This window comes from Bufo gargarizans, chromosome 1 (genome assembly GCF_014858855.1).
Source record: "Bufo gargarizans isolate SCDJY-AF-19 chromosome 1, ASM1485885v1, whole genome shotgun sequence".
Taxonomy (NCBI): domain Eukaryota; kingdom Metazoa; phylum Chordata; class Amphibia; order Anura; family Bufonidae; genus Bufo; species Bufo gargarizans.
This window is the reverse complement of record NC_058080.1, coordinates 37,417,894-37,489,982: the sequence shown is the minus strand read 5'-3', so window position 1 is coordinate 37,489,982 and position 72,089 is coordinate 37,417,894. Positions and strand designations below refer to the sequence as shown.

Here is a 72,089-nt window from a genome sequence, read left to right as displayed (position 1 = left end):
CTGACCCCGGTGCAGCCGCACAATGGGGGCTGTGTTCCCTCACTGCAGCCCAAGACCCCAAATTACTGGATAAACAGACACTTAACTGGAGCTAAACATAGACATTGTGCCCCCCCATCCCCCCGGCCCCTACAACCTGAGCTGAGGGGCCACACCACATGACATAAAGAAGGTCTGCTCTACAGGAACAGTGAGGTGCTGTATCTAAGCCTATGTCTGATACTGAATGCTGAGCTGTGTATCTAATCCCATCGCGTGTGATACTGTCTGCTGAGCTGTGTATCTAATCCTCTCCTGTGTGATACTGTCTGCCGAGCTGTGTATCTAATCCTATCCTGTGTGATACTGTCTGCTGAGCTGTGTATCTAATCCTACCCTGTGTGATACTGTCTGCTGAGCTGTGTATCTAATCCTCTCCTGTGTGATACTGCCTGCTGAGCTGTGTATCTAATCCTGTCCTGTGTGATACTGTCTGCTGAGCTGTGTATCTAAGCCTATGTCTGATACTGTCTGCTGAGCTGTGTATCTAATCCTCTCCTGTGTGATACTGTCTGCTGAGCTGTGTATCTAATCCTATCCTGTGTGATACTGTCTGCTGAGCTGTGTATCTAATCCTATCCTGTGTGATACTGTCTGCTGAGCTGTGTATCTAATCCTATCCTGTGTGATACTGTCTGCTGAGCTGTGTATCTAATCCTCTCCTGTGTGATACTGTCTTATGAGCTGTGTATCTAATCCTATCCTGTGTGATACTGTCTGCTGAGCTGTGTATCTAATCCTGTCCTATGTGATACAGTCTGCCGAGCTGTGTATCTAATCCTATCATGTGTAATACTGTCTGCTGAACTGTGTATCTAATCCTATCCTGTGTGATACTGTCTGCTGAGCTGTGTATCTAATCCTATCCTGTGTGATACTGTCTGCTGAGCTGTGTATCTAATCCTACCCTGTGTGATACTGTCTGCTGAGCTGTGTATCTAATCCTGTCCTGTGTGATACTGTCTGCTGAGCTGTGTATCTAATCCTATCCTGTGTGATACTGTCTGCTGAGCTGTGTATCTAATCCTATCCTGTGTGATACTGTCTGCTGAGCTGTGTATCTAATCCTATCCTGTGTGATACTGTCTGCTGAGCTGTGTATCTAATCCTATCCTGTGTGATACTGTCTGCTGAGCTGTGTATCTAATCCTCTCCTGTGTGATACTGTCTGCTGAGCTGTGTATCTAATCCTATCCTGTGTGATACAGTCTGCTGAGCTGTGTATCTAATCCTACCCTGTGTGATACTGTCTGCTGAGCTGTGTATCTAATCCTGTCCTGTGTGATACTGTCTGCTGAGCTGTGTATCTAATCCTATCCTGTGTGATACTGTCTGCTGAGCTGTGTATCTAATCCTATCCTGGTGATACTGTCTGCTGAGCTGTGTATCTAATCCTATCCTGTGTGATACTGTCTGCTGAGCTGTGTATCTAATCCTATCCTGTGTGATACTGTCTGCTGAGCTGTGTATCTAATCCTCTCCTGTGTGATACTGTCTGCTGAGCTGTGTATCTAATCCTATCCTGTGTGATACTGTCTGCTGAGCTGTGTATCTAATCCCATCCTGTGTGGTACTGTCTGCTGAGCTGTGTATCTAATCCTATCCTGTGTGATACTGTCTGCTGAGCTGTGTTTCTAATCCTATCCTGTGTGATACTGTCTGCTGAGCTGTGTATCTAATCCTATCCTGTGTGATACTGCCTGCTGAGCTGTGTATCTAATCCTATCCCGTGTGATACTGTCTGCTGAGCTGTGTATCTAATCCTATCCTGTGTGATACTGTCTGCTGAGCTGTGTATCCAATCCTATCATGTGTGATACTGACTGCTGAGCTGTGTATCTAATCCTCTCCTGTGTGATACTGTCTGCTGAGCTGTGTATCTAATCCTCTCCTGTGTGATACAGTCTGCTGAGCTGTGTATCTAATCCTATCCTGTGTGATACAGTCTGCTGAACTGTGTATCTAATCCTATCCTGTGTGATACTGTCTGCTGAGCTGTGTATCTAATCCTATCCTGTGTGATACTGTCTGCTGAGCTGTGTATCTAATCCTATCCTGTGTGATACAGTCTGCTGAGCTGTGTATCTAATCCTATCATGTGTGATACAGTCTGCTGAGCTGTGTATCTAATCCTATCCTGTGTGATACTGTCTGCTGAGCTGTGTATCTAATCCTACCCTGTGTGATACTGTCTGCTGAGCTGTGTATCTAATCCTATCCTGTGTGATACTGTCTGCTGAGCTGTGTATCCAATCCTATCATGTGTGATACTGACTGCTGAGCTGTGTATCTAATCCTCTCCTGTGTGATACCGTCTGCTGAGCTGTGTATCTAATCCTATCCTGTGTGATACAGTCTGCTGAACTGTGTATCTAATCCTGTGTGATACTGTCTGCTGAGCTGTGTATCTAATCCTATCCTGTGTGATACTGTCTGCTGAGCTGTGTATCTAATCCTATCCTGTGTGATACGTCTGCTGAGCTGTGTATCTAATCCTATCCTGTGTGATACTGTCTGCTGAGCTGTGTATCTAATCCTATCCTGTGTGATACTGTCTGCTGAGCTGTGTATCTAATCCTATCCTGTGTGATACTGTCTGCTGAGCTGTGTATCTAATCCTACTCCTGTGTGATACTGTCTGCTGAGCTGTGTATCTAATCCTATCCCTGTGTGATACTGTCTGCTGAGCTGTGTATCTAATCCTGTCCTGTGTGATACTGTCTGCTGAGCTGTGTATCTAATCCTATCCTGTGTGATACTGTCTGCTGAGCTGTGTATCTAATCCTATCCTGTGTGATACTGTCTGCTGAGCTGTGTATCTAATCCTATCCTGTGTGATACTGTCTGCTGAGCTGTGTATCTAATCCTATCCTGTGTGATACTGTCTGCTGAGCTGTGTATCTAATCCTATCCTGTGTATACTGTCTGCTGAGCTGTGTATCTAATCCATCCTGTGTGATACTGTCTGCTGAGCTGTGTATCTAATCCTATCCTGTGTGATACTGTCTGCTGAGCTGTGTATCTAATCCTCATCCTGTGTGATACTGTCTGCTGAGCTGTGTATCTAATCCTCTCCTGTGTGATACTGTCTGCTGAGCTGAGTATCTAATCCTCTCCTGTGTGATACTGTCTGCTGAGCTGTGTATCTAATCCTCTCCTGTATGATACTGTCTGCTGAGCTGTGTATCTAATCCTCTCCTGTGTGATACTGCCTGCTGAGCTGAGTATCTAATCCTCTCCTGTGTGATACTGCCTGCTGAGCTGTGTATCTAATCCTCTCCTGTGTGATACAGTCTGCTGAGCTGAGTATCTAATCCTCTCCTGTGTGATACTGCCTGCTGAGCTGTGTATCTAATCCTATCCTGTGTGATACTGTCTGCTGAGCTGTGTATCTAATCCTCTCCTGTGTGATACTGTCTGCTGAGCTGTGTATCTATCCTATCCTGTGTGATACTGTCTGCTGAGCTGTAGTATCTAATCCTCTCCTGTGTGATACTAGTCCTGCTGAGCTGTGTATCTAATCCTATCCTGTGTGATACTGTCTGCTGAGCTGTGTATCTAATCCTATCCTGTGTGATACTGTCTGCTGAGCTGTGTATCTAATCCTATCCTGTGTGATACTGTCTGCTGAGCTGTGTATCTAATCCTATCCTGTGTGATACTGTCTGCTGAGCTGTGTATCTAATCCTATCCTGTGTGATACTGTCTGCTGAGCTGTGTATCTAATCCTATCCTGTGTGATACTGTCTGCTGAGCTGTGTATCTAATCCTATCCTGTGTGATACTGTCTGCTGAGCTGTGTATCTAATCCTATCCTGTGTGATACTGTCTGCTGAGCTGTGTATCTAATCCTATCCTGTGTGATACTGTCTGCTGAGCTGTGTATCTAATCCTATCCTGTGTGATACTGTCTGCTGAGCTGTGTATCTAATCCTATCCTGTGTGATACTGTCTGCTGAGCTGTGTATCTAATCCTATCCCTGTGTGATACTGTCTGCTGAGCTGTGTATCTAATCCTATCCTCTCCGTGTGATACTGTCTGCTGAGCTGTGTATCTAATCCTATCCTGTGTGATACTGTCTGCTGAGCTGTGTATCTAATCCTATCCTGTGTGATACTGTCTGCTGAGCTGTGTATCTAATCCTATCCTGTGTGATACTGTCTGCTGAGCTGTGTATCTAATCCTATCCTGTGTGATACTGTCTGCTGAGCTGTGTATCTAATCCTATCCTGTGTGATACTGTCTGCTGAGCTGTGTATCTAATCCTATCCTGTGATGATACTGTCTGCTGAGCTGTGTATCTAATCCTATCCTGTGTGATACTGTCTGCTGAGCTGATGTATCTAATCCTCTCCTGTGTGATACTGCTGCTGAGCTGTGTATCTAATCCTCTCCTGTGTGATACAGTCTGCTGAGCTGTGTATCTAATCCTCTCCTGTGTGATACTGTCCTGCTGAGCTGTGTATCTAATCCTATCCTGTGTGATACTGTCTGCTGAGCTGTGTATCTAATCCTCTCCTGTGTGATACTGTCTGCTGAGCTGTGTATCTAATCCTATCCTGTGTGATACTGCTGAGCTGTGTATCTAATCCTCTCCTGTGTGATACTGTCCTGCTGAGCTGTGTATCTAATCCTATCCTGTGTGATACTGTCTGCTGAGCTGTGTATCTAATCCTATCCTGTGTGATACTGTCTGCTGAGCTGTGTATCTAATCCTCTCCTGTGTGATACATGTCTGCTGAGCTGTGTATCTAATCCTATCCTGTGTGATACTGTCTGCTGAGCTGTGTATCTAATCCTATCCCTGTGTGATACTGTCTGCTGAGCTGTGTATCTAATCCTATCCTGTGTGATACTGTCTGCTGAGCTGTGTATCTAATCCTATCCTGTGTGATACTGTCTGCTGAGCTGTGTATCTAATCCTATCCTGTGTGATACTGTCTGCTGAGCTGTGTATCTAATCCTATCCTGTGTGATACTGTCTGCTGAGCTGTGTATCTAATCCTATCCCTGTGTGATACTGTCTGCTGAGCTGTGTATCTAATCCTATCCCTGTGTGATACTGTCTGCTGAGCTGTGTATCTAATCCTATCCTGTGTGATACTGTCTGCTGAGCTGTGTATCTAATCCTATCCTGTGTGATACTGTCTGCTGAGCTGTGTATCTGTGTGATACTGTCCTGCTGAGCTGTGTATCTAATCCTATCCTGTGTGATACTGTCTGCTGAGCTGTGTATCTAATCCTATCCTGTGTGATACATGTCTGCTGAGCTGTGTATCTAATCCTATCCTGTGTGATACTGTCTGCTGAGCTGTGTATCTAATCCTATCCTGTGTGATACTGTCTGCTGAGCTGTGTATCTAATCCTATCCTGTGTGATACTGTCTGCTGAGCTGTGTATCTAATCCTATCCTGTGTGATACTGTCTGCTGAGCTGTGTATCTAATCCTATCCTGTGTGATACTGTCCTGCTGAGCTGTGTATCTAATCCTATCCTGTGTGATACTGTCTGCTGAGCTGTGTATCTAATCCTATCCTGTGTGATACTGTCTGCTGAGCTGTGTATCTAATCCTATCCTGTGTGATACTGTCCTGCTGAGCTGTGTATCTAATCCTATCCTGTGTGATACTGTCTACTGAGCTGTGTATCTAATCCTATCCTGTGTGATACTGTCTGCTGAGCTGTGTATCTAATCCTATCCTGTGTGATACTGTCCCTGAGCTGCTGTATCTAATCCTATCCTGTGTGATACTGTCCTGCTGAGCTGTGTATCTAATCCTATCCTGTGTGATACTGTCTGCTGAGCTGTGTATCTAATCCTATCCTGTGTGATACTGTCTGCTGAGCTGTTGTATCTAATCCTCTCCTGTGTGATACTGTCTGCTGAGCTGTGTATCTAATCCTATCCTGTGTGATACTGTCTGCTGAGCTGTGTATCTAATCCTATCCTGTGTGATACTGTCTGCTGAGCTGTGTATCTAATCCTATCCTGTGTGATACTGTCTGCTGAGCTGTGTATCTAATCCTATCCTGTGTGATACTGTCTGCTGAGCTGTGTATCTAATCCTATCCTGTGTGATACTGTCTGCTGAGCTGTGTATCTAATCCTATCCTGTGTGATACTGTCTGCTGAGCTGTGTATCTAATCCTATCCTGTGTGATACTGTCTGCTGAGCTGTGTATCTAATCCTATCCTGTGTGATACTGTCTGCTGAGCTGTGTATCTAATCCTATCCTGTGTGATACTGTCTGCTGAGCTGTGTATCTAATCCTATCCTGTGTGATACTGTCTGCTGAGCTGTGTATCTAATCCTATCCTGTGTGATACTGTCTGCTGAGCTGTGTATCTAATCCTATCCTGTGTGATACTGTCTGCTGAGCTGTGTATCTAATCCTATCCTGTGTGATACTGTCTGCTGAGCTGTGTATCTAATCCTATCCTGTGTGATACTGTCTGCTGAGCTGTGTATCTAATCCTATCCTGTGTGATACTGTCTGCTGAGCTGTGTATCTAATCCTATCCTGTGTGATACTGTCTGCTGAGCTGTGTATCTAATCCTATCCTGTGTGATACTGTCTGCTGAGCTGTGTATCTAATCCTATCCTGTGTGATACTGTCTGCTGAGCTGTGTATCTAATCCTATCCTGTGTGATACTGTCTGCTGAGCTGTGTATCTAATCCTATCCTGTGTGATACTGTCTGCTGAGCTGTGTATCTAATCCTATCCTGTGTGATACTGTCTGCTGAGCTGTGTATCTAATCCTATCCTGTGTGATACTGCCTGCTGAGCTGTGTATCTAATCCTATCCTGTGTGATACTGTCTGCTGAGCGGTGTATCTAATCCTATCCTGTGTGATACTGTCTGCTGAGCTGTGTATCTAATCCTGTCCTGTGTGATACTGTCTGCTGAGCTGTGTATCTAACCCTATCCTGTGTGATACTGTCTGCTGAGCTGAGGCTGTACAGTCACTAATCTCTGTTGGTAGACGGTTACCCATACTTACAGTCATGAGGGTCTGGATAGAGGCTGTTGTACCCCAAGACCTGGCATTGAGGGTCCCGCACAGAAGCCCCTTCTCTCTAGATGCATTCAGGGATATATAGAGATGACTTCTAGATCATGGTATATAATTAGCGAGGGGTCGCCAAAGTAAAGAACAACTTCAACATGTCCGGTTATTAGTAAAACATTATATAATGCGAAGGGACTGTAATGGGGTCCGACAACACCCCAACACTTATAAAATGAAGAGAATCTCTGCCATATTGCTTGTGGTGACAGTGAGGAGTCCCTGGGTGCAGGGTGATCACTCGCGGCACATGGATGTGTTTTGGTGCTCTCTCTGATTTACTAGCATTTTAACAATGTGGTGGCTTCAGCTCCCTGTCTCCAGGCCATTAGGTTAAGTGAGAACATAAGGACACATTTTCTGAAGGTTCTTCGCCCTTATAAATCAGTTTCATTTACTTTCCCATAACCTGTCTGGTAATCCAGAACATCTGATAATTTGGAACCCATATCTGTTCTGAGTAGAACTGTATTTGGCTTTGACTTCTCATCATAAGGACAATCCTGGTCTCTTCAGTTTCCCGTAAGACTCACAAGGGGTGGACTCATTCATGTATAACTGGATGTCATCTGTAGGACTTCTTCTGCCACATGGGTGGATGTCCTCCTGTAGAATACATCCTGGGAGACTCCATGTTTGGGAGCACCAGTCAGCCCAGCACATTCTCTACTCATGCCATATCAGGTGTTCACATAGACCCCGTAAGCCCACTGGCCCCTGGCACGTACCTGTCAGTAGGTACACATGTGAACTTTGATGTAGATAAGGACCTGGAACCACACACTAAACCTACGCTGAACAAGACTTTCACACAGACGGGAAGTGTTGTCCTAGGGACAAACAGAGGAGCTCCTGAGAGTTCTCTTGATGAGGAGTCATGAAGACTTATCTATCATTGGGGTGAAGTCATTAACCCCATATCGTATAAGGGGTCAGTCCGATATCACATCCCCTGAACAAGGTGGAACAAGGCTTTCACACTGATGGGAAGTGTTGTGATGAGGACAATTAGAGGAGCTCCTGGAAGTTTCCCCTATGGAGACCTATCTATTATTGGGGTGAAGTCATTGACCCTATTTATGGGACCTGGTATGACACTCCCTGTACAAGGCAGAACATGGCTTTCACATTGAAGCGAAGTGTTGTGATGGGGACAAACGATTAGAGGAGCTCCTGGGAGTTCTTCTTATGGAGGCCTATCTATTATTGGGGTGAAGTCACTGACCCCCTATTGTATAAGGGGGCAGTCCGATATCACATCCCCTGAACAAGGCTTTCCAATTGAAGAGTTGTCATAGGGACAATTAGAGGAGCTCCTGGAAGTTCTCCTTATGGAGACTTGTCTATCATGGAGGTGCAGTCACTGACTCCCTATTGTATAAGGGGTCGTCTGGTATCACGCCCCCTGAACACGGTTCCCGTGACTCGGTTAATCTGATTGTGGAGGTGATCAGATAGATCCATTACTGCGGCCTGGAGGAGGACACTCAGATAATCCTCCTGATACCATCAGCTCTACAGAGCAGCTCCCATTGTCCTTGTGAACAATATGGCCGCCGTCCTGCCACCGTCCTCCTGTAATCCGTCAGCTATTAATGGCCGCCCCTTCCTTTCCGGGCAGATAAGAGCTCCGTCAGTGACAGCTCGCATGTCTTCAATGAGACTGCTAAGTGACAATCACAGGCCGGGGCTTTATTTACCTGCTGATAATGAGTGAGGGAGGGGGAGAAAAGATGAGCCCCCCACCCCGGGGGCAGGTAGGTTATTTGCTGTCAGGTCTGGACCTTCAGCTTTCCTATGGGAATCCCTCACCGAAGCGTCAGCCATCTCCACCACTGTTCACACACACATGAGGAGGCAGGATGTAGATGTTGATGCGGACAGTGATTTCGAGTCACACAAGGTTTCCATGACAACATCGCCCCTGACAGGAACCAGGAGGGTCATCATGTCATCGGTAGTGCAGCCTCAGGCTTTGGGCCTGTAGCCGTCACTGTGAATAGGGGTCGGGCACCATTTTCAGGATTGGCGGCCCTTAGTCAGGCCTTTCATGAGTCCGATGATCTCAGGAGAACATCTCCACCGTTTCTTAGAGATGTGGTTGAGGTTGACGACCACCTGTGGTAACAGGATGGAGCAGGAAGAGCAATGAGACCGCCGTCAGGTATAGAGAGAGTGGATCCGGTGTGTCCTCGCAGGGCTGACAGGCACAGGGGCCCCACACAAACGGTGGGTGACACTCCTTAAAGAGACAGTACAGTCTGTAATGGCCGATTATAGGGAACTATAGCTGCCAACACTGAGGATGGCTCTGGAAAAGCTGGGTGACACGTGGCCTCCATTACAGCTTTCCTCACCCCTCGTGCCGCCATGACGCTGACTCTGCTGTGATATCTGTTGTGTCCTACAAGTGATAGGCGGCGCCTGCCACCATTATAGCCCTGATCTGACACGTAATAATCAGTCTATAGAAGGAGCCACAGTCACCGTCTACAAAGGGGCCCTAGACAAAAGGGTCAGCGGAGCAGACTCTATGTGATAAGGGCCCGGCAGGGGGCGAAGAGCCACAGCTGGAGAGGAAGTGGGTGAAGCAAGACACAACTGGCGAGAGGGGCTGATGTCCCCCACTGTATAATTACCATATAGAGGGACATATGTCCTCATAAAACCCCCGCCACCATAGAGGACAGGAGGCTCTCCGCTGCCATCTGCAGGAGCAACTGGTAATGACAATAGAGCAAAGAGTATACCAATCAATATAGAGCAAGACTAAGAGTATCAGTGTTTGTGGAGAGGGGTGAACAAGCGTAAAACCAATACTGTTCCTAAAAGGAAGAAGGTGGCATTATAGATTATAGCAGAAGATGGTTATATGGAGGAACAAGGAACGGCAGACATGTCGACCAGGGAGTTCCCTTCAAAAGGGGGTTCTTGGTTACACTGGCACTCTCAGACATGGGGGGCCCTGCAACTGGCACTCTCAATAATGGGGGTACCTGCAAATGGCACTCTCAATCATGGGCTGGCGATGCAGCTGGCACTCTCAGACGTGGGGGTCCCTGCAGATGGCACTCTCAGACATGGGGGTCTCTGCAACTGGCACTTTTTAGACATGGGGGACCCTGCAGATGGCACTCTCAATCATGGGCTGGCGATGCAGCTGGCACTCTCAGACATGGGGGTCCCTGCAGATGGCACTCTCAGACATGGGGGTCTCTGCAGTTGGCACTCTCAGACATGGGGGTACCTGCAGATTGCACTCTCAGACATAGGGGTCCCTGCAGTTGGCACTCTCAGACATGGGGGTCCCTGCAGCTGGCACTCTCAGACATGGGGGGCCCTGCAGCTGGCACTCTCAGACATGGGGGTCTCTGCAGCTGGCACTCTCAGACATGGGGGTCTCTGCAGCTGGCACTCTCAGACAAGGGGGGCCCTGCAGTTGGCACTCTCAGACATAGGGGTCTCTGCAGCTGGCACTCTCAGACATGGGGGGCCCTGCAGTTGGCACTCTCAGACATGGGGGTCCCTGCAGATGGCACTCTCAGACATGGGGGTCCCTGCAGTTGGCACTCTCAGACATGGGGGTCCCTGCAGTTGGCACTCTCAGACATGGGGGTCCCTGCAGCTGGCACTCTCAGACATGGGGGTCTCTGCAGTTGGCACTCTCAGACATGGGGGTCTCTGCAGTTGGCACTCTCAGACATGGGGGTCCCTGCAGTTGGCACTCTCAGACATGGGGGTCCCTGCAGTTGGCACTCTCAGACATGGGGGTCCCTGCAGATGGCACTCTCAGACATGGGGGTCCCTGCAGATGGCACTCTCAGACATGGGGGTCCCTGCAGTTGGCACTCTCAGACATGGGGGGCCCTGCAGTTGGCACTCTCAGACATGGGGGTCCCTGCAGTTGGCACTCTCAGACATGGGGGTCTCTGCAGTTGGCACTCTCAGACATGGGGGTCTCTGCAGTTGGCACTCTCAGACATGGGGGTCTCTGAAGATGGCACTCTCAGACATGGGGACATGGGGGTCCCTGCAGCTGGCACTCTCAGACATGGGGGTCCCTGCAGCTGGCACTCTCAGACATGGGGGGCCCTGCAGGTGGCACTCTCAGACACGGGGGGCCCTGCAGCTGGCACTCTCAGACATGGGGGGCCCTGCAGCTGGCACTCTCAGACATGGGGGTCCCTGCAGTTGGCACTCTCAGACATGGGGGTCCCTGCAGCTGGCACTCTCAGACATGGGGGTCTCTGAAGATGGCACTCTCAGACATGGGGACATGGGGGTCCCTGCAGCTGGCACTCTCAGACATGGGGGTCCCTGCAGCTGGCACTCTCAGACATGGGGGGCCCTGCAGGTGGCACTCTCAGACACGGGGGGCCCTGCAGCTGGCACTCTCAGACATGGGGGGCCCTGCAGTTGGCACTCTCAGACATGGGGGTCCCTGCAGTTGGCACTCTCAGACATGGGGGTCCCTGCAGCTGGCACTCTCAGACATGGGGGTCCCTGCAGCTGGCACTCTCAGACATGGGGGTCTCTGCAGTTGGCACTCTCAGACATGGGGGTCCCTGCAGTTGGCACTCTCAGACATGGGGGTCCCTGCAGCTGGCCAGTTGGCACTCTCAGACATGGGGGTCCCTGCAGCTGGCACTCTCAGACATGGGGGGCCCTGCAGTTGGCACTCTCAGACATGGGGGGCCCTGCAGCTGGCACTCTCAGACATGGGGGTCCCTGCAGCTGGCACTCTCAGACATGGGGGGCCCTGCAGCTGGCATGCTGAATTATGAGGGGTGAGGGGACGTAAGATTTGGCTACTCTGCCCATTTTCTATTTGTAGATTCTGTCCCCGGGCGCACTACAATGGGAGGATTCCCACCGCTGTAAGCGACACGGAAATAATCGTCAGTTGTGTGAGGATCAGCGGCGTCCGTATACCGGGTGGCGGCGTATATCAGCCTCCCCCCTCTCTATAATAGCATACCTGCAGCTTGCTGGGGGTTGTAGTCTTACAGCAGCTGCAATATAGAGATGAGGGGGCTTCTTCTCCTATGGCTCCACCATTGTGTCTCTGTAACCGGACTCCGGCGGCAGCTGCCGTCTCTGCGGTCTGTTGGCACTTTCCACCTGTGCTGTCCCCTGAGACGAGGACAACAGGTGCAATGCTCTGCAGAGGGGAGGATGCCAGCTGTCAGCAGAGGAGCGCAGCACTGGAGGCATTTACAGGACAGACTGTCACTTTACCCTGGAGATCAGGACGAGGGCTCTTGCACACGGCGGTAGCCATTTTGTGGTCCGCATATTGGGGATCTGCAAATCACGGATACGGCTGTGTGCGTTCCGCATTACGGGGAACGGAACGTCCAGGCCATAACACAGCAGTCCTATCCTTGTCCGTAAAACGGACACCAATAGGACATGTTCTAATTTTTTGCGGGACATACGGATGAGGACAACACCACTTTTGCGGCCGTCTGGAAGTGAATGGGTCCGCATCCAGATCCAGAACCAGAATCCTGAATGGCAAGAGGCTGCAGCTCCGAGCCGGACGTTCCGATCCCATAGAGAACATTATGAGCCCCAGATCTGCAGACGTCATCCAGATCGGCCGATTCTCCTGCAGGGGACAGGACATAAATACCACTGCACCCATTCAGTAACCAAACATATCCAGAGGAAGACATAGTGTGCTCGTATAGAGTGCACAATACTGCCCCCTGTGGTATCACACTGGTAACAATAACTTAATACTGGCCCCTGTGGTATCACACTGGTAACAATAACTTAATACTGCCCCCTGTGGTATCACACTGGTAACAATAACTTAATACTGCCCCCTGTGGTATCACACTGGTAACAATAACTTAATACTGCCCCCTGTGGTATCACACTGGTAACAATAACATAATACTGCCCCCTGTGGTATCACAGGTAACAATAACATAATACTGCCCCCTGTGGTATCACACTGGTAACAATAACATAATACTGCCCCCTGTGGTATCACACTGGTAACAATAACATAATACTGCCCCCTGTGGTATCACACTGGTAACAATAACTTAATACTGCCCCCTGTAGTATCACACTGGTAACAATAACATAATACTGCCCCCTGGGGTATCACACTGGTAACAATAACATAATACTGCCCCCTGTGGTATCACACTGGTAACAATAACTTAATACTGCCCCCTGTAGTATCACACTGGTAACAATAACATTATACTGCCCCCTGTGGTATCACACTGGTAACAATAACTTAATACTGCCCCCTGTAGTATCACACTGGTAACAATAACTAAATACTGCCCCCTGTGGTATCACACTGGTAACAATAACTTAATACTGCCCCCTGTGGTATCACACTGGTAACAATAACATAATACTGCCCCCTGTGGTATCACACTGGTAACAATAACATAATACTGCCCCCTATGGTATCACACTGGTAACAATAACATAATACTGCCCCCTGTGATATCACACTGGTAACAATAACTAAATACTGCCCCCTGTGGTATCACACTGGTAACAATAACATAATACTGCCCCCTGTGATATCACACTGGTAACAATAACTTAATACTGCCCCCTGTAGTATCACACTGGTAACAATAACTAAATACTGCCCCCTGTGGTATCACACTGGTAACAATAACTTAATACTGCCCCCTGTAGTATCACACTGGTAACATGGTAACAATAACTTAATACTGCCCCCTGTGGTAACACACTAGTAACAATAACTTAATACTGCCCCCCTATGGTATCACAGGTAACAATAACACAATACTGCCCCCTGTGGTATCACACTGGTAACAATAAAATATACTGCCCCCTGTGGTATCACACTGGTCACAATAACATAATACTGCCCCCTGTGGTATCACACTGGTAACAATAACATAATACTGCCCCCTGTAGTATCACACTGGTAACAATAACTAAATACTGCCCCTATGGTATCACAGGTAATAATAACATAATACTTCCCCCTGTGGTATAAAACTAGTAACAATAACATAATACTGCCCCCTGTGATATCACACTGGTAATAACATAATACTGCCCCCTGTGGTATCACACTGGTAACAATAACATAATACTGGCCCCTGTGGTATCACACTGGTAACAATAACATAATACTGCCCCCTGTAGTATCACACTGGTAACAATAACTAAATACTGTCCCCTGTGGTATCACACTGGTAACAATAACATAATACTGCCCCCTGTAGTATCACACGGGTAACAATAACTAAATACTGCCCCGTATGGTATCACAGGTAACAATAACATAATACTGCCCCCTGTGGTATAACACTAGTAACAATAACATAATACTGCCCCCTGTGATATCACACTGGTAAAAATAACATAATACTGCCCCCAATGGTATCACACTGGTAATAACATAATACTGCCCCCTGTGGTATTAGGCTAATTTCACACTAGCGGCAGGACGGATCCGGCAGGCTGTTCACCATGTCGGATCCGTCCTGCGGCTATTTTGCCGTGCCCGCGGACCGCCGCTCCGTCCCCATTGACTACAATGGGGACGGGGGCGGAGCTCCGGCGCAGCACAGCGCTGCACGGAGAAAGGCCGCCGGACTAAAAAGCCTGACATGCAGTAATTTTAGTCCGGCGGCCTTTCGCCGTGCTGCGCCGTAGCTCCGCCCCCGTCCCCATTGTAGTCAATGGGGACGGAGCGGCGGTCCGCGGGCACGGCAAAATAGCCGCAGGACGGAGCCGACATGGTGAACAGCCTGTCGGATCCGTCCTGCCGCAAGTGTGAAAGTAGCCTTACACTGGTAACAATAACTAAATACTGCCCCCCTATGGTATCACAGGAAACAATAACATAATACTGCCCCCTGTGGTATCACACTGGTAACAATAAAATATACTGCCCCCTGTGGTATCACACTGGTAACAATAACCTCATACTGCACCCTGTAGTATCGCACTGGTAACAATAACATAATACTGCCCCCTGTGGTATCACACTGGTAACAATAAAATATACTGCCCCCTGTGGTATCACACTGGTAACAATAACCTCATACTGCACCCTGTAGTATCGCACTGGTAACAATAACATAATACTGCCCCCTGTGGTATCACACTAGTAACAATAACATAATACTGCCCCCTGTGGTCTCACACTGGTAACAATAACATAATACTGCCCCCAATGGTATCACACTGGTAACAATAGCACAATACTGCCCCCAGTGGAATCACACTGGTAACAATAACATAATACTGTCCCCTATGGTCTCACTCTGGAAAAATAAAATAATACTGCCCCCAGTGGTATCACACTGGTAACAATAACAAAATATTTCCCCTATGGTCTACTCTGTTAAAATAAAATAATACTGAACCCAGTGGTATCACACTGGTAACAATAGCATTATACTGCCCCCTATGGCATCACACTGGTAACAATAACATAATACTGCCCCCTATGGTATCACACTGGTAATAATAACATAATACTGCCTGTATGGTCTCACTCTGGAAAAATAAAATAATACTGCCCCCAGTGGTATCACACTGAAAAGATTAGCATAATACTGCCCCCAGTGGTATAACACAATACTGCCTCCTATGGTATCACACTGGTAACAATAGCATAATACTGCCCCCAGTGGTATTACACTGGTAAGAATAACATAATACTGCCCCCTATGGTCTCACTCTGGAAAACTAAAATAATACTGCCCCCAGAGGTATTACACTCGAAGCAATAACAAAATACTGTCCCCTATGGTCTCACTCTGGAAAAATAAAATAATACTGCCCCCTGTGGTAAAGATAATACTGCCCAATGTGGTGTCACACTTGTAGCAAAAACAAAATACTGCCCCCTATGGTCTCTCTTTGAAAAAAATAAAATAATACTGCTCCCTGTGGTATCACACTGGTAACAATAACATAATACTGCTCCCAGTGGTATCACTGGTAACAATTACATGATACTTCCCCTATGGTATCACACTGGTAATAACATAATACTGCCTACTATGGTATTACACTGGTAATAATATAATACTGTCCCCTATGGTATCACACTGGAAACAATAACATGATTCTGCCCCCTATGGTATCACAGTAGTAATAACATAATAATTCCCCCTATGGTATCACACTAGTAAAAGCATAATACTGCTCCCTATGGTATCACATTGGTAATAACATAATACTGCCCCCTATGGTATCACACAGGTAGCAATAACAAAATACTGCCCCCTATGGTCTCACTCTGGAAAAATTTATTAATACTGCCCCCAGTGGTATCACACTGGTAATAAGATAATACTGCCTACTATGGTATCACACTGGTAATAACATAATACTGCCTCTTATAGTGTTACACTGGTAACAATAGCATAATACTGCCTCCAGTGGGATCACACTGGTAACAATAACATAATACTGCCTCATATGGTATCACACTGGTAACAATAGCATAATACTGCCCCCAGTGGTATAACACTGGTAACAATAACTTAATACTGCCCCCTGTGGTATCACACTGGTAACAATAACGCTGGGTTCACACCTGAGCGTTCTAAAACGAGCGCTCTGTATGCGCGATTGTACGGGCGTTTACAATCGCGCATACAGAGACAGGGGTGCACACATTGTCGCGCGTTCCCGCACATAGATATTCGCACCCCTGTCTCTGTATTATGTTATTACCAGTGTGATACCACTGGGGGCAGTATTAATAAATTTTTCCAGAGTGAGACCATAGGGGGCAGTATTTTGTTATTGCTACCAGTGTGATACCAGTGTGACAAACGCCCAAAAAAAAGCTCAAGCACTTGTTTGAGCGTCGGGCGTTTTACAGCGCGATCGTACGCGCTGTAAAACGCCCAGGTGAGAACCATTCCCATAGGGAATCATTGGTTCTTGCCTGTTGTGCGTTTTACAGCGCGTAGGAACGCGCTGTAAAACGCTCAGGTGTGAACCCAGCGTAACATAATACTACCTCCAATAGGAATCACTCGGGTAACTGCCCCCTATGGTATCACACTGGTAATAACATAATACTGCCCACTATGGTATCACACTGGTAATAACATAATACTGCCCACTATGGTATCACACTGGTAATAACATAATACTGCCCCCTATGTTATCACACTGCTAACAATAACATTATACTGCCCCCTATTGTATCACACTGATAACCATAGCATTATACTTCCCCCAGTGGTATCACACTGGTAACAATAACATAATATTACCCCCTATCGCATCACACTGGTAACAATAACTTAATACTGCCCCCTATGGTCTCACTCGGGAAAAATTAAATAATACTGCCCCCAGTGGTATCACACTGGTAACAATAGCATAATTCTGCCCCCAGTGGTATCACACTGGTAACAATAACATAATACTGCCCCCTATGGTATCATAATGGTAAAAATTACTTAATACTGCCCCCTATGGTATCACACTGGTAACAATAGCATAATACTGCCCCCAGTGGAATCACACTGGTAACAATAACATAATACTGCCCCCTATGGTCTCACTCTGGAAAAATAAAATAATACTGCCCCCAGTGGTATCACACTGGTAGCAATAACAAAATATTTCCCCCTATGGTCTACTCTGTTAAAATAAAATAATACTGCCCCCTGTGGTATCACACTGGTAACAATAGCATTATACTGCCTCCTATGGTATCACACTAGTAATAATATAACACTGCCTCCTGTGGTATCACACTGGTAACAATAACATAATACTGCCCCTATGGTATCACACTGGTAACAATAACATAATACTACCCCCTATGGCATCACACTGGTAACAATAACATAATACTGCCCCCTGTGGTCTCACTCTGGAAAAATAAAATAATACTGCCCCTAGTGGTATCACACTGAAAAGATTAGCATAATACTGCCCCCAGTGGCATCACACTGGTAACAATAACATAATATTGCCCCCTAAGGTATCACACTGGTAAAAAAAAAAAAAGCTATACTGCCCCCGATGGTATCACACTGGTAATGACACAATTCTGCCCCTTGTAGTATAACACTGGTAATAATAACATAAAACTGCCCCCTGTAGTATCACAAGGGTAATGACATAATACTGCCCCCTATAGTATCACACTGGTAGGAATATCATAATACTGCCCCCCAGTGGTATAACACTGGTAATAACATAATACTGTCCCCTATGGTATTACACTGGTAATAAAATAATACTGCCCCCCTACGGTATCACACTGGTAACAATAAAAAAATACTGCTCCTATGGTATCACACTGGTAACAATAACATAATACTGCCTCCTGTGGTATCACACTGGTAACAATAACATAATACTACCCCCTGTGGTATCACACTGGTAACAATAACATAATACTGCCCCCTATGGTCTCACTCGGGAAAAATAAAATAATACTGCCCCCATTGGTATCACACTGGTAACAATAGCATAATACTGCCCCCAGTGGTATTACACTGGTAAGAATAACATAATACTGCCCCCTATGGTCTCACTCTGGAAAACTAAAATAATACTGCCCCCAGAGGTATTACACTCGAAGCAATAACAAAATACTGTCCCCTATGGTCTCACTCTGGAAAAATAAAATAATACTGCCCCCTGTGGTAAAGATAATACTGCCCAATGTGGTGTCACACTGGTAGCAAAAACTAAATACTGCCCCCTATGGTCTCTCTTTGGAAAAATAAAATAATACTGCTCCCTGTGGTATCACACTGGTAACAATAACATAATACTGCCCCAGTGGTATCACTGGTAACAATTACATGATACTTCCCCCTATGGTATCACACTGGTAATAACATAATACTGCCCACTATGGTATCACACTGGTAATAATATAATACTGTCCCCTATGGTATCACACTGGTAACAATAACATGATTCTGCCCCCTATGGTATCACACTAGTAATAACATAATAATGCCCCCTATGGTATCACACTAGTAAAAGCATATTACTGCTCCCTATGGTATCACATTGGTAATAACATAATACTGCCCCCTATGATATCACACTGGTACCAATAACAAAATACTGCCCCCTATGGTCTCACTCTGGAAAAATTAATTAATACTGCCCCCAGTGGTATCACACTGGTAATAACATAATACTGCCTACTATGGTATCACACTGGTAATAACATAATACTGCCTCTTATAGTGTTACACTGGTAACAATGGCATAATACTGCCTCCAGTGGGATCACACTGGTAACAATAACATAATACTGCCCCCTATGGTATCATAATGGTAAAAATAACTTAATACTGCCCCCTATGGTATCACACTGGTAACAATAGCATAACACTGCCCCCAGTGGTATCACACTGGTAGCAATAACATAATACTGCCCCCTATGGTCTCACTCTGGAAAAATAAAATAATACTGCCCCCAGTGGTATCACACTGGTAGCAATAACAAAATATTTCCCCCTATGGTCTACTCTGTTAAAATAAAATAATACTGCCCCCTGTGGTATCACACTGGTAACAATAGCATTATACTGTCTCCTATGGTATCACACTAGTAATAACATAACACTGCCTCCTGTGGTATCACACTGGTAACAATAACATAATACTGCCCCTATGGTATCACACTGTTAACAATAACATAATACTGCCCCCTATGGTATCACACTGTTAACAATAACATAATACTGCCCCCTATTGTATCACACTGTTAACAATAACATAATACTGCCCCCTATTGTATCACACTGATAACCATAGCATAATACTTCCCCCAGTGGTATCACACTGGTAACAATAACATAATACTACCCCCAATGTTATCACACTGTTAACAATAACATAATACTGCCCCCTGTGGTATCACACTGGTAACAATAACATAATACTGCCCCCTATGGAATCACACTGGTAACAATAACATAATACTGCCCCTATGGTATAACACTGGTAAAAATAACATAATACTGCCCCGTATGGAATCACACTGGTAATAACATAATACTGCCTCCTGTGGTATCACACTGGTAACAATAACATAATACTGCCCTCTATGGTCTCACTCTGGAAAAATAACATAATAATGTCCCCAGGGGTACCACATTGGTAACAATAGCATAATACTGCCCCCAGTGACATCACACTGGTAACAATAACATAACACTGCCCCCTATGGTATTACACTGGTAACAATAACATAACACTGCCCCCTATGGTATCACATTGGTAACAATAGCATAATACTGCCCCCAGTGATATCACACTGGTAACAATAACATGATACTGCTCCCTGTGGTATCACACTGGTAACAATAACATAATACTGCCCCCTATGGTCTCACTCAAATAAAATAATTCTGCCCCAGTGGTATCACACTGGTAATAACATAATAATACCCCCTGTGGTATCACACTAGTAACAATAACATAATACTACACCCTATGGTATCACTCTGGTAGCAATAACAAAATACTGCCCCCTATGGTCTCACTCTAGTAATAACATAATATTTCCCTCTATGGTATCACACTAATAATAACATAATACTGCCTCCTACGGTATCACACTAATAATAACATAATACTGCCTCCTACGGTATCACACTGGAAACAATAACATAATACTGCCCACTATTGTATCACTCTAGTAACAATAACATAATACTGCCCCCTATTGTATCACACTAGTAACAATAACTTAATACTGCCCCCCTGTAGTATCACACTGGTAACAATAACATATTACTGCCCCCTATGGTCTCACTCGGGAAAAATAAAATAATACTGCCCCCAATGGTATCACACTGGTAACAATAGCATAATTCTGCCCCCAGTGGTATCACACTGGTAACAATAACATAATACTGCCCCCTATGGTATCTTAATGGTAAAAATAACATAATACTGCCCCGTATGGAATCACACTGGTAATAACATAATACTGCCTCCTGTGGTATCACACTGGTAACAATAACATAATACTGCCCCCTATTGTATCACACTAGTAACAATAACTTAATACTGCCCCCTGTGGTATCACACTGGTAACAATAGCATTATACTGCCTCCTATGGTATCACACTAGTAATAACATAACACTGCCTCCTGTGGTATCACACTGGTAACAATAACATAATACTGCCCCTATGGTATCACACTGGTAACAATAACATAATACTGCCCGCAGTGGTATCACACTGGTAACAATAACATAATACTGCCCCCACGACTTACTGTAGATGGTTTCAGGACCATAGTTAGGCTGCAGCCAGGGCAACGGAGCCATGTTGATAAGCCGCCCAGGAATCTACATAGGACATTCTACTGTTGCTGTTCAGTGCTTTGTCCAGCAGAGGGAGCTTGTAATATCCAGAGACCTACATCAATTCTCCATATAGTCACCTACCTATGACATATGCTGCCACCTGGTGTCCTGGTCACATACTGCAGGCTCTGGTGAGTCGATGTGGGACAGGAATTACCGAGCAGCAGGGACTGAAGCTGCAGGGACCGGGGCAGGTGCCTCAGGATGATACAGAATAGCATCGTGTCACACAGAAGTGTCACCTTCACGTAGCAGACACCCCTCCCCCACATTGCCACGGGCGTGCACAATAACATATTCCTACAGAAGACGAAAATGATAATCCTGATCCTACTACAACCCCCATTCGATGCGCTATTTATTATGTACATGGCTGAAGGTAATACATTCGTTTCTCGTCCAGATATCTGTAAACTGATCTTAATAGGTCCATACGTCAGGACGATAATCTCCAACTTTTTTCAATACTACAACTCCCAGCATGCATCAGGTGTAGAGCCACAGACTGTCCATATAGCCCGGTGGTCGTCTTTAAGCCACGGCATTGTCCATTGTCCATCTTCACCACCTCAGACTTGATACTGGGAGACTGAAAATCCCAAGACCATGGCGGGTTAAGGACCTTCTGTGGCCATCAGCTAGGACAGGCGGTGGCACAAGGTGACTTATTGGAGGACGGTGCCTCACATCCTCCATCATGTGAGACTAAGACCAGCTCTACCGGAGAGCTCACGACGGCCATGTCTTCAGAGTCTTGTCTCCTAGTCTTTGGCAGATCTTTTTCCTAAAGATGATAAGAGTCAAGAAGGAGACGACCAGGCAAAGGAAAACCGAGACCTTCTCAACTGGAAAAGAAAGGAACCGCCAATCACAACTTTCACAAAATGTATTATGTTTTATGAGAAAATGTAGTAGTCTGCACAGAATATGTGTAAGAGCCACGCGAGGGCCACACGAGAGCCTTGCAAGATCCGCACGAGACCTTCACGAGAGCTGCACGAAAGCCCAATGAGAGCCGCACGAGAACCACACGAGAGCCGCAAGAGACATGCAAAAGCCATGCGAGAACCACACGATAGCCACACAAGAGCCCAATGAGAGTCCAAGGAGAACCACACAAGAGCCACATGAAAACATGCAGGAGCAACCACGGAATATGTGTGCCAGCCACACGAGAGCCACATGAGAGCCCAACGAGAACCACACAAGAGCCACATGAGAACATGCTGCAGCAACCACAGAATATGTGTGCCAGCCACACAAGAGCCACACATGGGCCACATGAGGGCCCAAAGAGAAACACACAAGAGCCCAACGAGAGCCACATGAGGGCCACAAAAGAGACATGCAAGAGCCATGGGAGAGCCACACAAGAGCCATACGAGGGCCACACGAAAGCCACACAAGAGACACGCAAGAGCCATGCGAGAGCCACACAAGAGCCCGAGAGCCACATGAGAGCCACGCGAGAGCCGCACAAGAGCCACATGAGAACATGATGGAGCAACCACGGAATAAGTGTGCCAACCACACGAGAGCCGCACTAGAGCCACACAAGAGCTGCTTGAGACCTACACAAGAGCCACACAAGAACCGCTCGAGAGCCACACAAGATCCAAACAAACCGCACAAGATCCTGTCACTATAAAAAATCCCATGTTTTGGATGTTACTGGCTGTACACTTACTGGTTTCCAGAGTCTCCATTGGTTTGCTCTGCAGCAGCGGCTCATCCTGCAGAGAACAGTGATCAGAACCCGCTCACACACAATACCCATCACAAGAGGCTTGGGGGGGTCTGTTCCATGTTCCAAGTCATGTGGGGGCCCGTTGCCAAAGAAGGGCCGAAGTATTGGCAACGGGCCACCACACAATGGCCGACCCCAGATGGTTCTACAGCAGATGGTGAGAAGCTGTAGTCTGCGAAAGAGCAACATGGCCGGCCCATTGGACACGTGAAGGTGCCGCGGTGGACCTCGGTGAAGATCCTGCCTCGACAATAACAAATATTGATGCTGCCGGTGGGGGCTGGACAACAACTGAATGAACTGGAGGTCCTGATTGAGCCCGCATACCAGGAGCAGACTCGCCCACTTGTAACCCGGGCCCTCGCTATGGTAAAGGATGGATGTGTGCCTGTAGGCTGCCTCAATGTTGAAGACTGCGAGTTAACTGTTCCTGGGAATACCTTATTGGCCAAAGTGTATACGTCCGAAGGGGACATCCCTTAACGAAGGGGCTTCATGCTACAGCCAGATAGAAGATCAGCCTGGACCTATGCTGTAGGGTCCATTAAAGGGAAACCTGGACAGCAGAGTGGAATGGTTGAGTGATCATGGCCTGGATGGGGGTGGACTGCAAGACCCTGACTTCAGGAAAACAGAAGTTTCTGGAAGATACCCTTATCGGGTGGGCGAAATCCCCACTTGCGATGCTGCGTCGATCAGGGAACGTTACCGGCAAATTCCACCCAAAATGTACCAGGAGGTGAAAGGCATGGTGGCTAGCATGTTGGAAAACCAGGTGATCCAGGAGAGTCAAAGTCCTTGGGCTGCTCCAGTAGTCTTGGTGCGGAAGAAAGATGGGAGTGTCCAGTTCTGCGTAGGTTATCGAAAGCTGAATGCCCAGACCGTCTGGGATGTCTACCCCCTTCCACGGATTGAGGAGTCATTGTCTGCTCTAAGTCATGCGAAGTTCTTCTCGACTGTTGAGTGGGCATTGGCAGTACAAAGCGAAGACGGCCTTCATTCTACCTATGGGACTCTACGAGTTCAACCGGATGCCATTCGGCCTTTCCAATACCCCAGGAACATTCCAGCGGTTGATGGAGCACTGTCTAGGGGACCTCAACTTCGAGTCAGTATTGATATACCTTGACGACATAGTAGTGTTTGGGGCCTCCTTTGAGGATCACCTCCAGAAGCTGTGACAGGTCCTAGGATTCTGCAAGACCATGGGCTCAAGATCAAGCCCAAGAAGTGCCAACTGTTTTGACAGCATATAGAATATTTGGAACAGGGAATCGTCCCATTGAGTGGGGACCTCGGCAACAAGAGGCCTTTGAGGCTGACCAGTGCCCCGATTCTGGCTTATGCACGGTTTGACACCCCATTCCTGCTGTACACTGATGGAAGTCTACATGGTCTGGGGGCCATGTTATCCCAAGTCCAGGATAGACATGAGAGAGTCATTGCCTATGGCAGACGGTCTCTGAGGGAGTCAGAGCGCAACCCCGACAACTACTGGCACTGGTGTGAGCCATGATCGAAAGGTTCGCACAGTACCTGACAGGTGCCGAGGTGACCATGATAATGGACAACAACCCGTTAGCACATCTGGAGAATGCCAAGCTCGGTGCGCTTGAACAGAGGTGGATGGCTCACCTTTCTAAGTACCAATACCGCATCAGGTTCCGGTCAGGGATGGAGAACGGCAATGCCGACACACTCTGTGGGATTGTCGATTAGGAGCTAGAGGACACTGAAAGTCCTCACCTTGGTCGATTCCCCATGTTCCAGGACATGGCACATTCAAGTGGGGTGGCGTCTGGGATGCCAATGGTGCTGGGAAAGATGTTGGCTGATTGGGAGAGGGTCCAGAATGGCTGCCAGGACAAGTGAAAGAATGGGTACGGACCAAGATCTGGCCTTGGCCAGAAGAGCGGGCCCGACTGACTCCAGAGGGCTAGAAGTTGTTGAGGCAGTGGGATAAGCTGTTACCCAGGTGTCACGGCTGAGGATGGGGAAAACCCTCAGCCGTGCGATGCCAGAAGATGTTAGTGGCTGCTCGGCCAGGACGACAGAATTAGGGAGCAGGTCACCTCCTATCGCGTCCCTAATCTGTACATACATGTACACACAGGAACCCAGATCCATAGCTGCATAAAACATAGAAAGAAAAGCAACATCAACTAAACATCACATATAACATTTATGACCACAAGGGTGGCCCTCACTGGCAGATGGTAGAAGACCAGGAGGATGACTCCAGCAACATGCCTGGAGTACCCCTCAGACATCAGGTCTCAACTGAGGCTAAATATCCCATGTAGCCACAGCCACGCGGACACACCCAGTGCTCACAGACTAGGAAGGGAATTAACCCTTCTCACACCAGGGAACGTGCACCCATAAACAAATACACTGCAGCTGTTACCGCAGGCAACGACATGCGTGGCAACCATGTCCTGGGAGTCAGCCAGGAGGCCGAGACACTGCCACCACATGTACACAATACAAAACGTTGCCACGGGCAGCCACAAGTGAAGGGAATTGTCATAGTGCACACCTACATAAACCTTGTGCGCACAAACACACACACAAAGCCAGAGGCAGCCGCACGCATACCTGTTGTCTGCGGCAACCGCACTTGAGGCAAACAACTAAGTGCCCCCAGCTGACACAACACCCCGACCGTGGGCAACTGCATGCGGCTCCCAAGGAGTCACGACCATACCCATGGGCGTGACACCAGGGCCTCCTGTGTCGGACCATATACTTGCAATCAGAGCTGCAGTACAGGTCCTCCCCATTGGTGTCATTGGGACCGGAGGCCGCCCGGGAGGCCCATGAGAGGCGTGGCCATTTCGGGAGCGACAAAACGACAAGTGGCTCTAACGACTGGTATATTGGCAGACATGGTGGCCGAGGCTTGTCTTAAGTGTCGGCCGTGCGGGCTGAGTAAGAGTACTGAACTGCGGGCTCCTGTCCAGGCCACCCGGACCTTGGCGCCCCTAGAGCTCCTTATGATCGATTACGTACAGATTGGGTTCTCCACCTCGGGACACTCATACAGTTTAGTCATGGCAGACCATTTACCCTATGTATGCGGTGGCTGTGCCCACCAGAGACCAGACGGCAGAGTCGGCAAACACTTTATACAGGTGTTCGGGTGTCCACGGAGGATACACGGGGGCATGTTCTCAGGGTAATCTAATGAATGAGCTGTACGGGATATGGGATCGAACGTTATTATGGGGGCACCTGAGACTGGCACACTGAAAGAGGGTATGTAAGTTATTATGGGGGCCCCTAGGGCTGGCACACTGATATAGGTCTATGTAAGTTATTATGGGGGCCCCTAGGAGTGGCACACTGATATAGGGGTATATAAGTTATTATGGGGGCACCTGAGGCTGGCACACTGATATAGGGGTATGTAAGTTATTATGGGGGCCCCTAGGAGTGGCACACTGATATAGGTCTATGTAAGTTATTATGGGGGCCCCTAGGGCTGGCACACTGATATAGGGTATATAAGTTATTATGGGGGCACCTGAGGCTGGCACACTGATATAGGGCTATGTAAGTTATTATGGGGGCCCCTAGGGCTGGCACACTGATATAGGGTATATAAGTTATTATGGGGGCACCTGAGGCTGGCACACTGATATAGGGCTATGTAAGTTATTATGGGGGCACCTGAGGCTGGCACACTGATATATGGGTATGTAAGTTATTATGGGGGCACCTGAGGTGGCACGCTGATATATGGGTATGTAAGTTATTATGGGGGCACCTGAGGCTGGCACACTGATATAGGGCTATGTAAGTTATTATGGGGGCCCCTAGGGCTGGCATGCTGATATAGGGCTATGTAAGTTATTATGGGGGCCCCTAGGGCTGGCACACTGATATAGGGCTATGTAAGTTATTATGGGGGCCCCTAGGGCTGGCACACTGATATAGGGTATATAAGTTATTATGGGGGCACCTGAGGCTGGCACACTGATATAGGGCTATGTAAATTATTATGGGGGCACCTGAGGCTGGCACACTGATATATGGGTATGTAAGTTATTATGGGGGCACCTGAGGTGGCACGCTGATATATGGGTATGTAAGTTATTATGGGGGCACCTGAGGCTGGCACACTGATATAGGGCTATGTAAGTTATTATGGGGGCCCCTAGGGCTGGCAAGCTGATATAGGGCTATGTAAGTTATTATGGGGGCCCCTAGGGCTGGCACACTGATATAGGGGTATGTAAGTTATTATGGGGGCCCCTAGGGCTGGCACACTGATATAGGGATATATAAGTTATTATGGGGGCACCTGAGGCTGGCACACTGATATAGGGCTATGTAAGTTATTATGGGGGCCCATAGGGCTGGCACACTGATATAGGGGTATATAAGTTATTATGGGGGCACCTGAGGCTGGCACACTGATATAGGGCTATGTAAGTTATTATGGGGGCCCTAGGGCTGGCACACTGATATAGGGTATATAAGTTATTATGGGGGCACCTGAGGCTGGCACACTGATATAGGGGTATATAAGTTATTATGGGGGCCCCTAGGGCTGGCACACTGATATAGGGGTAAGTAAGTTATTATATGGGCACCTGAGGCTGGCACACTGATATAGGGCTATATAAGTTATTATGGGGGCCCCTAGGGCTGGCACACTGATATAGGGTATATAAGTTATTATGGGGGCACCTGAGGCTGGCACACTGATATAGGGCTATATAAGTTATTATGGGGGCCCCTAGGGCTGGCACACTGATATAGGGCTATGTAAGTTATTATGGGGGCACCTGAGGCTGGCACACTGATATAGGGCTATATAAGTTATTATGGGGGCCCCTAGGGCTGGCACACTGATATAGGGCTATGTAAGTTATTATGGGGGCACCTGAGGCTGGCACACTGATATAGGGCTATATAAGTTATTATGGGGGCCCCTAGGGCTGGCACACTGATATAGGGCATATCAGTTATTATGGGGGCACCTGAGGCTGGCACACTGATATAGGGGTATGTAAATTATTATGGGGGCACTTGAGGCTGGCACACTGATATAGGGGTATGTAAATTATTATGGGGGCACCTGAGGCTGGCACACTGATATAGGGCTATATATCAACAAAAAGAGAACCGGTACAAGATATTACCCAATAAAGTTAAATTTTATTATGACATAAAAACCATACAAACATAAATGTAGAGCCCAACAGCGTGCCTCAGGGGCAGTCCTCAGTAACTCCGCCACTAGCAGATGTTTGATCCCCTCAATCACAGTGAGGGTGCTGTGGATGGAGGGTCTAGATCAGCATGTATTATAGCACAACTACCTCAGCTGTGAGGCGGATCTAGCATACATGAATATCGGGTGTAAATAACAATATCGCACCGATCTAAGTTTCTCACCCGATATCCAGTGGCGTGCGTGTGGGCTGTCTCTGTCTGGCGTACTCCTCGACGTACGTTTCGCTAATGCTTCATCAGGAGGATTTCCTTTCTAATGGCTTAGGAGGTCTTTTTAAGTGATTGGTGGCCAATGGCTGGCAATTCCTGTGTCATGTGATTCCATTCCTAATGATTCCTATAGCGGCGCATCCCGCAATCGTCAGGTGTGGGCATATCCGGGACTTCCGCCCGTCCATCAGCGCGATCCAAGTGAGGGCAGAATGCGTCTGACGTCACCCCGATCACGCCCGTCGGGACGGCGAAAGTCCTCCCATCCGCGATGCGCACAGGAAACATCAGGTTATCCCTCTTCGTAACACTATATGTGGAGGTAATTTCTTATCTATATGTCTATTAATGATATTGATCTTCCATCTCTCCAATATATCAATTTAAAAGTTATACGCACATCAATCCGCCGCGCCACTGAATACAGCCGTGCCGAAACTCCGATCGCTTCCTTATCACTCAAGAGTATTTCTCTACATTGCACAGGTGCCATATTTATCTATGCAAAAAATCATCCATCCATAAACCGGGTAGAGGGACATACATGTGGGGTCAGTATTAACACTATGGTATCTACTATTCAGTCGGGCATTGGCAGGACATCCATCACATGATGCGCACAAGATAGATATATGTGTACACCTAGAATGCATATATATATATATATACATGTCAATATATGGCATGTCTATATCCCTGCATCAATCTATTCAGTGTCGCATCCCATGTATGTATTGGTATATCCATAGATATCATGCCAAAGCCATCCATAAATACGTAAGATACCGCTCATAAATCCAATCAATATCTTTATCTCGCTTACATGTCCATATAGATGACGTCTATTTATCAAAGTGCCAAGTGCATAGGTTAAATAAAGTGCATATTATCTGTCAATAGTATAAATACAAATAAGTGTAAAATCTCATATATTCAGGCCCATTTCATTATCACAAACATTAAAGTGCCGTGCATATATCTTACTATCAATATCTGATGTGAAACTAATAATTCTACCTAATTTTTGTTAATCATTTAACTATCAATCCAATGATTAAACCTATTCCCACTGAAGCAGGTGGGTGAATACATCCTCCCTTAATGTAAATTGGTGCCTATTTATCTGTACATCCTCTATAATATAAAGGGTGAATGACATCCTCTCTAAGCATAAACTAGTGTCTGTCTGTCTGTGCGCCCTCTATGTATGTGGCCGATGCCTCTCAGGGCATTATCACCACCCAAACCCCCATGATCTATACCCACTCATATACATAGTGAATTGGATATCAACCCCCACATATTTCTCTCATGTCCAGTTTAGTCGGTATGGTAGTAATTCCATATATTGTGCTAGAATGTCCTTTACTGATGAATATATTCATTAAATATTTAATTCTTCTTTTCTCTTTCTTATTTTTTCCTCCACGGGTTTCAATGGACCATCTCGGAGACAGGAATCCAGCCATCGACCACTCGACACTATCACGTAAGTTCCACAATAATCAAACAAGACAATGTTAAAATATTATATTCTATTTTTTACCTTAAAATCTAAAACCCCCTACAGTTTACAAGAAGGAACTGAATCCCATAGTTTCATTAAGCCCTTTGGGTGCCATGGTGCCCAATCTAAAAATCCATTTGCCTCAATTTGAGCTAATCTTTTACTGAGGCCCCCCCCCCCCCCCCCCCCCGTATCCCCATGTCTGGGTATAGTTTTGAGGTTGTTTAGATCTTCTCCCTCTTTACTTTTCTCTATGTCTCGTATATGTTCCCTAATTCGTACCCTTAGTTCCCTGGTCGTGAGGCCTATGTAGATCTTGTCACAGGGGCATCTGACGTGATATATGACGCCTTTTGAGGAACATGAGATATATTCTTTGATTTTGTATCTTTTATCCTGATTTAGACCAGTGAATTCTGTAGTTTTTATCATATTTTTACATGCCTTGCATGTCCCACAGGGGAAGGACCCTATTTTTTTTCATTCCCATCACTAACAGTTCTGCTTATAAAATGGCTGTGAACCAATGCATCTTTAAAATTCTTTGCCCTTTTCGCTGTCACTAGGGGCTTTTCCGAAATGCATTTCTTTAGGACCACATCTGTTTGCAATATGTTCCAATGTCTTTGCAAGATTTCCTTTATCTGCCACCATTGACTATTGTATTCAGTTAGGAATCTGATGTTATGTGCTGTGTCTTCAATTTTAATCGTATTCGGGCATAACAGTTGTTCTCGTTTCTTTTTCTTTATTTTACCAGCCCCTCTCTTGATCTCTCTATTGCTGTATCCCCTGGCTTTGAATCTATCATTTCTTTACTTCGTTCTTTGTACTTACTCTCATTAGAGCAGATCCTCTTTATCCTTGCGAATTGTCCAATAGGTATTCCATCGATGGTGGATTTTGGATGGCATGATTCAGCATGCAGCAGCGCATTGACCGCAGTTTCTTTCCTATGGACGTCAGTTTCTAGTGTCCCATTCTCTTTTATTTGTATCTTTAGGTCCAAAAATGTGACCTCCTTACCCATCTGAAAGGTTAAGAATATGTTTAAAAAATTACACAATAATAAGAGAAAAAATTATGAGGGCGTTAAAAACTCTAGAAGACCTAATGAATGAAAATGAAGAGCAAGCCAAGGTAAGTGTGATCCCCAAACAACTTAATAAAAAATCCACTAACTTCCCCCAATTACAATTATGTCCAGCAATAGACATTTTTGTGAAATTGGTAAGTGAAGATCTGACCACATTAAACAATCAGGGGAAAAAAAGAGAAGAAAATCTAAGTTTAAAGGAAAAAAGAGCACTAGATGCATTAAGAGATCTAAAAGGCGTACTATTCAAACAGGCAGATAAAGGGGGAAACATAGTCATCTGGCCAGAAGATATGTACATGCGACAGGCCTATAAAATACTCAAGGACAAAAAATGTTACCGTAAACTTGACTTTAACCCCCTCTCTACCTTTCAGAAAAAACTATATGACATATTGGACAGAGCAGAAGAAGACAATGTGATCTCATCCAAAATAAAACCTCTATTGACAACCCCATGTCCAAGAATACCAACATTCTACATGACACCCAAGGTGCACAAAATGTAAGAGACCCGCCCGGTTGACCCATCATATCAGGTAATGGTGGGTTATGTGAGAAGATTGGTTAATTCATCGACCACCATCTAAAAATGCTTGTTAATACTCTACCATCCTTTATACAGGACACAACAGCAGCGCTAAATAGACTAAATAATATGCAAGTTGAAGACAACATGATTCTGGTCACAGCTGATGTTGAAGCGCTATATTCGAACATTAAGCACGAAGATGGTCTAAAAGCAGTGGGCGAATACCTGAAAGGTAACAATATGGAAGGGGGGGTTTAATGAATTGATCCTCACCTTGTTGAAATTCATATTGGAGCATAATTTCTTTCTTTTCAATGATGATTTTTTTCTACAGACACAAGGTGTAGCGATGGGGGCCACGTGTGTCCCATCCTATGCAAACCTGTTTCTAGGAGCCTGGGAAAGAGAAATATTTATGAATGAAGCAACACCGTACATCAATAAAGTGCAGAACTGGGTGCGATTTATTGATGACATTTTCTTTCTATGGGAAGGCACGCAAGATGATCTAAAAAAATTCATCAGCGCTCTAAATAACAATAATCACAACATATTCTTAACCTTTCAGATGGGAAAGGAGGTCACATTTTTGTAAAGTCAAGTTTACGGTAACATTTTTTGTCCTTGAGTATTTTATAGGCCTGTCGCATGTACATATCTTCTGGCCAGATGACTATGTTTCCCCCTTTATCTGCCTGTTTGAATAGTACGCCTTTTAGATCTCTTAATGCATCTAGTGCTCTTTTTTCCTTTAAACTTAGATTTTCTTCTCTTTTTTTCCCCTGATTGTTTAATGTGGTCAGATCTTCACTTACCAATTTCACAAAAATGTCTATTGCTGGACATAATTGTAATTGGGGGAAGTTAGTGGATTTTTTATTAAGTTGTTTGGGGATCACACTTACCTTGGCTTGCTCTTCATTTTCATTCATTAGGTCTTCTAGAGTTTTTAACGCCCTCATAATTTTTTCTCTTATTATTGTGTAATTTTTTAAACATATTCTTAACCTTTCAGATGGGTAAGGAGGTCACATTTTTGGACCTAAAGATACAAATAAAAGAGAATGGGACACTAGAAACTGACGTCCATAGGAAAGAAACTGCGGTCAATGCGCTGCTGCATGCTGAATCATGCCATTCAAAATCCACCATCGATGGAATACCTATTGGACAATTCGCAAGGATAAAGAGGATCTGCTCTAATGAGAGTAAGTACAAAGAACGAAGTAAAGAAATGATAGATTCAAAGCCAGGGGATACAGCAATAGAGAGATCAAGAGAGGGGCTGGTAAAATAAAGAAAAAGAAACGAGAACAACTGTTATGCCCGAATACGATTAAAATTGAAGACACAGCACACAACATCAGATTCCTAACTGAATACAATAGTCAATGGTGGCAGATAAAGGAAATCTTGCAAAGACATTGGAACATATTGCAAACAGATGTGGTCCTAAAGAAATGCATTTCGGAAAAGCCCCTAGTGACAGCGAAAAGGGCAAAGAATTTTAAAGATGCATTGGTTCACAGCCATTTTATAAGCAGAACTGTTAGTGATGGGAATGAAAAAAAATAGGGTCCTTCCCCTGTGGGACATGCAAGGCATGTAAAAATATGATAAAAACTACAGAATTCACTGGTCTAAATCAGGATAAAAGATACAAAATCAAAGAATATATCTCATGTTCCTCAAAAGGCGTCATATATCACGCCAGATGCCCCTGTGACAAGATCTACATAGGCCTCACGACCAGGGAACTAAGGGTACGAATTAGGGAACATATACGAGACATAGAGAAAAGTAAAGAGGGGAAGATCTAAACAACCTCAAAACTATACCCAGACATGGGGATACGGGGGGGGGGGAAGACCTCAGTAAAAGATTAGCTTAAATTGAGGCAAATGGATTTTTAGATTGGGCACCATGGCACCCAAAGGGCTTAATGAAACTATGGGATTCAGTTCCTTCTTGTAAACTGTAGGGGGTTTTAGATAGAATTTTAAGGTAAAAAATAGATATATAACATTTTAACATTGTCTTGTCTGATTATTGTAGAACTTACGTGATAGTGTCGAGTGATCGATGGCTGGAATTCCTGTCTCCGAGATGGTCTATTGAAACCTGTGGAGGAAAAAATAAGAAGGAGAAAAGAAGAATTAAATATTTAATGAATATATTCATCAGTAAAGGACATTCTAGTACAATATATGGAATTACTACTATACCGGACTAAACTGGATATGAGAGAAATATGTAGGGGTTGATATCCAATTCAGCTCTGTCAAGCATATATGTATATGAGTGAGTATAGATCAATAGAGGGTTTGGGTGGTGATAATGCCCTGAGAGGCATCAGGCCACATATATAGAGGGTGCACAGATAAATAGACACTAGTCTTATGCTTAGAGAGAATGTCATTCACCCTTCTATATTATAGAGGATGTACAGATAAATAGGCACCAATTTACATTAAGGGAGGATGTATTCACCCACCTGCTTCAGTGGGAATAGGTTTAATCATTGGATTGATAGTTAAATGATTAACAAAAATTAGGTAGAATTATTAGTTTCACATCAGATATTGATAGTAAGATATATGCACGGCACTTTAATGTTTGTGATAATGAAATGGGCCTGAATATATGAGATTTTACACTTATTTGTATTTATACTATTGACAGATAATATGCACTTTATTTAACCTATGCACTTGGCACTTTGATAAATAGACGTCATCTATATGGACATGTAAGCGAGATAAAGATATTGATTGGATTTATGAGCGGTATCTTACGTATTTATGGATGGCTTTGGCATGATATCTATGGATATACCAATACATACATGGGATGCGACACTGAATAGATTGATGCAGGGATATAGACATGCCATATATTGACATGTATATATATATATATATGCATTCTAGGTGTACACATATATCTATCTTGTGCGCATCATGTGATGGATGTCCTGCCAATGCCCGACTGAATAGTAGATACCATAGTGTTAATACTGACCCCACATGTATGTCCCTCTACCCGGTTTATGGATGGATGATTTTTTGCATAGATAAATATGGCACCTGTGCAATGTAGAGAAATACTCTTGAGTGATAAGGAAGCGATCGGAGTTTCGGCACGGCTGTATTCAGTGGCGCGGCGGATTGATGTGCGTATAACTTTTAAATTGATATATTGGAGAGATGGAAGATCAATATCATTAATAGACATATAGATAAGAAATTACCTCCACATATAGTGTTACGAAGAGGGATAACCTGATGATTCCTGTGCGCATCGCGGATGGGAGGACTTTCGCCGTCCCGACGGGCGTGATCGGGGTGACGTCAGACGCATTCTGCCCTCACTTGGATCGCGCTGATGGACGGGCGGAAGTCCCGGATATGCCCACACCTGACGATTGCGGGATGCGCCGCTATAGGAATCATTAGGAATGGAATCACATGACACAGGAATTGCCAGCCATTGGCCACCAATCACTTAAAAAGACCTCCTAAGCCATTAGAAAGGAAATCCTCCTGATGAAGCATTAGCGAAACGTACGTCGAGGAGTACGCCAGACAGAGACAGCCCACACGCACGCCACTGGATATCGGGTGAGAAACTTAGATCGGTGCGATATTGTAATTTACACCCGATATTCATGTATGCTAGATCCGCCTCACAGCTGAGGTAGTTGTGCTATAATACATGCTGATCTAGACCCTCCATCCACAGCACCCTCACTGTGATTGAGGGGATCAAACATCTGCTAGTGGCGGAGTTACTGAGGACTGCCCCTGAGGCACGCTGTACGGGCTCTACATTTATGTTTGTATGGTTTTTATGTCATAATAAAATTTAACTTTATTGGGTAATATCTTGTACCGGTTCTCTTTTTGTTGATATATATATTAAGGAGGTACACCCTTGCTAACACAAGGCTGTTTTGATCCAGTTGAAGAGTGATATAAGGGTATGTAAGTTATTATGGGGGCACCTGAGGCTGGCACACTGATATAGGGTATGTAAGTTATTATGGGGCACCTGAGGCTGGCACACTGATATAGGGCTATGTAAGTTATTATGGGGGCACCTGAGGCTGGCACACTGATATAAGGGTATGTAAGTTATTATGGGGGCACCTGAGGCTGGCACACTGATATAAGGGTATGTAAGTTATTATGGGGGCACCTGAGGCTGGCACACTGATATAAGGGTATGTAAGTTATTATGGGGCACCTGAGGCTGGCACACTGATATAGGGCTATGTAAGTTATTATGGGGGCACCTGAGGCTGGCACACTGATATAGGGGTATGTAAGTTATTATGGGGGCACCTGAGGCTGGCACACTGATATATGAGTATGTAAGTTATTATGGGGGCACCTGAGGCTGGCACACTGATATAGGGTATGTAAGTTATTATGGGGCACCTGAGGCTGGCACACTGATATAAGGGTATGTAAGTTATTATGGGGGCACCTGAGGCTGGCACACTGATATATGAGTATGTAAGTTATTATGGGGGCACCTGAGGCTGGCACACTGATATATGAGTATGTAAGTTATTATGGGGGCACCTGAGGCTGGCACACTGATATAGGGTATGTAAGTTATTATGGGGGCACCTGAGGCTGGCACACTGATATAGGGGTATATAAGTTATTATGGGGGCACCTGAGGCTGGCACACTGATATAAGGGTATGTAAGTTATTATGGGGGCACCTGAGGCTGGCACACTGATATAGGGGTATGTAAGTTATTATGGGGGCACCTGAGGCTGGCACACTGATATAGGGTATGTAAGTTATTATGGGGGCACCTGAGGCTGGCACACTGATATATGGGTATGTAAGTTATTATGGGGGCACCTGAGGCTGGCACACTGATATAGGGTATGTAAGTTATTATGGGGGCACCTGAGGCTGGCACACTGATATAGGGGTAAGTTATTATGGGGGCACCTGAGGCTGGCACACTGATATAGGGTATGTAAGTTATAATGGGGGCAACTGAGGCTGGCACACTGATATAGGGGTATGTAAGTTATTATGGGGGCACCTGAGGCTGGCACACTGATATAAGGGTATGTAAGTTATTATGGGGGCAACTGAGGCTGGCACACTGATATAGGGTATGTAAGTTATTATGGGGGCACCTGAGGCTGGCACACTGATATAGGGTATGTAAGTTATTATGGGGCACCTGAGGCTGGCACACTGATATAGGGCTATGTAAGTTATTATGGGGGCACCTGAGGCTGGCACACTGATATATGGGTATGTAAGTTATTATGGGGCACCTGAGGCTGGCACACTGATATAGGGCTATGTAAGTTATTATGGGGGCACCTGAGGCTGGCACACTGATATAGGGTATGTAAGTTATTATGGGGCACCTGAGGCTGGCACACTGATATAGGGCTATGTAAGTTATTATGGGGGCACCTGAGGCTGGCACACTGATATAGGGGTAAGTTATTATGGGGGCACCTGAGGAGGCTGGCACACTGATATAGGGGCATGTAAATTGGTGCCAATGAAAAGTATAATCCAATCATGTGGATCAAAACTGTTAGGGGTTAATAATTGATGGAGGGGGCGATGTAACCGGAGAGACAGCCGAGCTCTGAACACTATTACAACAATCTTTATTTATACAGGACAGATGTAGAAGCTGACATTCTGCATGCAGTCCTCAGCACACGCCTGGCAGAGACGCGCATCAGTGTCAGGAACAATAAAGCTTGTTGAATAAACAAAGGGCGCGTCCTGCGTTGCTGGGGCAGCCGTTGCCGTGGCTACCGGTACACAATTTGCTGGGCACACAGCAGGCAGAGATGGCCGGGGAGATCGATGAGCAGACGCTGCAGGAGCTGTACTCCTGGGTGGACAAGATCCCCCTGTCCAGACCGAAGAGGAACGTCTGCCGGGACTTCAGCGATGGAGGTGGGTGCGGGTCAGCAGGTGTGAACAGCCCCGACCCTGTGCTGGCGCAGCCGGGTGTACGATGCGCTCTGTGGGGACAGGCGTCAGATCTGTGCGCCGTAAACACCCCGCTAGCGATGTCAGCGCCGGACATTTGACGCGGAGTATAAAGTAGTCAGGATCTCACAATGAAGTATCACCCCGGGCGACCGTGACATGGGCACCAATAGGCCTCCTGCACACGCGGATCCGCAAAATATCAATGACGTCCGTTTTCTGGCGGACCCAGTGACTTTAGTGGTTCCGTGGCGCTGTCTCTGTATGTGACAGTCAGCAGTCTGCAGTGTTCAGCGCTGTCTCTGTATGTGACAGTCAGTAGTCTGCAGTGTTCAGCGCTCTCTGAATGTGACAGTCAGCAGTCTGCAGTGTTCAGCGCTGTCTCTGTATGTGACAGTCAGCAGTCTGCAGTGTTCAGCGCTGTCTCTGTATGTGACAGTCAGCAGTGTTCAGCGCTGTCTCTGTATGTGACAGTCAGCAGTCTGCAGTGTTCAGCGCTGTCTCTGTATGTGACAGTCAGTAGTCTGCAGTGTTCAGCGCTCTCTGAATGTGACAGTCAGCAGTCTGCAGTGTTCAGCGCTGTCTCTGTATGTGACAGTCAGCAGTCTGCAGTGTTCAGCGCTGTCTCTGTATGTGACAGTCAGTAGTCTGCAGTGTTCAGCGCTCTCTGAATGTGACAGTCAGCAGTCTGCAGTGTTCAGCGCTGTCTCGGTATGTGACAGTCAGTAGTCTGCAGTGTTCAGCGCTGTCTCGGTATGTGACAGTCAGTAGTCTGCAGTGTTCAGCGCTGTCTCTGTGTGTGACAGTCAGTAGTCTGCAGTGTTCAGCGCTGTCTCGGTATGTGACAGTCAGCAGTCTGCAGTGTTCAGTGCTGTCTCGGTATGTGACAGTCAGTAGTCTGCAGTGTTCAGCGCTGTCTCTGTATGTGACAGTCTGCAGTGTTCAGCGCTGTCTCGGTATGTGACAGTCAGTAGTCTGCAGTGTTCAGCGCTGTCTCTGTATGTGACAGTCAGTAGTCTGCAGTGTCCAGTGCTGTCTCGGTATGTGACAGTCAGTAGTCTGCAGTGTCCAGTGCTGTCTCGGTATGTGACAGTCAGTAGTCTGCAGTGTTCAGTGCTGTCTCGGTATGTGACAGTCAGTAGTCTGCAGTGTTCAGTGCTGTCTCGGTATGTGACAGTCAGCAGTCTGCAGTGTCCAGTGCTGTCTCGGTATGTGACAGTCAGTAGTCTGCAGTGGTCAGTGCTGTCTCGGTATGTGACAGTCAGTAGTCCGCAGTGTTCAGTGCTGTCTCGGTATGTGACAGTCAGTAGTCTGCAGTGTTCAGCGCTGTCTCTGTATGTGACAGTCAGCAGTGTTCAGCGCTGTCTCGGTATGTGACAGTCAGTAGTCTGCAGTGGTCAGTGCTGTCTCGGTATGTGACAGTCAGTAGTCAGCAGTGTTCAGCGCTGTCTCTGTGTGTGACAGTCAGTAGTCTGCAGTGTCCAGTGCTGTCTCTGTATGTGACAGTCAGTAGTCTGCAGTGTCCAGTGCTGTCTCTGTATGTGACAGTCAGTAGTCTGCAGTGTTCAGCGCTGTCTCTGTATGTGACAGTCAGTAGTCTGCAGTGTTCAGCGCTGTCTCGGTATGTGACAGTCAGTAGTCTGCAGTGTTCAGCGCTGTCTCGGTATGTGACGGTCAGTAGTCTGCAGTGTTCAGCGCTGTCTCTGTATGTGACAGTCAGTAGTCTGCAGTGTCCAGTGCTGTCTCTGTATGTGACAGTCAGTAGTCTGCAGTGTTCAGTGCTGTCTCTGTATGTGACAGTCAGTAGTCTGCAGTGTTCAGCGCTGTCTCGGTATGTGACAGTCAGTAGTCTGCAGTGTCCAGTGCTGTCTCTGTATGTGACAGTCAGTAGTCTGCAGTGTTCAGTGCTGTCTCTGTATGTGACAGTCAGTAGTCTGCAGTGTTCAGTGCTGTCTCTGTATGTGACAGTCAGTAGTCTGCAGTGGTCAGTGCTGTCTCGGTATGTGACAGTCAGTAGTCAGCAGTGTTCAGCGCTGTCTCTGTGTGTGACAGTCAGTAGTCTGCAGTGTCCAGTGCTGTCTCTGTATGTGACAGTCAGTAGTCTGCAGTGTCCAGTGCTGTCTCTGTATGTGACAGTCAGTAGTCTGCAGTGTTCAGTGCTGTCTCTGTATGTGACAGTCAGTAGTCTGCAGTGTTCAGCGCTGTCTCTGTATGTGACAGTCAGTAGTCTGCAGTGTTCAGCGCTGTCTCTGTATGTGACAGTCAGTAGTCTGCAGTGTCCAGTGCTGTCTCTGTATGTGACAGTCAGTAGTCTGCAGTGTTCAGTGCTGTCTCTGTATGTGACAGTCAGTAGTCCGCAGTGTTCAGCGCTGTCTCGGTATGTGACAGTCAGTAGTCTGCAGTGTTCAGTGCTGTCTCTGTATGTGACAGTCAGTAGTCCGCAGTGTTCAGCGCTGTCTCGGTATGTGACAGTCAGTAGTCTGCAGTGTTCAGTGCTGTCTCTGTATGTGACAGTCAGTAGTCTGCAGTGTTCAGCGCTGTCTCTGTATGTGACAGTCAGTAGTCTGCAGTGTTCAGCGCTGTCTCTGTATGTGACAGTCAGTAGTCTGCAGTGTCCAGTGCTGTCTCTGTATGTGACAGTCAGTAGTCTGCAGTGTCCAGTGCTGTCTCTGTATGTGACAGTCAGTAGTCTGCAGTGTTCAGTGCTGTCTCTGTATGTGACAGTCAGTAGTCTGCAGTGTTCAGCGCTGTCTCTGTATGTGACAGTCAGTAGTCTGCAGTGTCCAGTGCTGTCTCTGTATGTGACAGTCAGTAGTCTGCAGTGTTCAGTGCTGTCTCGGTATGTGACAGTCAGTAGTCCGCAGTGTTCAGCGCTGTCTCTGTATGTGACAGTCAGTAGTCTGCAGTGTCCAGTGCTGTCTCTGTATGTGACAGTCAGTAGTCTGCAGTGTTCAGTGCTGTCTCTGTATGTGACAGTCAGTAGTCTGCAGTGTTCAGCGCTGTCTCTGTATGTGACAGTCAGTAGTCTGCAGTGTTCAGCGCTGTCTCTGTATGTGACAGTCAGTAGTCTGCAGTGTTCAGCGCTGTCTCTGTATGTGACAGTCAGTAGTCTGCAGTGTTCAGTGCTGTCTCTGTATGTGACAGTCAGTAGTCCGCAGTGTTCAGCGCTGTCTCTCTGTATGTGACAGTCAGCAGTCTGCAGTGTTCAGCGCTGTCTCTGTGTGTGACAGTCAGTAGTCTGCAGTGTTCAGCGCTGTCTCTGTATGTGACAGTCAGCAGTGTTCAGCGCTGTCTCTGTGTGTGACAGTCAGTAGTCTGCAGTGTTCAGCGCTGTCTCTGTATGTGACAGTCAGCAGTGTTCAGCGCTGTCTCTGTGTGTGACAGTCAGTAGTCTGCAGTGTTCAGTGCTGTCTCTGTATGTGACAGTCAGTAGTCTGCAGTGTTCAGCGCTGTCTCTGTATGTGACAGTCAGCAGTCTGCAGTGTTCAGCGCTGTCTCTGTATGTGACAGTCAGCAGTCTGCAGTGTTCAGCGCTGTCTCGGTATGTGACAGTCAGTAGTCTGCAGTGTTCAGCGCTGTCTCGGTATGTGACAGTCAGTAGTCTGCAGTGTTCAGCGCTGTCTCTGTGTGTGACAGTCAGTAGTCTGCAGTGTTCAGCGCTGTCTCGGTATGTGACAGTCAGCAGTCCGCAGTGTTCAGTGCTGTCTCGGTATGTGACAGTCAGTAGTCTGCAGTGTTCAGCGCTGTCTCTGTATGTGACAGTCTGCAGTGTTCAGCGCTGTCTCGGTATGTGACAGTCAGTAGTCTGCAGTGTTCAGCGCTGTCTCTGTATGTGACAGTCAGTAGTCTGCAGTGTCCAGTGCTGTCTCGGTATGTGACAGTCAGTAGTCTGCAGTGGTCAGTGCTGTCTCGGTATGTGACAGTCAGTAGTCCGCAGTGTTCAGTGCTGTCTCGGTATGTGACAGTCAGTAGTCTGCAGTGTTCAGCGCTGTCTCTGTATGTGACAGTCAGCAGTGTTCAGCGCTGTCTCGGTATGTGACAGTCAGTAGTCTGCAGTGGTCAGTGCTGTCTCGGTATGTGACAGTCAGTAGTCAGCAGTGTTCAGCGCTGTCTCTGTGTGTGACAGTCAGTAGTCTGCAGTGTCCAGTGCTGTCTCTGTATGTGACAGTCAGCAGTGTTCAGCGCTGTCTCTGTATGTGACAGTCAGTAGTCTGCAGTGTCCAGTGCTGTCTCTGTATGTGACAGTCAGTAGTCTGCAGTGTTCAGCGCTGTCTCTGTATGTGACAGTCAGTAGTCTGCAGTGTTCAGCGCTGTCTCTGTATGTGACAGTCAGTAGTCTGCAGTGTCCAGTGCTGTCTCTGTATGTGACAGTCAGTAGTCTGCAGTGTTCAGCGCTGTCTCTGTATGTGACAGTCAGTAGTCTGCAGTGTTCAGTGCTGTCTCTGTATGTGACAGTCAGTAGTCTGCAGTGTTCAGTGCTGTCTCTGTATGTGACAGTCAGTAGTCTGCAGTGTTCAGTGCTGTCTCTGTATGTGACAGTCAGTAGTCTGCAGTGGTCAGTGCTGTCTCGGTATGTGACAGTCAGTAGTCAGCAGTGTTCAGCGCTGTCTCTGTGTGTGACAGTCAGTAGTCTGCAGTGTCCAGTGCTGTCTCTGTATGTGACAGTCAGTAGTCTGCAGTGTCCAGTGCTGTCTCTGTATGTGACAGTCAGTAGTCTGCAGTGTTCAGTGCTGTCTCTGTATGTGACAGTCAGTAGTCTGCAGTGTTCAGCGCTGTCTCTGTATGTGACAGTCAGTAGTCTGCAGTGTTCAGCGCTGTCTCTGTATGTGACAGTCAGTAGTCTGCAGTGTCCAGTGCTGTCTCTGTATGTGACAGTCAGTAGTCTGCAGTGTTCAGTGCTGTCTCTGTATGTGACAGTCAGTAGTCTGCAGTGTTCAGTGCTGTCTCTGTATGTGACAGTCAGTAGTCTGCAGTGTCCAGTGCTGTCTCTGTATGTGACAGTCAGTAGTCTGCAGTGTTCAGTGCTGTCTCTGTATGTGACAGTCAGTAGTCTGCAGTGTTCAGCGCTGTCTCTGTATGTGACAGTCAGCAGTCCGCAGTGTTCAGCGCTGTCTCTGTATGTGACAGTCAGTAGTCTGCAGTGTCCAGTGCTGTCTCTGTATGTGACAGTCAGTAGTCTGCAGTGTTCAGTGCTGTCTCTGTATGTGACAGTCAGTAGTCTGCAGTGTTCAGCGCTGTCTCTGTATGTGACAGTCAGTAGTCTGCAGTGTTCAGTGCTGTCTCTGTATGTGACAGTCAGTAGTCCGCAGTGTTCAGCGCTGTCTCGGTATGTGACAGTCAGTAGTCTGCAGTGTCCAGTGCTGTCTCTGTATGTGACAGTCAGCAGTCTGCAGTGTTCAGTGCTGTCTCTGTATGTGGCAGTCAGCAGTCTGCAGTGTTCAGTGCTGTCTCTGTATGTGACAGTCAGTAGTCTGCAGTGTCCAGTGCTGTCTCTGTATGTGGCAGTCAGCAGTCTGCAGTGTTCAGCGCTGTCTCTGTGTGTGACAGTCAGTAGTCTGCAGTGTTCAGCGCTGTCTCTGTATGTGACAGTCAGCAGTGTTCAGCGCTGTCTCTGTGTGTGACAGTCAGTAGTCTGCAGTGTTCAGCGCTGTCTCTGTATGTGACAGTCAGCAGTGTTCAGCGCTGTCTCTGTGTGTGACAGTCAGTAGTCTGCAGTGTTCAGCGCTGTCTCTGTATGTGACAGTCAGCAGTCTGCAGTGTTCAGCGCTGTCTCTGTATGTGACAGTCAGCAGTCTGCAGTGTTCAGCGCTGTCTCGGTATGTGACAGTCAGTAGTCTGCAGTGTTCAGCGCTGTCTCGGTATGTGACAGTCAGCAGTCTGCAGTGTTCAGCGCTCTCTGAATGTGACAGTCAGCAGTCTGCAGTGTCCAGTGCTGTCTCGGTATGTGACAGTCAGCAGTCTGCAGTGTTCAGCGCTGTCTCGGTATGTGACAGTCAGTAGTCTGCAGTGTTCAGCGCTGTCTCGGTATGTGACAGTCAGCAGTCTGCAGTGTTCAGTGCTGTCTCGGTATGTGACAGTCAGCAGTCCGCAGTGTTGTCTCTGTATGTGACAGTCAGCAGTGTTCAGCGCTGTCTCTGTGTGTGACAGTCAGTAGTCTGCAGTGTCCAGTGCTGTCTCTGTATGTGACAGTCAGTAGTCTGCAGTGTTCAGTGCTGTCTCTGTATGTGACAGTCAGTAGTCTGCAGTGTTCAGCGCTGTCTCTGTATGTGACAGTCAGTAGTCTGCAGTGTTCAGCGCTGTCTCTGTATGTGACAGTCAGTAGTCTGCAGTGTTCAGCGCTGTCTCTGTATGTGACAGTCAGTAGTCCGCAGTGTTCAGCGCTGTCTCGGTATGTGACAGTCAGTAGTCTGCAGTGTCCAGTGCTGTCTCTGTATGTGACAGTCAGCAGTCTGCAGTGTTCAGCGCTGTCTCTGTGTGTGACAGTCAGTAGTCTGCAGTGTTCAGTGCTGTCTCTGTATGTGACAGTCAGCAGTGTTCAGCGCTGTCTCTGTGTGTGACAGTCAGTAGTCTGCAGTGTTCAGCGCTGTCTCTGTATGTGACGGTCAGTAGTCTGCAGTGTTCAGTGCTGTCTCGGTATGTGACGGTCAGTAGTCTGCAGTGTTCAGTGCTGTCTCTGTATGTGGCAGTCAGTAGTCTGCAGTGTTCAGCGCTATCTCTGTGTGTGACAGTCAGTAGTCTGCAGTGTTCAGTGCTGTCTCTGTATGTGACAGTCAGCAGTCTGCAGTGTTCAGTGCTGTCTCTGTATGTGGCAGTCAGTAGTCTGCAGTGTTCAGCGCTGTCTCTGTATGTGACAGTCAGCAGTCTGCAGTGTTCAGCGCTGTCTCTGTATGTGACAGTCAGCAGTCTGCAGTGTTCAGCGCTGTCTCGGTATGTGACAGTCAGTAGTCTGCAGTGTTCAGTGCTGTCTCTGTATGTGACAGTCAGTAGTCTGCAGTGTTCAGCGCTGTCTCGGTATGTGACAGTCAGCAGTCTGCAGTGTTCAGTGCTGTCTCGGTATGTGACAGTCAGCAGTCCGCAGTGTTCAGTGCTGTCTCTGTATGTGACAGTCAGCAGTGTTCAGCGCTGTCTCTGTGTGTGACAGTCAGTAGTCTGCAGTGTTCAGCGCTGTCTCTGTATGTGACAGTCAGTAGTCCGCAGTGTTCAGCGCTGTCTCTGTATGTGACAGTCAGTAGTCTGCAGTGTTCAGCGCTGTCTCTGTATGTGACAGTCAGCAGTCTGCAGTGTTCAGCGCTGTCTCTGTATGTGACAGTCAGCAGTCTGCAGTGTTCAGCGCTGTCTCGGTATGTGACAGTCAGTAGTCTGCAGTGTTCAGTGCTGTCTCGGTATGTGACAGTCAGCAGTCTGCAGTGTTCAGTGCTGTCTCGGTATGTGACAGTCAGCAGTCTGCAGTGTTCAGCGCTGTCTCGGTATGTGACAGTCAGCAGTCTGCAGTGTTCAGTGCTGTCTCGGTATGTGACAGTCAGCAGTCCGCAGTGTTCAGCGCTGTCTCTGTATGTGACAGTCAGTAGTCTGCAGTGTTCAGCGCTGTCTCTGTATGTGACAGTCAGTAGTCTGCAGTGTTCAGCGCTGTCTCTGTATGTGACAGTCAGCAGTCTGCAGTGTTCAGCGCTGTCTCTGAATGTGACAGTCAGTAGTCTGCAGTGTTCAGTGCTGTCTCGGTATGTGACAGTCAGTAGTCTGCAGTGTTCAGTGCTGTCTCTGTATGTGACAGTCAGTAGTCTGCAGTGTTCAGCGCTGTCTCTGTATGTGACAGTCAGTAGTCTGCAGTGTTCAGTGCTGTCTCGGTATGTGACAGTCAGTAGTCTGCAGTGTTCAGTGCTGTCTCTGTATGTGACAGTCAGTAGTCTGCAGTGTTCAGCGCTGTCTCTGTATGTGACAGTCAGTAGTCTGCAGTGTTCAGTGCTGTCTCGGTATGTGACAGTCAGTAGTCTGCAGTGTTCAGTGCTGTCTCTGTATGTGACAGTCAGTAGTCTGCAGTGTTCAGCGCTGTATCGGTATGTGACAGTCAGTAGTCTGCAGTGTTCAGCGCTGTCTCAGTATGTGACAGTCAGTAGTCTGCAGTGTTCAGCGCTGTCTCTGTATGTGACAGTCAGTAGTCTGCAGTGTTCAGCGCTGTCTCTGTATGTGACAGTCAGTAGTCTGCAGTGTTCAGCGCTGTCTCTGTATGTGACAGTCAGCAGTCTGCAGTGTTCAGCGCTGTCTCTTTATGTGACAGTCAGTAGTCTGCAGTGTTCAGCGCTGTCTCGGTATGTGACAGTCAGTAGTCTGCAGTGTTCAGCGCTGTCTCGGTATGTGACAGTCAGTAGTCCGCAGTGTTCAGTGCTGTCTCGGTATGTGACAGTCAGTAGTCTGCAGTGTTCAGTGCTGTCTCGGTATGTGACAGTCAGCAGTCTGCAGTGTTCAGCGCTGTCTCTGTATGTGACAGTCAGTAGTCTGCAGTGTTCAGCGCTGTCTCGGTATGTGACAGTCAGCAGTCTGCAGTGTTCAGCGCTGTCTCGGTATGTGACACTCAGTAGTCTGCAGTGTTCAGCGCTGTCTCGGTATGTGACAGTCAGCAGTCTGCAGTGTTCAGTGCTGTCTCGGTATGTGACAGTCAGCAGTCTGCAGTGTTCAGTGCTGTCTCTGTATGTGACAGTCAGTAGTCTGCAGTGTTCAGCGCTGTCTCTGTATGTGGCAGTCAGTAGTCCGCAGTGTTCAGTGCTGTCTCTGTATGTGACAGTCAGTAGTCTGCAGTGTCCAGTGCTGTCTCTGTATGTGACAGTCAGTAGTCTGCAGTGTTCAGTGCTGTCTCGGTATGTGACAGTCAGTAGTCTGCAGTGTTCAGTGCTGTCTCGGTATGTGACAGTCAGTAGTCTGCAGTGTTCAGTGCTGTCTCGGTATGTGACAGTCAGTAGTCTGCAGTGTCCAGTGCTGTCTCTGTATGTGACAGTCAGCAGTCTGCAGTGTTCAGTGCTGTCTCGGTATGTGACAGTCAGTAGTCCGCAGTGTTCAGTGCTGTCTCGGTATGTGACAGTCAGTAGTCCGCAGTGTTCAGTGCTGTCTCGGTATGTGACAGTCAGTAGTCCGCAGTGTTCAGTGCTGTCTCGGTATGTGACAGTCAGTAGTCCGCAGTGTTCAGTGCTGTCTCGGTATGTGACAGTCAGTAGTCCGCAGTGTTCAGCGCTGTCTCTGTATGTGACAGTCAGTAGTCTGCAGTGTTCAGCGCTGTCTCTGTATGTGACAGTCAGCAGTCTGCAGTGTTCAGCGCTGTCTCTGTATGTGACAGTCAGCAGTCTGCAGTGTTCAGCGCTGTCTCTGTATGTGACAGTCAGCAGTCTGCAGTGTTCAGCGCTGTCTCGGTATGTGACAGTCAGTAGTCTGCAGTGTTCAGTGCTGTCTCGGTATGTGACAGTCAGCAGTCTGCAGTGTTCAGTGCTGTCTCGGTATGTGACAGTCAGCAGTCTGCAGTGTTCAGCGCTGTCTCGGTATGTGACAGTCAGCAGTCTGCAGTGTTCAGTGCTGTCTCGGTATGTGACAGTCAGCAGTCCGCAGTGTTCAGCGCTGTCTCGGTATGTGACAGTCAGTAGTCTGCAGTGTTCAGCGCTGTCTCTGTATGTGACAGTCAGTAGTCTGCAGTGTTCAGCGCTGTCTCTGTATGTGACAGTCAGCAGTCTGCAGTGTTCAGCGCTGTCTCTGAATGTGACAGTCAGTAGTCTGCAGTGTTCAGTGCTGTCTCGGTATGTGACAGTCAGTAGTCTGCAGTGTTCAGTGCTGTCTCTGTATGTGACAGTCAGTAGTCTGCAGTGTTCAGCGCTGTCTCTGTATGTGACAGTCAGTAGTCTGCAGTGTTCAGTGCTGTCTCGGTATGTGACAGTCAGTAGTCTGCAGTGTTCAGTGCTGTCTCTGTATGTGACAGTCAGTAGTCTGCAGTGTTCAGCGCTGTCTCTGTATGTGACAGTCAGTAGTCTGCAGTGTTCAGTGCTGTCTCGGTATGTGACAGTCAGTAGTCTGCAGTGTTCAGTGCTGTCTCTGTATGTGACAGTCAGTAGTCTGCAGTGTTCAGCGCTGTATCGGTATGTGACAGTCAGTAGTCTGCAGTGTTCAGCGCTGTCTCAGTATGTGACAGTCAGTAGTCTGCAGTGTTCAGCGCTGTCTCTGTATGTGACAGTCAGTAGTCTGCAGTGTTCAGCGCTGTCTCTGTATGTGACAGTCAGTAGTCTGCAGTGTTCAGCGCTGTCTCTGTATGTGACAGTCAGCAGTCTGCAGTGTTCAGCGCTGTCTCTTTATGTGACAGTCAGTAGTCTGCAGTGTTCAGCGCTGTCTCGGTATGTGACAGTCAGTAGTCTGCAGTGTTCAGCGCTGTCTCGGTATGTGACAGTCAGTAGTCCGCAGTGTTCAGTGCTGTCTCGGTATGTGACAGTCAGTAGTCTGCAGTGTTCAGTGCTGTCTCGGTATGTGACAGTCAGCAGTCTGCAGTGTTCAGCGCTGTCTCTGTATGTGACAGTCAGTAGTCTGCAGTGTTCAGCGCTGTCTCTGTATGTGACAGTCAGTAGTCTGCAGTGTTCAGCGCTGTCTCGGTATGTGACAGTCAGCAGTCTGCAGTGTTCAGCGCTGTCTCGGTATGTGACAGTCAGTAGTCTGCAGTGTTCAGCGCTGTCTCGGTATGTGACAGTCAGCAGTCTGCAGTGTTCAGTGCTGTCTCGGTATGTGACAGTCAGCAGTCTGCAGTGTTCAGTGCTGTCTCTGTATGTGACAGTCAGTAGTCTGCAGTGTTCAGCGCTGTCTCTGTATGTGGCAGTCAGTAGTCCGCAGTGTTCAGTGCTGTCTCTGTATGTGACAGTCAGTAGTCTGCAGTGTCCAGTGCTGTCTCTGTATGTGACAGTCAGTAGTCTGCAGTGTTCAGTGCTGTCTCGGTATGTGACAGTCAGTAGTCTGCAGTGTTCAGTGCTGTCTCGGTATGTGACAGTCAGTAGTCTGCAGTGTTCAGTGCTGTCTCGGTATGTGACAGTCAGTAGTCTGCAGTGTTCAGTGCTGTCTCTGTATGTGACAGTCAGCAGTCTGCAGTGTTCAGTGCTGTCTCGGTATGTGACAGTCAGTAGTCCGCAGTGTTCAGTGCTGTCTCGGTATGTGACAGTCAGTAGTCCGCAGTGTTCAGTGCTGTCTCGGTATGTGACAGTCAGTAGTCCGCAGTGTTCAGTGCTGTCTCGGTATGTGACAGTCAGTAGTCCGCAGTGTTCAGTGCTGTCTCGGTATGATGCAATCATTACTTTTGTCTAGATTTTCAGAATTACAGGCGCAGTCCACAAAAAACGGATCCGCAGAAAATACGGATGACGTCCGTGCACATTCCATATTTTGCGGAACGGAACAGCCGGCCCCTGATAGAACCGTCCTGTCCTTGTCCGTAATGCGGTCAATAATGGGACATGTGCTCATTTTTTTGGGTAACGGACACACAGGAAACAGAATGCACGCGGAGTAACTTCCGTTTTTTTGCGGACCCATTAAAATGAATGGTTCCGCATACAGTCCGCAAAAAAAAACGGAACGGACACGAAAAGAAAATCCGTTTGTGTGCCTGAGCCCTGACCTGCAGTCTGATTCCTGGTAGTAGGTCTCCCTCTAGTGGACACCGTGCAGTAGACCTGACCTGCAGTCTGCATCCTGGTAGTAGGTCTCCCTCTAGTGGACACCGTGCAGTAGACCCTGACCTGCAGTCTGATTCCTGGTAGTAGGTCTCCCTCTAGTGGACACCGTGCAGTAGACCCTGACCTGCAGTCTGCATCCTGGTAGTAGGTCTCCCTCTAGTGGACACCGTGTAGTAGACCCTGACCTGCAGTCTGCATCCTGGTAGTAGGTCTCCCTCTAGTGGACACCGTGCAGTAGACCCTGACCTGCAGTCTGATTCCTGGTAGTAGGTCTTCCTCTAGTGGACACCGTGCAGTAGACCCTGACCTGCAGTCTGATTCCTGGTAGTAGGTCTCCCTCTAGTGGACACCGTGCAGTAGACCCTGACCTGCAGTCTGATTCCTGGTAGTAGGTCTTCCTCTAGTGGACACCGTGCAGTAGACCCTGACCTGCAGTCTGATTCCTGGTAGTAGGTCTCCCTCTAGTGGACACCGTGCAGTAGACCCTGACCTGCAGTCTGATTCCTGGTAATAGGTCTCCCTCTAGTGGACACCGTGCAGTAGACCCTGACCTGCAGTCTGATTCCTGGTAGTAGGTCTTCCTCTAGTGGACACCGTGCAGTAGACCCTGACCTGCAGTCTGTCTCCTGGTAGTAGGTCTCCCTCTAGTGGACACCGTGCAGTAGACCCTGACCTGCAGTCTGATTCCTGGCAGTAGGTCTCCCTCTAGTGGACACTGTGCAGTAGACCCTGACCTGCAGTCTGATTCCTGGTAGTAGGTCTCCCTCTAGTGGACACCGTCCAGTAGGCCCTGACCTGCAGTCTGATTCCTGGTAGTAGGTCTCCCTCTAGTGGACACCGTGCAGTAGACCCTGACCTGCAGTCTGATTCCTGGTAGTAGGTCTCCCTCTAGTGGACACCGTGCAGTAGACCCTGACCTGCAGTCTGATTCCTGGTAGTAGGTCTCCCTCTAGTGGACACCGTGCAGTAGACCCTGACCTGCAGTCTGATTCCTGGTAGTAGGTCTCCCTCTAGTGGACACTGTGCAGTAGACCCTGACCTGCTGTCTGATTCCTGGTGGTAGGTCTCCCTCTAGTGGACACCGTGCAGTAGACCCTGACCTGCAGTCTGATTCCTGGTAGTAGGTCTCCCTCTAGTGGACACCGTGCAGTAGACCCTGACCTGCAGTCTGATTCCTGGTAGTAGGTCTCCCTCTAGTGGACACCGTGCAGTAGACCCTGACCTGCAGTCTGATTCCTGGTAGTAGGTCTCCCTCTAGTGGACACGTGTAGTAGACCCTGACCTGCAGTCTGATTCCTGGTAATAGGTCTCCCTCTAGTGGACACCGTGCAGTAGACCCTGACCTGCAGTCTGATTCCTGGTAGTAGGTCTCCCTCTAGTGGACACTGTGCAGTAGACCCTGACCTGCTGTCTGATTCCTGGTGGTAGGTCTCCCTCTAGTGGACACCGTGCAGTAGACCCTGACCTGCAGTCTGATTCCTGGTAGTAGGTCTCCCTCTAGTGGACACCGTGCAGTAGACCCTGACCTGCAGTCTGCATCCTGGTAGTAGGTCTCCCTCTAGTGGACACCGTGCAGTAGACCTGACCTGCAGTCTGATTCCTGGTAGTAGGTCTCCCTCTAGTGGACACCGTGCAGTAGACCCTGACCTGCAGTCTGATTCCTGGTAGTAGGTCTCCCTCTAGTGGACACCGTCCAGTAGGCCCTGACCTGCAGTCTGATTCCTGGTAGTAGGTCTCCCTCTAGTGGACACGTGTAGTAGACCCTGACCTGCAGTCTGCATCCTGGTAGTAGGTCTCCCTCTAGTGGACACCGTGCAGTAGACCCTGACCTGCTGTCTGATTCCTGGTAGTAGGTCTCCCTCTAGTGGACACCGTGCAGTAGACCTGACCTGCAGTCTGATTCCTGGTAGTAGGTCTCCCTCTAGTGGACACCGTCCAGTAGGCCCTGACCTGCAGTCTGATTCCTGGTAGTAGGTCTCCCTCTAGTGGACACCGTGCAGTAGACCCTGACCTGCTGTCTGATTCCTGGTAGTAGGTCTCCCTCTAGTGGACACCGTGCAGTAGACCTGACCTGCAGTCTGATTCCTGGTAGTAGGTCTCCCTCTAGTGGACACCGTCCAGTAGGCCCTGACCTGCAGTCTGATTCCTGGTAGTAGGTCTCCCTCTAGTGGACACCGTGCAGTAGACCCTGACCTGCAGTCTGATTCCTGGTAGTAGGTCTTCCTCTAGTGGACACCGTGCAGTAGACCCTGACCTGCAGTCTGATTCATGGTAGTAGGTCTCCCTCTAGTGGACACGTGTAGTAGACCCTGACCTGCAGTCTGCATCCTGGTAGTAGGTCTCCCTCTAGTGGACACCGTGCAGTAGACCCTGACCTGCTGTCTGATTCCTGGTAGTAGGTCTCCCTCTAGTGGACACCGTGCAGTAGACCTGACCTGCAGTCTGATTCCTGGTAGTAGGTCTCCCTCTAGTGGACACCGTCCAGTAGGCCCTGACCTGCAGTCTGATTCCCGGTAGTAGGTCTCCCTCTAGTGGACACCGTGCAGTAGGCCCTGACCTGCAGTCTGATTCCTGGTAGTAGGTCTCCCTCTAGTGGACACCGTGCAGTAGACCCTGACCTGCTGTCTGATTCCTGGTAGTAGGTCTCCCTCTAGTGGACACCGTGCAGTAGACCTGACCTGCAGTCTGATTCCTGGTAGTAGGTCTCCCTCTAGTGGACACCGTCCAGTAGGCCCTGACCTGCAGTCTGATTCCTGGTAGTAGGTCTTCCTCTAGTGGACACCGTGCAGTAGACCCTGACCTGCAGTCTGCATCCTGGTAGTAGGTCTCCCTCTAGTGGACACCGTGCAGTAGACCCTGACCTGCAGTCTGATTCCTGGTAGTAGGTCTTCCTCTAGTGGACACCGTGCAGTAGACCCTGACCTGCAGTCTGCATCCTGGTAGTAGGTCTCCCTCTAGTGGACACCGTGCAGTAGACCCTGACCTGCAGTCTGATTCCTGGTAGTAGGTCTTCCTCTAGTGGACACCGTGCAGTAGACCCTGACCTGCAGTCTGATTCATGGTAGTAGGTCTCCCTCTAGTGGACACGTGTAGTAGACCCTGACCTGCAGTCTGCATCCTGGTAGTAGGTCTCCCTCTAGTGGACACCGTGCAGTAGACCCTGACCTGCTGTCTGATTCCTGGTAGTAGGTCTCCCTCTAGTGGACACCGTGCAGTAGACCTGACCTGCAGTCTGATTCCTGGTAGTAGGTCTCCCTCTAGTGGACACCGTCCAGTAGGCCCTGACCTGCAGTCTGATTCCTGGTAGTAGGTCTCCCTCTAGTGGACACCGTGCAGTAGGCCCTGACCTGCAGTCTGATTCCTGGTAGTAGGTCTCCCTCTAGTGGACACCGTGCAGTAGACCCTGACCTGCTGTCTGATTCCTGGTAGTAGGTCTCCCTCTAGTGGACACCGTGCAGTAGACCTGACCTGCAGTCTGATTCCTGGTAGTAGGTCTCCCTCTAGTGGACACCGTCCAGTAGGCCCTGACCTGCAGTCTGATTCCTGGTAGTAGGTCTCCCTCTAGTGGACACCGTCCAGTAGGCCCTGACCTGCAGTCTGATTCCTGGTAGTAGGTCTCCCTCTAGTGGACACCGTGCAGTAGACCCTGACCTGCAGTCTGATTCCTGGTAGTAGGTCTCCCTCTAGTGGACACCGTGCAGTAGACCCTGACCTGCAGTCTGATTCCTGGTAGTAGGTCTCCCTCTAGTGGACACCGTGCAGTAGACCCTGACCTGCTGTCTGATTCCTGGTAGTAGGTCTCCCTCTAGTGGACACCGTGCAGTAGACCTGACCTGCAGTCTGATTCCTGGTAGTAGGTCTCCCTCTAGTGGACACCGTCCAGTAGGCCCTGACCTGCAGTCTGATTCCTGGTAGTAGGTCTCCCTCTAGTGGACACGTGTAGTAGACCCTGACCTGCAGTCTGATTCCTGGTAGTAGGTCTCCCTCTAGTGGACACCGTGCAGTAGACCCTGACCTGCAGTCCGATTCCTGGTAGTAGGTCTCCCTCTAGTGGACACCGTGCAGTAGACCCTGACCTGCAGTCTGATTCCTGGTAGTAGGTCTCCCTCTAGTGGACACCGTGCAGTAGACCCTGACCTGCAGTCTGATTCCTGGTAGTAGGTCTTCCTCTAGTGGACACCGTGCAGTAGACCCTGACCTGCTGTCTGATTCCTGGTAGTAGGTCTCCCTCTAGTGGACACCGTGCAGTAGACCTGACCTGCAGTCTGCATCCTGGTAGTAGGTCTCCCTCTAGTGGACACCGTGCAGTAGACCCTGACCTGCAGTCTGATTCCTGGTAGTAGGTCTCCCTCTAGTGGACACCGTGCAGTAGACCCTGACCTGCAGTCTGATTCCTGGTAGTAGGTCTTCCTCTAGTGGACACCGTGCAGTAGACCCTGACCTGCAGTCTGCATCCTGGTAGTAGGTCTCCCTCTAGTGGACACCGTGTAGTAGACCCTGACCTGCAGTCTGATTCCTGGTAGCAGGTCTCCCTCTAGTGGACACCGTGCAGTAGACCCTGACCTGCAGTCTGATTCCTGGTAGTAGGTCTCCCTCTAGTGGACACCGTGCAGTAGACCCTGACCTGCAGTCTGATTCCTGGTAATAGGTCTCCCTCTAGTGGACACCGTGCAGTAGACCCTGACCTGCAGTCTGATTCCTGGCAGTAGGTCTCCCTCTAGTGGACACCATGCAGTAGATCCTGACCTGCAGTCTGATTCCTGGTAGTAGGTCTTCCTCTAGTGGACACCGTGCAGTAGACCCTGACCTGCAGTCTGCATCCTGGTAGTAGGTCTCCCTCTAGTGGACACCGTGTAGTAGACCCTGACCTGCAGTCTGATTCCTGGTAATAGGTCTCCCTCTAGTGGACACCGTGCAGTAGACCCTGACCTGCAGTCTGATTCCTGGTAATAGGTCTCCCTCTAGTGGACACCGTGCAGTAGACCCTGACCTGCAGTCTGATTCCTGGTAGTAGGTCTCCCTCTAGTGGACACCGTGCAGTAGACCTGACCTGCAGTCTGATTCCTGGTAGTAGGTCTCCCTCTAGTGGACACCGTGCAGTAGAGCAGGACTAATTTCACATCATAACGAGACACCGCCGCCCCCGTTACCGCGACCCCCACCGTCCGTTGTCTCTGCTCTGCACTGACGAGGGGTCTGCTGATGAGGCACATCTGAAGGGTTACATGGGGAGCACCGACTTCTAGGATGGCTGCCTCACATCTGGTGTATTACTGACTGAGTCTGATGGCGTCTTTTCCTGCATGCTGGGGGTTGTAGTACACAGCGCCTGCTCTCCAGTTCTTCCATGTGACACACGGTATATACACAGTACACAGGATTATCTATTATAGAGCCGTACAGCTCCACCTGCTGGCCATGCATGAGATTTCTGGTCTCGTCCCCATGTTCAGGTCCTCAGACCCCCCCCCCCCCCCGCAGAGGATTCTGGGAGATCTGTGTAATAACAGTATAATGTCCTCTCTCCTCACAGTGTTAACGGCTGAAGTCGTCAAAAACTATTTCCCCAAACTGGTGGAGATGCACAACTACGTCCCGGCCAACTCCGCCCAGCAGAAAGTCAGTAACTGGACCATCCTCAATCGGTGAGCCCCCCACTGTCCTTAACCCAGCAGAAGTGCTGCAGCGGCCATGTTGTGTGTAAGCTGCAGAGTTCGGGTCTTCTCCATCGTCTGCACAGTTTTTGCACATGAGTGTGTTCTCTCTACCTGTGCGGAGGGGCGGGCTCTTTCTGGAGTGATGTCAGAGCTCTGCTGTGAGATCTGACCAATCAGCTGCCTACTTCCTTCTGCTCCTCCTCCCCTTTCACTGCCTGCTGCTTCATCCCCCTCCGTCTCCCTCTCTCTCCTCGTCTCACTAGGGTCTATCACTCATTGTGAAAATATCTGCAAATATAATATAGACTGTGGCTCGCTTCCTCTCTGGATCTCTGCTTGCTGTCAGTGAATGGGAACATTGTTATTCACATTCAGAAACTGAAAACGTTGTGCTCTGGTCACACAGCCGAGAGGCTCGGCTGATAGCTCTTATCTACATTGACCACCCTACAGCTGTGTGAGCATGACTAGGCCAGACGAGTGTGGGGTTTTAGCCACTAGATGTAAATAATATCAGCAAGCAGAGATCTTGAAGTACAGAATGTAAACAATAAAATTCCTGAACAACTTTTTATTCCGTAGGAAAGTTTTCAGTAAGTTGAACTTCTCTGTTCCGGACGACTTGATCCGCAGGATCGTTCAGTGCTCGCCGGGGGTGGTGGAGCTCGTCCTCAGTACTCTGCGACAGAAGATCGAGGAGAGACAGAGGCAGATCCAGAGCGAGCAGGTAACCAGGCAGTCACCAGAGAGAGCGGGTAAACAGGCAGTCGCCAGAGCGAGCGCCAGAGCGAGCGGGTAACCAGGCCGTCGCCAGAGCGAGCGGGTAACCAGGCCGTCGCCAGAGCGAGCGGGTAACCAGGCCGTCGCCAGAGCGAGCGGGTAACCAGGCCGTCGCCAGAGCGAGCGGGTATCCAGGCAGTCCCCAGAGCGAGCGGGTATCCAGGCAGTCGCCAGAGCGAGCGGGTATCCAGGCAGTCGCCAGAGCGAGCGGGTATCCAGGCAGTCGCCAGAGCGAGCGGGTATCCAGGCAGTCGCCAGAGCGAGCGGGTATCCAGGCAGTCGCCAGAGCGAGCGGGTATCCAGGCAGTCGCCAGAGCGAGCGGGTATCCAGGCAGTCGCCAGAGCGAGCAGGTATCCAGGCAGTCGCCAGAGCGAGCGGGTATCCAGGCAGTCGCCAGAGCGAGCGGGTATCCAGGCAGTCGCCAGAGCGAGCGGGTATCCAGGCAGTCGCCAGAGCGAGCGGGTATCCAGGCAGTCGCCAGAGCGAGCGGGTATCCAGGCAGTCCCCAGAGCGAGCGGGTATCCAGGCAGTCGCCAGAGCGAGCGGGTATCCAGGCAGTCGCCAGAGCGAGCGGGTATCCAGGCAGTCGCCAGAGCGAGCGGGTATCCAGGCAGTCGCCAGAGCGAGCGGGTATCCAGGCAGTCGCCAGAGCGAGCGGGTATCCAGGCAGTCGCCAGAGCGAGCGGGTATCCAGGCAGTCGCCAGAGCGAGCGGGTATCCAGGCAGTCGCCAGAGCGAGCGGGTATCCAGGCAGTCACCAGAGCGAGCGGGTATCCAGGCAGTCACCAGAGCGAGCGGGTAACCAGGCAGTCGCCAGAGCGAGCGGGTAACCAGGCAGTCGCCAGAGCGAGCTCCTGGGTATGATGGGAGTGAGGTTGGGATAGATGATGGGGGTGATCATAGTGTACAGTGGGATGTCATACACCACGTCCAGTGATGGCACAGAGCCGTGAGCCTTCGTGTCCTTTTTATTTCCACACAGGAGGTGACGAATCCACGCTCGGAGCCCAACGACCACTCAGATCCAGGTAATGGTGGATTGCATTAGGCCAACACCTATCCAAGGCTGTCCTTGTGCTTCATTTACATTCAGAGCTGTATTCATAGTTCTGCATTATATCATGTCTCATACTATAATCACACACAGAGCTGCATTATTGCTCTGCCATTTATCGCGTCCCATAGGCAGGGGTGCACCGAAGCGAAAACTGAAATGGCGCCAATGTCTTAACCTAACCCCTTCCCTTCAGCCCGTGGCCCTTTGGCTGCCCCCCTCTTGCCTCTTCCTGGTGCTGCCTGAGGCGATCACCTCACCTGGCCTCATTGGTGGTGCGCCCCTGCCTATAGGCCCTATTCCTATAGGTCCCACGGTCAGGATGCTGGGAAAAAAAAGGGTTAAATGTCTCTTATACATAGTATTGAAATCTGTCCAATCTCCTCATCCTCCTTATACCCAGGTAATTCCCCAAAGCAGAAGAGCAACGGCGCCGACAGGGGAGAGCCTGGGAGGTAGGTGTCAGCGGGGGGTCCTGAATACGCCACATCCTGTACAGTGAGGGCTACCTTGAGTATTATACCTAGAACTTTACATTATGATTATTACAGTATACAGCCGGCGCGGGCGTGCAGCCGCTATTCTCGTCAGGATCGGTCACCAGTTTAATGTATATGGGGAGCTCCCGACTCTCCCCCAACAGATGATATTAGGGGAAAGATGGATCGAGCCAAATGAATATTTTTGCCCGATACCGTCCTTGTCCCGGAGATAAGCCCCGCCCAGAAGTCTCCGGCAGCGGCTTCTTCCTCCTCCCCCATTTAATACACAGTCAGCCAAGCTGATGTCTATGGAGGAGCTGAGAGGCAGAGACAGATCACGTGAGGCCGACAGCTCTAACACTTTGGTCATACCCCCAAACTTTGCAAAACCCCCTACTGCCCCAGGTGCCCTTACACGGAGGAAGCATCTTTGCATCTGTTTTGGGCGTGCCCCTTTGCAGAGTCTTTTGGATCTTAAATCTCCCTTGCTTCTCACTCTGCCTCTCATCCCCCTGTATGTGCGGTCTAAAAGACCGCATTTTATACACTAATCTAACTGGACTGCTTCTCACTCTGCCTCTCATCTCCCCGTATGTGCGGTCTAAAAGACAGTTTGTTGCCCATAGCAACCAATGATGCAACATGCATTTTATACACTTGTCTAACTGGACTGCTTCTCACTCTGCCTCTCATCTCCCCGTATGTGCGGTCTAAAAGACAGTTTGTTACCCATATCAACCATTCACAGCACAGTTTTCATTTTACGACAGGCTTCCTTACAATAGACCTCTGTCTACCGACCTGTGGCTGTCATAGGTTTACAGGCAGATCGAGAAGCAGGGTCTCAGCAGTTGCACGCTGCCTCATTGGTTGCTACGGGCAACAAGCAGTTTGTCTTTCAGACAGTCACATGCAGGGAGATGAGAGGCAGATTGGAGAGCAGTACCTCAGCAGTGACAGTCACATGCAGGGAGATGAGAGGCAGATTGGAGAGCAGTACCTCAGCAGTGACAGTCACATGCAGGGAGATGAGAGGCAGATTGGAGAGCAGTACCTCAGCAGTGACAGTCACATGCAGGGAGATGAGAGGCAGATTGGAGAGCAGTACCTCAGCAGTGACAGTCACATGCAGGGAGATGAGAGGCAGATTGGAGAGCAGTACCTCAGCAGTGACAGTCACATGCAGGGAGATGAGAGGCAGATTGGAGAGCAGTACCTCAGCAGTGACAGTCACATGCAGGGAGATGAGAGGCAGATTGGAGAGCAGTACCTCAGCAGTGACAGTCACATGCAGGGAGATGAGAGGCAGATTGGAGAGCAGTACCTCAGCAGTGACAGTCACATGCAGGGAGATGAGAGGCAGATTGGAGAGCAGTACCTCAGCAGTGACAGTCACATGCAGGGAGATGAGAGGCAGATTGGAGAGCAGTACCTCAGCAGTGACAGTCACATGCAGGGAGATGAGAGGCAGATTGGAGAGCAGTACCTCAGCAGTGACAGTCACATGCAGGGAGATGAGAGGCAGATTGGAGAGCAGTACCTCAGCAGTGACAGTCACATGCAGGGAGATGAGAGGCAGATTGGAGAGCAGTACCTCAGCAGTGACAGTCACATGCAGGGAGATGAGAGGCAGATTGGAGAGCAGTACCTCAGCAGTGACAGTCACATGCAGGGAGATGAGAGGCAGATTGGAGAGCAGTACCTCAGCAGTGACAGTCACATGCAGGGAGATGAGAGGCAGATTGGAGAGCAGTACCTCAGCAGTGACAGTCACATGCAGGGAGATGAGAGGCAGATTGGAGAGCAGTACCTCAGCAGTGACAGTCACATGCAGGGAGATGAGAGGCAGATTGGAGAGCAGTACCTCAGCAGTGACAGTCACATGCAGGGAGATGAGAGGCAGATTGGAGAGCAGTACCTCAGCAGTGACAGCCCCAAGTATTTTAAGTTAAACCGTTTATTTTTATATATATATATAATTATTACTATGCGGCGATGATTATTAGGATTATATTATTATTACTGTTCCATCACCACCTTCCCTGATCTGACCCCGGTTCTTTCTGACTTTCCAGTAAGCCCCCTCAGGGGTACGCTCAGGCTGCTCACCCAGATTCCGGGCTCCGTATGCAGCTGGCAGAGAAGGAGCGGGCGCTGATGGCCTCCCAGGAAACCATTCAGGTGAGGAGGACTCCCAGCGTCCCGTACATGTCACATGGCTAATATTTGGACCTCTATAGGTAGGTATCTATATACACGCCTTTACCCTGACATCAGGTAATTGGGAAATTCAGCCTGTACTTTACTCCAGAGCTGCGCTCACAATTCTGCAGACTTTATGAATGAAATATCCTACTGTGTCCTGCTTGTTCAGTGCCTGCACAGTACAGTCGCCTGAAAAGCGAGCCCCTAACTACAGCTTGTCCGGAAGGTCTGATAATCCAGCACCAATCATGTAATAATGTACCCCCCCCTCATGTCACTCTGATTACTGACTCCCCTCCCTGGAACAGGATTCCTCTCTTCTCTACATGTAGCTTTCTATGGTCCCCACTAGGGGGAGCAAAGTAAATATGAGCTGACAGCGGCTGACCCCTACCCCGGGCCCATACCCGTCGTTGCCCCCCTCCATGTGATAAGTATGGCCGCCCGCTCAGTACATCATGCCCCCTCCATGTGATAAGTATGGCCGCCCGCTCAGTACATCATGCCCCCTCCATGTGATAAGTATGGCCGCCCGCTCAGTACATCATGCCCCCTCCATGTGATCAGCATGGCCGCCCGCTCAGTACATCATGCCCCCTCCATGTGATAAGCATGGCCGCCCGCTCAGTACATCATGCCCCCTCCATGTGATAAGTATGGCCACCCGCTCAGTACATCATGCCCTCTCCATGTGATAGGTATGGCTGCCCACTCAGTACATCATGCCCCCTCCATGTGATAAGTATGGCCGCCCGCTCAGTACATCCTGCCTCCTCCATGTGATAAGTATGGCCGCCCGCTCAGTACATCATGCCCCCTCCATGTGATAAGTATGGCCGCCCGCTCAGTACATCATGCCCCCTCCATGTGATAAGTATGGCCGCCCGCTCAGTACATCATGCCCCCTCCATGTGATAAGTATGGCCGCCCGCTCAGTACAGTATGCCCCCTCCATGTGATAGGTATGGCCGCCCGCTCAGTACATCATGCCCCCTCCATGTCATAAGTATGGCCGCCCGCTCAGTACAGAATGCCCCCTCCATGTGATAGGTATGGCCGCCCGCTCAGTACATCATGCCCCCTCAATGTGATAAGTATGGCCGCCCGCTCAGTACATCATGCCCCCTCCATGTGATAAGTATGGCCGCCCGCTCAGTACAGTATGCCCCCTCCATGTGATAGGTATGGCCGCCCGCTCAGTACATCATGCCCCCTCCATGTGATAGGTATGGCCGCCCGCTCAGTACATCATGCCCCCTCCATGTGATAAGTATGGCCACCCGCTCAGTACATCATGCCCTCTCCATGTGATAAGCATGGCCGCCCGCTCAGTACATCATGCCCCCTCCATGTGATAAGTATGGCCGCCCGCTCAGTACAGTATGCCCCCTCCATGTGATAAGTATGGCCGCCCGCTCAGTACATCATGCCCCCTCCATGTGATAAGTATGGCCACCCGCTCAGTACATCATGCCCTCTCCATGTGATAAGCATGGCCGCCCACTCAGTACATCATGCCCCCTCCATGTGATAAGTATGGCCGCCCGCTCAGTACATCATGCCCCCTCCATGTGATAAGTATGGCCGCCCGCTCAGTACAGTATGCCCCCTCCATGTGATAGGTATGGCCGCCCGCTCAGTACATCATGCCCCCTCCATGTGATAAGTATGGCCGCCCGCTCAGTACATCATGCCCCCTCCATGTGATAAGTATGGCCGCCCTCTCAGTACATCATGCCCCCTCCATGTGATAGGTATGGCCGCCCGCTCAGTACATCATGCCCCCTCCATGTGATAAGTATGGCCGCCCGCTCAGTACATCATGCCCCCTCCATGTGATAAGTATGGCCGCCCGCTCAGTACATCATGCCCCCTCCATGTGATAAGTATGGCCGCCCGCTCAGTACATCATGCCCCCTCCATGTGATAGGTATGGCCGCCCGCTCAGTACATCATGCCCCCTCCATGTGATAAGTATGGCCGCCCGCTCAGTACATCATGCCCCCTCCATGTGATAAGTATGGCCGCCCGCTCAGTACATCATGCCCCCTCCATGTGATAGGTATGGCCGCCCGCTCAGTACATCATGCCCCCTCCATGTGATAGGTATGGCCGCCCGCTCAGTACATCATGCCCCCTCCATGTGATAAGTATGGCCGCCCGCTCAGTACATCATGCCCCCTCCATGTGATAAGTATGGCCGCCCGCTCAGTACAGCATGCCCCCTCCATGTGATAAGTATGGCCGCCCGCTCAGTACATCATGCCTCCTCCATGTGATAAGCATGGCCGACCCAGCTCAGTACATCATGCCTCCTCCATGTGATAAGCATGGCCGCCCGCTCAGTATATCATGCCCCCTCCATGTGATAGGCATGGCCGCCCGCTCAGTACATCATGCCCCCTCCATGTGATAAGCATGGCCGCCCGCTCAGTACATCATGCCCCCTCCATGTGATAAGTATGGCCGCCCGCTCAGCACATCATGCCCCCTCCATGTGATAAGCATGGCCGCCCGCTCAGTACATCATGCCCCTCCATGTGATAAGCATGGCCGCCCGCTCAGTACATCATGCCCCCTCCATGTGATAAGTATGGCCGCCCGCTCAGTACATCATGCCCCCTCCATGTGATAAGTATGGCCGCCCGCTCAGTACATCATGCCCCCTCCATGTGATAAGTATGGCCGCCCGCTCAGTACATCATGCCCCCTCCATGTGATAAGTATGGCCGCCCGCTCAGTACATCATGCCTTCTCCATGTCTCAGATATTACAGGCGAAGCTGCGGAGAATGGAGCAGCTGCTCCATCTGAAGAACGTCCGGATAGACGACCTGAGCCGCCGCCTGCAGGACGCCGAGAAGAAGTGACCCCCGACCTGACACCCGCTCCGCCTCCGTCTATATTCTGTGATTATTGTGCTTTTATATGTCCCGCTGCTTACAGCAATAAATTATTTATTTGTGAGGTTTTATAAGGTTATCACCCGTAAAAGCGCATGATTTATTGTAGTCTTTATATCCCCCATGCTGTACACTACAACTCTGCTCCATTACCAGTGACATTTTAGCTGCAATTTGTCTGGAATAGTCTAAAAAGCCACTGCATATGCCCTTCCTTCCTCTGCTTTACACTACAGCTCCTCTTCTTTAGAGAATATATTCAATAACTCCATCTTAGCTGCTCCTTACCTCCTATTTCACCAGATCAGACTGCTGCTTTAGGCCTCCTGCACACGACCGTTGTGTGCACCCGTGGCCGTTGTGCCGTTTTCCGTTTTTTTTCGCGGACCCATTGACTTTCAATGGGTCCGTGGAAAAATCGGAAAATGCACCGTTTTGCAGCCGAGGCCGTGATCCGTGTATCCTGTCCGTCAAAAAAATATGACCTGTCCTATTTTTTTGACGGACAACGGTTCACGGACCCATTCAAGTCAATGGGTCCGTGAAAGAACACGGATGCACACAAGATTGGCATCCGTGTCCGTGATCCATGGCCGTAGGTTGCTTTCATACAGACGGATCCGAAGATCCGTCTGCATAAAAGCTTTTTCTGATCTAAGTTTTCACTTTGTGAAAACTCATTTCCGACAGTATATTCTAACACAGAAGCGTTCCCATGGTGATGGGGACGCTTCTAGTTAGAATACACTGCAAACTTTGTACAAGACTGCCCCCTGCTGCCTGGCACCACCCGATCTCTTACAGGGGGATATGATAGCACAATTAACCCCTTCAGGTGCGGCACAGTGTGCCCCCACCATCGCCCCCCCCTCCCTCCCTCTATTGTATTAAATCGTTGGTGGCACAGTGTGCCAACCACCATCGGCCCCCCTCCCTCCCTCTATTGTATTAAATCGTTGGTGGCACAGTGTGCCAACCACCATCGCCCCCCCCCCCTCCCTCTATAGCAGTAACATTGGTGGCAGTGTGCGGTCTCCCATTCCCCCCCCCCATCATTGGTGGCAGCGGAGTTCCGATCGGAGTCCCAGTTTAATCGCTGGGGCTCCGATCGGTAACCATGGCAACCAGGAAGCTACTGCAGCCCTGGTTGCCATGGTTACTTAGCAATAGTACAACAGTAGAAGATTCATACTTACCTGCTTGCTGCTGCGATGTCTGTGACCGGCCGGGAGCTCCTCCTACTGGTAAGTGACAGTTCTTTAGCAATGCGCCGCACAGACCTTTCACTTACCAGTAGGTGGAGCTCCCGGCCGGACACAGACATCGCAGCAGCAAGCAGGTAAGTATGAATCTTCTACTGTTGTACTATTGCTAAGTAACCATGGCAACCAGGGCTGCGTCCTGGTTGCCATGGTTACCGATCGGAGCCCCAGCGATTAAACTGGGACTCCGATCGGAACTCCGCTGCCACCAATGATGGGGGGGGGGGGGGGAATGGGAGACCGCACACTGCCACCAATGTTACTGCTATAGAGGGGGGGGCGATGGTGGTTGGCACACTGTGCCACCAACAATTTAATACAATAGAGGGAGGGAGGGGGGCCGATGGTGGTTGGCACACTGTGCCACCAACGATTTAATACAATAGAGGGAGGGGGGGGGCGATGGTGGGGGCACACTGTGCCACCAACGATATTCAAACTGGGGAGGGGGGGGCTGCCCCCTGCTGCCTGGCAGCCCTGATCTCTTACAGGGGAATATGATAGTACAATTAACCCCTTTAGGTGCCGCACCCGAAGGGGTTAATTGTGCTATCATATCCCCCAGTAAGAGATCGGGTGCTGCCAGGCAGCAGGGGGCAGTCTTGTACAAAGTTTGTAGTGTATTCTAACCTGAAGCGTCCCCATCACCATGGGAACGCCTCTGTGTTAGAATATACTGTCGGATCTGAGGTTCACGAAGTAGCTCATATCCGACAGTATATTCTAACATAGAGGCGTTTCCATGGTGATGGGGACGCTTCAAGTTAAAATATACCATCGGATTGGAGAAAACTCCAATCCGATGGTATAAAAGAACTCCAGACTTTACATTGAAAGTCAATGGGGACGGATCCGTTTGAAATGGCACCATATTGTGTCAACATCAAACGGATCCGTCCCCATTGACTTGCATTGTAATTCAGGACGGATCCGTTTGGCTCCGCACGGCCAGGCGGACACCAAAACGACTTTTTTTTCATGTCCGTGGATCCTCCAAAAATCAAGGAAGACCCACGGACGAAAAAACAGTCACGGATCACGGACCCATGGACCCCGTTTTTGCGGACCGTGAAAAAAAACTGTCGTGTGCAGGAGGCCTTATACTGCAACTCTTCTCACTTAAGGCTAAGCTACGATTAGTGACTTCAGATTTGGTGCGTCGTCTGTTGGAATCTGAAATCCACTTCCTGTCTCATCAAAAGCTCACAATGCTCCTGCTTTATATCCCTCATGCTTTACACTGCAACTCTGCTTCATTAGAACAAAGCTATGAACAATGGCTTCGATCGTTTGGAGTCCTGTCTCATGAGTAGCACGGGTTGGTTCCCTATATCCACCATGCTTTACAGTACATTTCTGTTCCATTAAGATAAAACATTGATGAATGACCAGCTCGGCTGCACGGTCTGTTGGAGTCTGTGGTGGTCGGAACTCCAGCTCTCTTATCCCTTACAGACACATACTGTTGCCCTGTTTCTTCTCTGCTTTACACTGCAGCCTGGTTTTCTTTGGGCTTAGTTATAAGCAATGCCTCCAGCCGAACTGCACTGTATGTTGGAGTCTGAAGTAGTCCTCTTTGTCTTATTGCAGCAGCAGGCGCGGTTCCTCCCCTCTTCACACTGCATCAGTACCAGATACATGCAGACCGGTCAGAGTGCCCATACTGACCCCCGTCCACCACCGAAGGTCTGTCCATGTGATGAATCGAGTGGGCGACCTGGCACACGGGCATCACATACCTGGGGAAGAGATGGCACCAGGCGCCCCATGTGATGATGCTCCAGGCAATGTTCTCCTGGCATCATGTGGACTTGCACCTACCTAAGCCTCGTACAGGCGAGTACCCCCCACCAATATACAGAGGTCTTCTCCAGGGACCGTTCACCCCGTTCTTCCCGATTTGGGAGGTATTCAGTATGCCTCACGTCTCTGCGGGGTTAACCCTGTACATTCCTTAGCTGTTCTCTTGCTTCCCTCCTCCATTTATGTCAGTTTCACCTCGTCCTGTTGTTATTTGCCTTCCTTGAAGTGAGAAAATAAATTCTCTCCTGCGCGGGTGTCGGGACTATTTATACCACGCAGAAGGTGTCGGGGGACTGTGGGGACAGCCTCCATTTATTTCATCTTCTCAGGCACAAGGCTCGTCATCCCATTTATTCTGGAGACTATCTTCTCCTGGAGGAGTCCAAGGGAGGACGGCCAGACAATGGGGAGTATACGGACCCCCATAGGATGTGATTTTGAGGTGGAGCGCCCTCTACGTGCAGCGCCAGGAATAGTGGTTCTGATTGGTGGAGGGCAGCAACGAGGTGGTCTATTCCGGCTGTTTGCGGCCTGTCACCGATAATTCAGGAGAAGGTCTTCTTAACGTTTCATAAACTTTGTACGAGATTTATTATTATTTATTTTTGGGAAAACCAAACCGCTAAAGCCGAGCATGCAAGTGTTGGGAACAGGGGACGACACCGCCACAGCTTCCTGAGAACAAAAGGGTCGGATATGTACAAATTTACCAACTCCAGCTCTTTCCTCAGACGTCGCGGGTGGAGTCCGGGTGCAGATACACACAACAGATAGTCCGCGTGTCTAACCAAGATTGGGGTTTTCGGACAACATTCATCTAATCTGTATAACCAGCTTAATGTTATTCAGACCAGACCCATAAACTCATTCAGACCCCAGACCAGAGTCCCGATGTCAATATCAGACCCCAGACCAGAGTCCCGATGTCAATATCAGACCCCAGACCAGAGTCCCGATGTCAATATCAGACCCCAGACCAGAGTCCCGATGTCAATATCAGACCCCAGACCAGAGTCCCGATGTCAATATCAGACCCCAGACCAGAGTCCCGATGTCAATATCAGACCCCAGACCAGAGTCCCGATGTCAATATCAGACCCCAGACCAGAGTCCCGATGTCAATATCAGACCCCAGACCAGAGTCCCGATGTCAATATCAGACCCCAGACCAGAGTCCCGATGTCAATATCAGACCCCAGACCAGAGTCCGATGTCAATATCAGACCCCAGACCAGAGTCCCGATGTCAATATCAGACCCCAGACCAGAGTCCCGATGTCAATATCAGACCCCAGACCAGAGTCCCGATGTCAATATCAGACCCCAGACCAGAGTCCCGATGTCAATATCAGACCCCAGACCAGAGTCCCGATGTCAATATCAGACCCCAGACCAGAGTCCCGATGTCAATATCAGACCCCAGACCAGAGTCCCGATGTCAATATCAGACCCCAGACCAGAGTCCCGATGTCAATATCAGACCCCAGACCAGAGTCCCGATGTGAATATCAGACCCCAGACCAGAGTCCCGATGTGAATATCAGACCCCAGACCAGAGTCCCGATGTGAATATCAGACCCCAGACCAGAGTCCCGATGTGAATATCAGACCCCAGACCAGAGTCCTGATGTCAATATCAGACCCCAGACCAGACAATGTCAATATCAGACCCCAGACCAGAGTCCTGATGTGAATATCAGACCCCAGACCACAGTCCTGATGTGAATATCAGACCCCAGACCAGAGTCCTGATGTGAATATCAGACCCCAGAACAGAGTCCTGATGTCAATATCAGACCCAAGACCAGAGTCCTGATGTCAATATCAGACCCCAGACCAGAGTCCTGATGTCAATATCAGACCCCAGACCAGAGTCCTGATGTCAATATCAGACCCCAGACCAGAGTCCTGATGTCAATATCAGACCCCAGACCAGAGTCCTGATGTGAATATCAGACCCCAGACCAGAGTCCTGATGTGAATATCAGACCCCAGACCAGAGTCCTGATGTGAATATCAGACCCCAGACCAGAGTCCTGATGTGAATATCAGACCCCAGACCAGAGTCCTGATGTGAATATCAGACCCCAGACCAGAGTCCTGATGTCAATATCAGACCCCAGACCAGAGTCCTGATGTCAATATCAGACCCCAGACCAGAGTCCTGATGTCAATATCAGACCCCAGACCAGAGTCCTGATGTCAATATCAGACCCCAGACCAGAGTCCTGATGTCAATATCAGACCCCAGACCAGAGTCCTGATGTCAATATCAGACCCCAGACCAGAGTCCTGATGTCAATATCAGACCCCAGACCAGAGTCCTGATGTCAATATCAGACCCCAGACCAGAGTCCTGATGTCAATATCAGACCCCAGACCAGAGTCCTGATGTCAATATCAGACCCCAGACCAGAGTCCTGATGTCAATATCAGACCCCAGACCAGAGTCCTGATGTCAATATCAGACCCCAGACCAGAGTCCTGATGTCAATATCAGACCCCAGACCAGAGTCCTGATGTCAATATCAGACCCCAGACCAGAGTCCTGATGTCAATATCAGACCCCAGACCAGAGTCCTGATGTCAATATCAGACCCCAGACCAGAGTCCTGATGTCAATATCAGACCCCAGACCAGAGTCCTGATGTCAATATCAGACCCCAGACCAGAGTCCTGATGTCAATATCAGACCCCAGACCAGAGTCCTGATGTCAATATCAGACCCCAGACCAGAGTCCTAATGTCAATATCAGACCCCAGACCAGAGTGCTAATGTCAATATCAGACCCCAGACCAGAGTGCTAATATCAATATCAGACCCCAGACCAGAGTCCCGATGTCAATATCAGACCCCAGACCAGAGTCCCGATGTCAGTATCAGACCCCAGACCAGAGTCCCGATGTCAATATCAGACCCCAGACCAGAGTCCCGATGTCAATATCAGACCCCAGACCAGAGTCCCGATGTCAATATCAGACCCCAGACCAGAGTCCCGATGTCAATATCAGACCCCAGACCAGAGTCCCGATGTCAATATCAGACCCCAGACCAGAGTCCCGATGTCAATATCAGACCCCAGACCAGAGTCCCGATGTCAATATCAGACCCCAGACCAGAGTCCCGATGTCAATATCAGACCCCAGACCAGAGTCCTGATGTGAATATCAGACCCCAGACCAGAGTCCTAATCTCAATATAAGACCCCAGACCAGAGTCCTAATCTCAATATCAGACCCCAGACCAGCCCCTTAGATGAATTCAAACCCAGAGCAGTCTCTAAAATGAAATCAGACCCTTGACAAGCCCCCAAACATTATTTTATACCCCAGGCCAACCCTAAAATTAGCAAAACCCCAGACTAGACTCTAAAATTAATCCATACCCCAGACCATCCCTTAAAATAAACTGTGATCCTAGAGTAGTCCCTAAAACCAATTTAGACCCCATACAAGTCCCCTAAATGAATTCAGACCACGGACCAGCTGCTAAAATCAATTCACACCTTAGATAAGCCTATGTAAACCTCTGGGGGTAATTTTTATTTTATGGCTGCATTTTACTCATTTTGGGCTAAAAATATTTTTTTCGATTCGCCTTTATTAAAAATATTGAGCTGTTCTGTCACATTGGGTTAACGGTTTTTCTAGCTGTGTGACTGACACTTTGACGTTCACTCTGTGCAGTCATCTAATAATCCTTATCTGTAAACTACTAGGAGGTCCTAAACACTTATTTAAGCCCCATTCCTATCAGTAAGATAAGAGCTGAGCTATAATGAGTGTTTATAAGGTCAGAGAGCAGAGATAAGGAGCCCGTCAGCTCCCTGTCTGACCGAACAGAGAGAAAATTCAGAACCAGTTACTAGATAATCTCAAAGCTGTGCAGGGAGAACGGCTCCATATTTTAAATAAAGACCAGTTGAAAAAATTATTTTTACCTCAAGATGAGTGCAATGCAATAATAAAAAAAATTGCCACCAAAGGGTGTACATACCCTTTAAATTATTTAGACCCCAGACCAGCCCTAAAATCATTCAGACCCGAGGCCAGCACTAAAATTCATAACACCCGAGACCAGACTATAAAATTAATTCATACCCCAGACCAGGATGTCAAACTCGTGGCCCTCCAGCTGTTGAAAAACTACAACTCCCATCATGCCTGGGCATACTACAGCTATCAGGGAATGATGGGAGTTGTAGTTTTGCAACATCTGGAGGGCCATGAGTTTGACATCCATGCCCCAGACCATCCCTTAAACTGAATTCAGATCCTAGAGCAGTCGCTAAAATTAATTCAGACTCAACCAGCCCCTAAAATAATTTCAGATCCCAGATCAGTCCCTAAAAAGGAATTCAGACCCTAGAACAGCCCTCGAAATCAATTACTTATGGTTATGCTGACTTGACTTCCAGGCGGTGCCGTACACAACATCTTGTCGTTATGGACACACTGGAGGAGACACTGCAGGGCAGGTCTTCTGTGGGGTTCTGCACCCCCGGCCATATCTGGATTGCAGTCCACCAGTCGAGGACCTTGGTGTGACTTATCGTGGTCCATGTAAACACATTTGAAGTCCTTTTGGCTGATCTTCGAGGTGAGATGCTCTCCACCCCCTGATGAAGGGCGAAGGTTGGCTCCACAGAACTGTGCTGAATGCAGACTACTAGCAAGTGTTTACATTCAGTACAAAGGGGCGGAGCTGTGACAACCTCTGTTCTTGAAGCCTGCAGTATCTCTTACTCTGCCTGCAGACTTAGAAATCTCTTCACCAATATACATCTAGTGTTTAGTATACGAGGGAAGGAGGGAGATCCGGCTGTTATGAGACTGCATGCTGTGAGAGGGGAGAAGGAGCCGCAGGTGAGAGACATCTGATTGTCTCACACCAGAGGAAGGACAAACATGGAAGGGCTGCAATCTGCTAGTGAGAATTTAGGCTGAATGAGGGGTGTGGATATTCTTCTCTTTCTCCTACTAAATGGCAATGAGCAACAAGAGTTATCCTTTAAATTTACATATGGGCGGGGCTGTGACACCATCATAGTCTTTTATATGAAAGGTGTTAGGAACAATAAGGTATAGAGGGCTCTTGTGACATCTTACAGGGGCTCTGGAGGTGAAGAGCTGGTCAGAAGACCTGGGGCCTGTGGTGTTGGACAACCTGACAACCAAAGGGGTTAGGTGTTGGAACTGGTGGGCTGGAGGGTGTCGCGGGGGCTACTTCATCCTCCTCACCGGTCATATCAGTAAGGGAAGGACCCGCTGGTACCTCATGTGCAGACAGGGCCCAGCTGGTCTAGTGTTGGCACAGCTGACGCGGTGAGCACTGCTATACCGGACAGGTACCTGTGAAGGGCAGAAGGCGTACAGGGCGAGCGGCCTGCCTATATTTAGATGAGAAGAAGCAGAAGTGATTGTCTCATCCAATTTGGCTGCAGGATAATAACTCCCATCATGATTAGTGCGGGAGGAGATGTTTATCCGGGATCTAAACAGACGAGAAATGGAAAATGCATCAACTACAGGAGACATCTGCGATCTGCCGGCACTAATCACCACCATTGTGAGGAGCCCAGAGGACGCGATGTGCTGCGGGTGATAGCTACAACCAGTGCAATGTGCTGCAGATCAAAGATACAACCAGTGCCATGTGCTGCAGATCAAAGATGCAACCAGTGCAATGTGCTGCAGATCAAAGATACAACCAGTGCAATGTGCTGCAGATCAAAGATGAAACCAGTGCCATGTGCTGCAGATCAAAGATGCAACCAGTGCAATGTGCTGCAGATCAAAGATGCAACCAGTGCAATGTGCTGCAGATCAAAGATACAACCAGTGAAATGTGCTGCAGATCAAAGATACAACCAGTGAAATGTGCTGCAGATCAAAGATACAACCAGTGCAATGTGCTGCAGATCAAAGATGCAACCAGTGCAATGTGCTGCAGATCAAAGATATAACCAGTGCCATCTACTGCAGAGCAAAGATACAACCAGTGCAATGTGCTGCAGATCAAATATACAACCAGTGCAATGTGCTGCAGCTCAATGTAATGTATACAACCAGTGCAATGTGCTGCAGATCAAAGATAAAACCAGTGCAATGTGCTGCAGATCAAAGATACAACCAGTGCCATGTGCAGCAGATCAAAGATACAACCAGTGCAATGTGCTGCAGCTCAAATATACAACCAGTGCAATGTGCTGCAGCTCAAAGATACAACCAGTGCCATGTGCAGCAGATCAAAGATGCAACCAGTGCAATGTGCTGCAGATGAAAGATACAACCAGTGAAATGTGCTGCAGATCAAATATACAACCAGTGCAATGTGCTGCAGCTCAAAGATATAACCAGTGCCATCTGCTGCAGAGCAAAGATACAAGCAGTGCAATGTGCTGCAGATCAAAGATAAAACCAGTGCAATGTGCTGCAGATCAAGATAAAACCAGTGCAATGTGCTGCAGATCAAA

The 72,089-nt window shown here is 48.8% G+C and overlaps 1 protein-coding gene across 1 annotated transcript; it reads left to right on the top strand.

Moving 5' to 3' along the window:
- Nucleotides 1–37,626: 37,626 nt before the first annotated feature.
- SPEF1 (sperm flagellar 1) lies at nt 37,627–62,606 on the top strand. The gene is made up of 7 exons (XM_044276972.1): nt 37,627–37,745; nt 55,002–55,113; nt 55,708–55,852; nt 56,889–56,934; nt 57,364–57,415; nt 59,518–59,623; nt 62,415–62,606. The coding sequence occupies exons 1-7, from the start codon at nt 37,637–37,639 to the stop codon at nt 62,514–62,516; spliced, it is 672 nt and encodes a 223-aa protein (XP_044132907.1). The 5' UTR covers nt 37,627–37,636; the 3' UTR covers nt 62,517–62,606.
- The last annotated feature ends 9,483 nt before the right edge of the window (nt 62,607–72,089 follow it).

Excerpts from the sequence above, each read along its gene's own strand:
- SPEF1 (XM_044276972.1), top strand. The coding sequence starts at position 37,637 with ATGGCCGGGGAGATCGATGAGCAGACGCTGCAGGAGCTGTACTCCTGG. Across the intron at positions 55,853-56,888 it reads GGCAGATCCAGAGCGAGCAG|GAGGTGACGAATCCACGCTC; the intron begins GTAACCAGGCAG and ends ATTTCCACACAG. Across the intron at positions 56,935-57,363 it reads CAACGACCACTCAGATCCAG|GTAATTCCCCAAAGCAGAAG; the intron begins GTAATGGTGGAT and ends CCTTATACCCAG.